Source organism: Miniopterus schreibersii (genome assembly GCF_964146895.1).
Source record: "Miniopterus schreibersii genome assembly, chromosome: 6".
Taxonomy (NCBI): domain Eukaryota; kingdom Metazoa; phylum Chordata; class Mammalia; order Chiroptera; family Miniopteridae; genus Miniopterus; species Miniopterus schreibersii.
In genome coordinates this window covers 46,808,833-46,880,921 of record NC_138107.1, presented here as the reverse complement: position 1 = coordinate 46,880,921, position 72,089 = coordinate 46,808,833, and the positions used below count along the sequence as shown (strand labels likewise).

The following is a 72,089-nucleotide window of genomic DNA, read 5'->3' as shown; positions in this document are numbered from 1 at the left end:
TCCCTTATATAAAATTGCATAGTATTTGTATATAACCTGTATTTGCATATAGACTACAACAGAGCCTGCCTTCAGTTCACTTCATTTGTGTGGGTTCAGCATAGTGCTCTGCATGTGGCCAATTCAAGTTTGGCCTTTGAAAGTTTCTGGGATTTTTTTCCCCTGAATATTTTTGATCCATGAGTGATTGATTTGAAGGGCTGATTACATAGCATGGGAGTAAAGTTGCTGAGTCATAAGTATTACATATGTTAACTGTAGATGATTATTGTACAATGTATACATATATTAAGATATTGTCATACATCTTAAATATAAACAATTTCTATTTGTCAATTATACCTCAGAACAGATAAAAAAATAAAAAGTTAAATGCAGTGTGCATAATTTTGCCAGTTAAAAACTTTATGTGTGCCAAATACAGCTTTCCTTTTTTTCTTTTTTAAAGCTGATTTCTTACTTCCTTCAAGCTCCACTTCTGCCAAAGCAGAAAAAGAGATTAAGCCTGCTTATTCAAATTAGCTTAGCGTCAATCATTTTAAACATTTCAGGTCAATTGAAGGTTTAAATTTTTTTCAGGAATTTCTGAACTCTCAAAATGTCTCCTCTCCCCATGATGGTGTCTGGGTAATCTTCAACATTTGCTGCCTCAGGATAGCAGCCAATCTCCCTCCCAGCCTTGTCTCCTGGCCTGGGCCAGTGCTCTTTCTCAGTGATCTCTGGTTGAGGTGTGGCTCACCGTTGCACCTCCACCGCTTTATGGCTTCGTGCAGGATGAAGTGCCTCAGGCTGTTGTCACTGGTGGCTTGTTCTTTCTGTGAGCAAAGCTAGGGATTTTCTTCTATTCCTCCCTCCCTGCCTCCCTCCTCTCTCACTTCCTCCCTCCCGCCTGTCTCCCCTTCTTCCCCTTCCCTCCTCCCTTCCTCCCTTCCTCCCTTCCTCCCTTCCTCCCTCCCTCCCTCCCTCCCTCCCTCCCTCCCTCCCTCCCTCCCTCCCTCCCTCCCTTCCTTCCTTCCTTCCTTCCTTCCTTCCTTCCTTCCTTCCTTCCTTCCTTCCTCCCTCCCTCCCTCCCTCCCTCCCTCCCTCCCTCCCTTCCTTCCTTCCTTCCTTCCTCCCTCCCTCCCTCCCTCCCTCCCTTTCTTCCATCTTTTTTCAATATTCCATCTGCAATATATGTGAAACTGTTTTTTTCAAAAACGTCCACATTGTTCCGTTGATATTTTATCAAGTAAATTACTCTTTTTCCTCTGAACTGAAAGCTAGGCATGCATACTTTACTGGCAATAACCTGAATTTTCACTTTTAGCTGTCAAAATTCTGGGTTATGGCACTGTTAATATTTTATTTGTTATATTTTATCGAAGGCAGACACAGACTCTCATGCTATAATTTCATTTTTCTTTTTAAGAAATCATACAGAGAAGTTGTTGAGAAGTTTTCCCTTGTCTAGCATTGAGGAGAGGACCTTAGAAAGGGCACACATTGAATTCAACCTCACAGCTAAGGTGCCAATTTCCTCAGACTTTCCAACAACTTGATTGAATTTAAACTTGTCTGTCTTTAGCCTTTTAAAAGGCTATTTGGTTACAGGGCACGAAAGCAAGCAACTTGAAAGCCTGCCTATTTCTTGATCCCTATGAATTCATCTAATTGGGTATAACTGTGATGTTGCAGGGTGCCTGGATATCTTTGGCTAAAATGTAAAGACTAAAATGTGTGAAGTAGATTGTTTTATTTATGCTGCTTACATAAGGTGAGCAATCTGATAGTGAGACTGAATGAATGAGCAATTAGGCTTTTGGTTTTCAATAAGTGATATATAAAAGCAAAAAAACTCCTAGCTGACTATCCTAAGATAGTAGAAACACCTGTGCCGATCTGAGAGCCAGCACTTGACTTTAGGTGTAATTAGGCTAATTACACTGCAGGTTTCCTAGAGGAGATACACTTCTCTGCGGCATTCACATAAGAGCCTTCGTAATATTGCATTTACTGTTTTATACATATCGGTTTACTGGGAGATGGATGGGACTTTTAATACATTTTTAGAAACATTTTCATGATATAATTGAAATAACAAATGAAATATAGTTTGTCTTAGGTCTGCAGTAAAAAAGCCTTGTGTTTTTAACTCTTTAAGTGCAAAAATAATAATGCACTCTTCTGTCAACTAGCATGATACCATTACATGAAGGTAAAAAAATTCCAATTGTATTTCAGTTTGGATCAGAGTCTGTTACTTCAAATAAAGAAAATAAAAACAAAAACATGGCCAGTTATATCTTTTAATCATTTAAGATAATTTATGAAAGAATGGGAGGAAAAGTATAACAAAAGTAGGTGTTTATTGTGGAAGTAGTTTTCTTACTTATGTACGTGATTCTGATATTGCTTTCCCAAAATTTGGAGCTGTTTCTCTTGTATGTAAAATATCTCTTATTAATAATAAAATATAATTTGTATACTCTGTTCAAAATACAGAATTTATGTTTATACATAATTTTAAGTTAGCATATTGCAAATTATTTAGTGACCAATAAAAGTACTTTTGATCAGAAGAGTGTTTTGTTTTGTTTTGAAGACACTGAGTCTTAGTAAAACTTTGTAGGTGAGCCACTGTAATGTCTTTACAAATGCAGTCACTTTGATGATATAGAATTCAAGGGGTCATTTATACCAGTGGTCTTCAAAGTGGGGTAACTAAACCCATTTATTAGGATTTGCTAATATTTAATTTAAGGATGACACTAGCACTATCAGAGAGCATGAGTGTCACAACTCACTTATCAGGAGTTATCCTGAAGGACATTTAGGTGTCAAAACAGAGGTGCTGACCTAAGTCCTTTGTCCATTCATTTGATTTCACCATATTGGGATTATTGCAATTTATTTGTGTTGGATCAGGTAGATTTGCAGGTTATATTAATTAGTTTTGATTAAACAAAAGGTTTAAATAAGATTTCTGGAAAGACATCATAGTTTGACTATATCACTAATAACACAAATGCAAATAATAAGAAAATGTCAGAGCTCACATTTCTAAAACTAATACTGGCTGTTTTTCAGCCACATTATGAGCTAAACACAATAAGATAATAACAATATTTGAGATGTTGATAAAGAATAATTGAAATTATCAAGATGACTGTTTGAAATTTATACATTTACTGTCATTAAGAATGAAACTTGCCCTAACTTTATTTAGTCTTGAGATGTTAGCTAATCATGGTATAAAGCCACCATGAGTAGCAGGGCATTGAAGAAGATGACCATTTCTTCAGTAATGTTTGGTGTCATATGATAATTCAGGACTCTAAAATGTAATAAAATGCAATGAATTTTTATAAAATTTTTGAAGTTTCTTAATAGTGAGAGTCAAAATTCCATGAACCATTAGGGAAACATCTCAAAATCTTTCTTGTCTATTAAGATGAAAGAAAGAGAAACATCATTTAAACAATGAGGACATTTTGACCTCACAAGTTGAGGAATGTCTTAAATATAAAAATATCCCACTGGCCAGTGTGGCTCAGTCTCAGAGTCAGAACAAAATGAAGGAAGCCTTACCTTACCTTAATTCTTCTTTGAATGTTTGGTAAAACTCCCTTGTGAAGCCATCTGGGCCAGGGCTTTTGTGTGCTGGGAGCCCTTTGATTACTGCTTCAACTTCATCAACAGTTATTGGCCTGTTTAGGCTTCCTGACTCTTCCTGACTGCGTTTTGGAAGGTTGTATTTTTCCAGGAACTTATCCATTTCACCCAGGGTGTCCAGCTTGGTGGCATATAGTTGTTCATAATATTTTCTTACAATCCTTTGTATTTCTGTTGGGTCAGTTATTATTTCATCTCTTTCATTTCTGATTTTATTTATTTTGGTCTTCTCTCTCTGTTTTTTGATGAGTCTGGCTAAAGGTTCAACAATCTTGTTTTTTTTCCTTCAAAGAACCAGCTCTTGGTTTCATTGATCTTTTGTATTGTTTTGTCTCTATGTCATTTATTTCTGCTCTGATCTTTATTATTTCTTTCCTTCTACTTACTCTTGGCTTTTCTTGTTGTTCCCTTTCTAAGTTTTTAAGTTGTAGGGTTAGAGAATCTATTAGAAGTTTTTCTTGTTTTTTGAGGTAGGCTTGTAGTGCTATGAACTTCCCTCTCAGGACTGCTTTCATTGTGTCCCATAGATTTGGAGTTGTTGTGTGTTCATTTTCATTTGTTTCCAGGAAGTTTTTTTTTATTTCTTTGTTGATCTCTTTGGTAACCCATTCATTGTTTAAAAACATGCTTTTCAACCTCTGTGTGTTTAAATGTTTTTTAGTATTTTTATTGCAGTTGAATTTTAATTTCATGCCACTGTGGTCTGAGAAGATGCTTGATATGATTTCAATCTTCTTGAACTTGTAGAGACTTGTTTTGTGTCCTAACATGTGGTCTATCTTTGAGAACGTCCCATGTGCACTTGAGAAGAATGTATATTCTGCAGCTTTGGGGTAGAATATTCTGTAAATGTCAATTAAATCCATCTGATCTAGTGTGTCATTTAGAGTCACTCTAGGAGTTTTTTATAAATTTAGGTGCTCCGAGATTGGGTACATATATGTTTATCAGGGTTATATCCTCTTGCTGGATTGATCCCTTTAGTATTATGTAATGACCTTTCTTGTCTCTCATTATGGTCTTCATTTTGAAGCCTATTTTGTCTGATATGAGTATTGCTTCCCCAGCTTTTTTTTTCATTTCCATTTGCATGGAAAATTTTTTTCCATTCCTTCACTCTCAACCTGTATGAGTCTTTTGTTCTGAGGTGGGTCTCTTGTAGACAGCATATATTGGATCATGTTTTCTTATCCATTCAGCCACCATATATCCTTTATTTGGGGCATTTAATCCATTTACATTTAAGGTTATTAGTGAAAGATACTTATCTACTGCCATTTTATTTCTTTATGCTTATATCTGTAATTCTATTTATTTTCACTTCTAATTATAGCAGTCCCTTTAACATTTCCTGTAATGCTGGTTTTGTAGTGATAAACTCCTTTAGCCTTTTTTTGTCTGAGAAGCTCTTTATTTCACCATCTATCTTGATTGTTAATCTTGCTGGATAGTGCAGTTTTGGTTTCAGATCCTTGTTTTGCATTACCTTGAATACTTCATGCCATTCCCTTCTGTCCTGTAGAGTCTTTAATGAGAAGTCAATTGATAGCCTTATGGGGGCTCCTTTGCAGGTTACAGATTGCTTTTCTCTTGCTGCCTTTAAGATTCTTTCTTTGTCTTGGATTATTGGCATTTTAATTATGATGTGTCTGGGCATGAGGCTCTTTGGATTCTTCTTGCTTGGGACTCTCTGTGCCTCCTGAACTTGTGTGACTTTTTCCTTGGCCAGGTTAGGGAAGTTTTCTGCCATTATTTCATCAAACAGGTTCTTTAACCCCTGCTTACTTTTGACCTCCTCTGGCAGTCCTAAAATAACAAATATTGTTATGTTTCATGCTGTCCCAGGGCTCCCTTAGACTGTCCTCCTGTTTTTTAATTGTTTTTTGTTTTTGAGTCTCTGATTGAGTGATTTTTTTCTACACTATCTTCTAGTTCCCTAATCCGATCCTCAGCTTCCTCTAATCTGCTGTTTATTCCTTCCAATGCATTCTTTATTTCTGCTATGTCATTCTTCATTTCTGACTGGTCATTTTTCATAGTTTCCATATCTTTTTTCATGCTGTTGAGCATCCTTATAATCAGTATTCTGAACTTTATATCTGATAGGTTGCTTATTTCCATTTAATTTAGCTCTTTTTCTGGAGACTTCTCTTATTCTTTCATTTGGGGCTTGTTTTTTGTTTCCCCATTTTGGCTACATTTTTGGGTTTGTGTCTAACTATTAGATCTGCTAGGGCTCTCGGTCTTTTTTGGAGGGTCTCTGGTACAGGCCAATGTTAGACGCAGTTTGTGACTGGCCCTGAGTGCCCTGTTTGTGGCTATCAACAACCTTAGGCCTGAGGTCTCCTCTGCTGGGGCTGGGTGTGTTTGCACAGGACTAGAATGCACACCAAAGTCTGCTTTTCTAAGGCCCAGGTCCTGAAGCAGATCAAGCAAAGACTCATAGCACCCTGAGGTCTGCCTCTGCTGGCAGACTGATTAATCTGATTCTCTTAATGAGCCTCAGTCTATAGAAGCTACACAGGGTGGGGTGGCTGGTTGTTATCAGTCTCTTAACAAGCCTCGGGCTGTAGAAACTCCTCTGGGCAGGACAAGAGGCTTTCCAGCAGGATAGGGCAATTGCTTCTCCCTCAGGCAAAAGCCGAAAATTAACTGCGAAGAAAGATGTCCCCCACAGCCTGGGGGAATGATTTGGCACCGGAATCCAGAAAGGTGTCCCCTGATTTCACTCTCCAGAGCCCACAACCCCAGACTCTCCCCACACAGCTCCAGTCCACTCCACTCCCCCTCCTCCAGAGCCCAAGGTGAGTGGCACAGGAAACTTTGTGCATTGGCTCTCTAAAAGGATTCCTGCAGTTCCAGCTGCCTCTCCCTGGCAGACAGAAACCCAGCTGCTTTTCACAGCCAGATGTTATGTAGGCACCTTTATCAGTTCTGGTGCTCTTGGCTGGGAAGCCCAGCCTGGGGTTTGGGCCCCAGACTCCTCAGTGGAAACCCCCACAGCTGAGATCTCCCTCCAGACCTTCAGCTGCTGCCTGTGGGAGCCCAGCCAGCCCTCTTGAGCCTCTGCACTTCCTACCAGTCCCTTTGCAGTCTCTACTTTTCCTCCTTGGTTATGAGGGTGCTTTCCAGCTAGTCTTTAGTTGGTTTTCAGGATGGTTTTTCTATGTTTTAGTTGTAAATACAGATTGGTCCCTGGAGAGTGTCAGTGTAGCTTCCACTCAGTCCTTGGCCATCTTGGGTCTCCCTGTGTAGCCTTTTAAAAGCTAAGTGGTCCTCCCTTCCAATTCCCATTTGATAAATGGGATCAAACTGATTGAAATGTAAAGAGGTGAAGGACTATACATTTCTGGGGTACTTTTCTTAATTTTGAGAACTGAACCATAAAATTCTTCAATGTGTTGCACTACAGGCCTATAATGCTGTCCTGTTTTGGGAATTAGCTCAGTAAACCTATTTCTAATGTGGCCTATAAAACAGTAAAGCCATTCTCTCTGTTCCGTGAAGCTTTGCCTCTATTTATCAGCCATTCCCTCAATAAGCAGAAGAGGATCTTAAAGATATATTTGTATGAATTGCGATCTCACTTTATTAAGGACAATAAATCCTTCATGTGAGAGTTTATAGTATGAGCTGTATCATCTCCGTGACAAATGAAGGCTAACACAATAGTAGTAAATATTTATTTTAGTCAAAATGAAAGTTCAAAAATACTCCCTTGTGTTGTTAATTTCCGTCTTTCCCTGTCAGTAGCTATCTACTACTTCTTGTCAATTTCTCACTGCAGAAGGAATAGCATGAAACACATAGAGAGGGGTTTCTGGCACCCCCCTAAGAAAAACAAAAAAAGAGCCCAACAGAAAATAGCATTTAAATCAAGCTTATAGTCACACCTTTGATATTCAAAGTATCTTTTCTGAGTTGGAGACTGAAAACATGGATTTAATTTAAAGCTTTTTTTATCCATTCTTATTTTCTTTTAGAAGCATTTGCTATTTTTCAAAGGTGACTTAATAATTCCCCTGATTTGTGTTTCAAGTCTGAAAACTGTGTTATCTTGAAAAGAGACATTTTAGAAAGAATTTGTACATAATACTTAAATCCTTTCTATTTTGTGCCATGTGTAGCCTTTTGTACTATGTAGAGTGAATTATATCCTTCTTGAAGTCATGATTAAAGAGGGAGCAGATAGCTGGGGCTTATTATAAAATTATGTACCCATTCAATGGTTATATTCCCAGTGACTGCTTTCTATCGTGGGATAGTGAAACATTTAAGGTGAGTTTTTAAAAAGATGAAACAAAATACATTTTCTCTTTTAGTTTAACTTTCTATACATCAGAATCACTTCACAGTTAAGTTTCTTAAATTCCTATATGCTAACTCTTTGGAATTTTTTTGTTCCAGATCCTTTTCATAGATATTATGACATAGACACTTTTTGAGAGTCCTACAATACAACCAGCAATTTTATCATTTTCTGTTTAATTTTCAAATCCTTCCTCTATGAAAATTATTTTCAAAGGCATTTGACCTAATTCATAAGCAATCTTAACTATTACTTCCAAAAAAGATACACTTGGGCCTGTGCCTCATTAGGCTGTGAATACAGACAGGTGCGCTAGTTCATCATTTTCTTTTTTCTGTGTTTTTTTTTTTTAAATCAACACTTGTTAATTCTATATGGTAGATACAAGATTATTTGTTACATTATTCTTTGTACTTTTCTGTATTTTTCTTAAGGTTTTGAAACTACTTTTTCAAATACAGTTGACATTCAATATTATTTTACCTTAGTTTCAGGTGCACAGTATAATGGTCAGACACTTAGGTAAGTTATGAAGTGATACCCAAATAAATCTAGTGCCCACCTGGTACCTTACATAGTTATTACAATATTACTGGCCATATTCCCCATACTGTACTTTACATCCCCACAGAGATCATTTTCTGATCTTGTCCTAATTCTACCCAGAAGATGTTGAGAGTAACTAAGTGCCAGAAGTGTGCCTGTATCTCCTAGTGTTATCTACACGTTCCCGGCCACACCATTAGAGGCAGGTCATTCATTCATACACATACACACCTACACACATCGGACACCTGTGTTTACCTGGCACTTTCACTTTCTCTTTATGTACATTTTGGGATTACCTCTTGATAGCATTGATGAAAAAAAATTTTAATTTTATGAGACATGAGGTCTAAGGGTAGACAAATACAATGCTTCTGAAGACAGCATTATTACTTACACCTTTAACATTCAACTTTCAGTTGGCAGGATTGTTAGACTTGAAATATGTCTGTGGCGTTACAGGGGGTATATCCCTGGAAGTTTTTGTAGTGAGTTCTACTCTTTCAATACACCCAGATTTTTGTTGGCATTTCACCTTTACCTTTTTTCTGCTTAAAAATGATCTTTGAGAGAAAACTGTGGACCTGACCTGATGACTGAGTAAGGCAAGAATTAAAATCACAGATTCCATTTTCATCCTTGCTCTGTGTTTTCATGTTAGTTAATCTGTAATTGCTAAAGAGTCTGCCTAAAAGAAAGTGGCATTTGTATTATATAACAACATTTTTGGGGGAAATTCTAGAAATCTCTGCTTTGACATTTAGTGAAATAAATATATACATGCATAATTGTAGAGTCAACTATTATGTTAACAGAAACAGGTTGCTCAAAATGCTGATGGGCATAATTAATATTTCCTTAATTGGAAAACCAGATATTCTTTGCAAAGAGTTAAAACAATATTATGTCTTCTGTTGAGAGAAAAATATTCCTGGATTACTTTCACACAAACAATGAAAGGAAAAAAAAAAAAATGTTATGTTTGCACTAAGCTGTGGCTGGGCCCCCTTGGTATTCCTGGTTGTAACAATCCTTAGATTTTAAGGACCGGCTACTTAATGAATTAGCGCTGAAAACAGGAAGAGAATTTACAGGCAGGGCCTCCAAACTGGCCTCAGTCCAGACCTCATTATTTTCAAGGATTCACTGTTTAAATAACAGCTGGAAGTTTAGAGGACATGGATATCAGCAGGATTGGGACCCCAATGTGTGTGTGTGTGTGTGTGTGTGTGTGTGTGTGTGTGTGTATATATATATATATATATATATATATATATATATATATTTAGGTTCATAATCTTAACTTTGGCCTAGAGCTTTACTTTTACAGTCTCAGATATCTGGGTTGACCACAGCATTCATCCAGGACTTGAAGTGATCCTAGGAAGCCAGTTATGATATTAGATCAGTATTCTCTCCCCCTAGACCTCTGGGGGAACCCCTCTTAATAAACGATTTAAATGGGAGATTTATATTTATTTATTTATTTATATTTATTTATTTATTTAAAAATATATCTTTATTGATTTCAGAGAGAGGAAGAGAGAGGGAGAGAGAGAGAAACATCAATGATGAGAGAGTCATTGATTGGCTGCCTACTGGGGGTCGACCCTGACCAGGAATCCATACGTGATCTCCTGGATCATAGGTCAATGCTCAACCACTGAGCCACACTGGTGGGCTTAAACAGGAGATTTTCAATAGAAATTCATCTATTTGTTCCTTCTACCAGTTGGTCACTGTTCTCATGAAATGTACCCCTTTGAAAGATAGGGTTTTTGTGTTTGATATATAGGACTTTGACCATGAATTTAAAAGATCCTTGGAAGGTGATCGGGCATAAAGAATGGGGGTTTCAAAGACCAGCAGCAATGACTAGTGTCCAGATGAGCTTGTGAACTGTGAATTAGAAAATAAAGTCAATTACAATGGATATTGTGCTGGTTTTGTAAAAGCAAAAACTTTTAAATGTTTTAATATGTGAAAGTGTTGCATATGTATATAATATATAAATATATGCATTATGTGTTACCTTTATATTATATGTAAATATATACTATATATAAATATAGTGTATATATATTTAATAGACTCTTTTATTCTAATCACCCTCCCCACTCATTTACTGTAAGCTGAATGTTGTATGCCTTGTGACAGTGTTTTGGACATTTCTAATTTGGCTTGTTACCCTCCCTTAAGATTCTGTGGTTTTTCTTTATGGTTTTCTAATTTCACAGTTCCTTTACATATTTTATTACTATATTTATAGATATATATTATGTATGCATATACAATATGTAAATTACTGCAGATAAAAGAAATTATATTTTTTATCTCCAGACTCTCTCTTCAATCACTTGGAAATTGATGCTTTTTCCCACATTAATTGCTTCCAGTCAGCTGCAACTATATACAGTAAATTAACCAGCATAAAATTGGATTTTATCTTTCCTTTTAAAATTAAAAAAAAATTACTCTGGGAATTTATAAAAATTCTAATCTAGGATAGACATATTTTGTAAAAAAAAAATACTGTGTGTTAATTGCTATTGATAAGTTTTTTTCTCCCAACATCTAAAATATTAAATTCTTCAGAAATATTGTTGAATACTGGAGGGAAATTTCATAGCAGTCTCAGGAGAAGTACCCTAAAATTAAGTCATAAATTTAAATCACCTTCCATCAGAAGCAGCTCAGAATGTTCAGTGAAAACAAATAAAAAGCACACATATTTCTGGTCACAAAAAGATCACCAAACTTCTAAGTAAAGACCCAAGAACACTTCTAATATTAAACAGTGAAATAAATGTGAGCATTATCGCCTTTCAGTTGTACATCCTCTGTTCTAGCCTACATGGTATGACAATTATTTATGATAAATCTGTGATTTGTGCTTGGGACCAGGTTTCCTAAGGCATCTCTGGCTTTGCATAGGTCCAGGGAAGGGGTTATTTATTTTAGAAAATATGGATTTCTTAGAATATGTTCACTGTAAAAACCCAACAATAGTTTCTATTAGAACTAGACTTCTAAAAATAGCTGTCTACACTAGGACTTGACTTTCTCCCTTGGAATTCCCGACCTCCTGACTTTCTGAGATTCTGCAGAATTCATTCTTGACTTTCCTCCTTGTGCTGACCACCACTTGAGCAAGTAACCTTAAAGATCCTCCCTCAAAATCCAGACCCAAAGGTGGGACCCAAAGCCTGTCTTCTCAGTTTGTGCTTCAGTTTCGGGAACTGTCTGTTCTGTGGAAGATCAATGCTTATTCAAGGGCTAATCACTACCAAGGTACAGGCCACTAGGAAAATTTGTCTTTTAAAAATTAAATTCAAATAAAAGCCAAGGGCTATCTGGATATTTTTATATATATGCAAGGATTTTAAAAAGCAATGTCTCATGAGGACTTCCGTATCCACCACATAACCAAGTAAAAAATCCGTTTCCTTGAGGTGTTCCTCTCTGAGGCCCTGTTCCATTTCCTTCACCCCCAGATGTAACCATCATCTTGAATTTGGATTTATTATTTCCTTGTTTCTCTATGTAGTTTAATTTTATGTTTGTATCCCAAACAATCTGCTGTTTAGATTAATAACTGTTTGAAGCTTTTTTGATCCCATCAAATCATACTATATATATTATTTTACAATTTCTTTGCCACTGAAAGTTATTTTCCCAATATCCATTCATGTTGTTGTTATTTAGCTGCGATTCATTTATTTTCTCTGCTGTATCAGAATCCATTTGCAACCATATATTTACAGATTCTACTAGAGATGAATGCACAGCATTTGACAAGGTCATTTTTTGTGTGACCACTTTCATACTCAGGACATTTTTTTCATTTTCATTTATTTCATTTCCAGAAACACTAAGTCATTGAATTTTGAACACTGTATTTTTTAAAATATATCTTTATTGATTTCAGAGAGAGGAAGGGAGAGGGAGAGAGAGCTAGAAACATCAATGATGAGAGAGTCATTGATCGGCTGCCTCCTGCATGCCCCCGACTGGGGATCCAGCCCGACACCCGGGCATGTGCCCTGACCGGGAATCGAACCTCAGTCTCCTGGATCTTAGGTTGGTGCTCAACTGCTGAGCCACTCCCGGCCGGGCGAGTTTCGAGCATTTTAAAAGTGCTACTGAATTGCCTCTCTGATATTGCACCCCTCCCGCTTCCCTCTTTCCTGGGCATCTTTCCATTCTGGGCCCCCGTGTTCCTTCGCCTGGCTGCGCACTGGTGGCTGAGAAGACTGAGGCTAAGGGACAGGATGATGGTCGGAGGCCAGTGTGGGCAACCTGCTGATAATAACATTTTTCAATCCTTTTTTCCCCTACTTTTATTTTTAGTTTGCTTGGCCTTAGCTCGATCTCAGCATAAGGTCCCCTGAACTAATACATTTAAAACAAACCTTAAAAAACCCCACAACTGACCTTCATATAAAGACTCATAATTTTAAAATGAATCACGAAAAGTCAGGCTCCTTTTATTCCAGAGGTCACTGAGTAAAATACCATCTGTAAAGTTCTCCTTAAGCACTGCTTCCATCATATCCTGAAGGTAAAATATGGGAAACAGGAAGCACATCAGCATTTTCTCCAAGAGCTGTATTCAGTTACTCAATTGAGTGACAGTGAAGAAATGAGCAGTATTCTTTCCTACTCAATTTTTTGACATTTCCAGAAGAAACTGGGAAGATCAAATTCCACTCAATAGAATGAAAGCCACTGGAAATAGCAATTTCTTTTGGACTCCTGAGTTTAAAAACTTATACTGAACTTTTAAATCTGGTCATAATATCTAAATGTGATTTTTCACAAAAAATTATCAGGTAAGCTAATTGTACATAAAAAAGCATGAGCTGAAAGTGAAGGACCTGCAAATCTCATTCCATAACAACTATTGGTGTTAACTAAGGAAAAAAAATGGCTTAAGCAGTAAAAAAGAGTAAAATTGTATCTTTTTAAAATGTTCTGCCTCTTCAGTTTCAGCAAGTCGATATAAAATGTCTTGGTGATAACCCATTTGGATTTACTTAGCCTGTTGCCCTTTTCATATATAAACACTGAAAGCTGAGATGTTAACGTATAATTTACTATGTAGTTGCCTGTGGGTTCTTTTGCCTGGCTGATAGTACCTGAATTTTGTTCTTTGTATCACTTCTATTTAATGGGGAAAAATTACTATTGCCACCAAGAAAGAAGGACAATCAGCAGCCTTTTTCCTGCTCTGTTTTCAATGATTTTCTGAGAAGGGAGTTAAGTCCCTGGGATGGTAGTACTTTGTAAAATGTGTAAGAACTTATTGTGGATCAGGAAAATGTAGTGCTCTCTTGGGCAGAAAGTAAAGGATATTTATAGGGGATATTAGAAAAGGGGCTGACATTTTGGCAAAAAAAACCAGGAGGCGTAATTAACCTTACAGGAGAGAGAACATGGTTCATATCTTAAGTCATCATTGGGAATTTATGATGTTTCTTTATTGGTTGATTTACTGCATTATATTTGTCAGAAAATAAATGCAATGAAGCTTAAAATGAAAATGCCTCACATCACACACTGAGTAAATGTGCACTTATATGCTATTTATGTTTAAAAAGCACACACAAAAGCTTGCGTTTGGGAGTGAAAGGCTGTCGCACCCTGTTGTAGGAATACGTAACACTGTCCTCTTGTACCACATGGGCTTCAGTTCTGCAGATTTTCACATCTCTTATAAGAAAATGGACAAGGAAAGATTCTGATGGTTTTTCAGGAGAAACACCAGCCTTCCTTCTCCACCCACTTCTGATATCTGTCTATTATGGCGTTACTTTTGTTAAATTATAACATTAAAAGGAAAAGCAAGAATAATTTTTTTTTTCCTGTCCTGTTTCTGTGGCATACTGTCAAGTTTCCCTTTCTTTGTAAATACACCTAGAATGTAGTATTGGGAAAATATAGACTTGAAAATGTAACTAATGGGTCAAGTTCTCATAGATGAAGGCCTTAAAATTTATAACTATTCAGACTATATACAATCCATGTTTGTTAAGCTTGCACAGAGGTAGGCAGTCAGGCGCAGCTGTGTTTCTCAAACTCACTGTGTTAAACATTCTCACCTCAAGTCCTTTGCACTTGCTGTTTTCCCTACTTGAAATGCCAAAATCTGTGGTAAAATACTCTGAAGAAAAACCATAGGCTTGAAGTAGACCATACAGATCATTCTGGAGAATAGGGAAGGTCAGCAGGTAGATCTCAACAAGCAGTGAATATCTACAACATGAAGATTATCCAGAGTCAAGTCCTAGGGAATTCCATTAGAACTTAAGTGACTGCATTAATGCTTTAGACGAGATCCGGTGCGTTCAGGGTGGTATAGCTGTAGACAATGTTTTATAAATAGATTAGGGAAATATATATTCAATAAGATGAGCCAGCAGTCCCTAAGAACATAAATCAAGAGAATTTGCACATATTACCCATCTCTTCTCAGTGCAAAAATATAAATATCTCCCAGAAAAACCAATGACTGTCAAATTCACCTAAAACAATGGAATAAGATATAATGCTCCTTCCATAGAAGAAAACAATACTGTAAAATGGGAAATTATATGGAGGAGGTTTCAGACCCTAAGGGGAAATTTTTCTTATGATCCCTATAATGATAATGTATTTAGCCATTTTCCTATCATTGGAAAGTTTGCTTATTTTCTGTTCTTCACTGTTAAAATAATTCTGCAGTAGCTCTTTCTTACCATGTCCTTACTTGGTTTTGAAATCAAGATCATGCCAGCTTCTTGGAATGAGTCAGGGAGTGTTCTCCCTAATGAGTCAGAGAGTATTCCCTCTTCTCTCTTCATTAGATTATTTTAAAATATGTTTTTATTGATTTTTAGAGAGAGAGGAAGGGAGAGGGACAGAGAGATAGAAACATCTATGAGATGAGAGAGAGACATCGATCAGCCGCCTCCTGTACGCCCCCTCCCAGGGATCGAGCCCCCACTGTAACCCAGGCATGTGCCCTGACTGGGAATCGAACCAGTGGCCTCTTGGCTCATGGGCTGATGCTCAACCACTGAGCCACACCGGCTGGCTCTTCATTAGATTTTACCTAAATTAAAATAAGCTCTTTTTTGAATAATTGGTAAAATTTGACTATAAAATTTTTAGCCATATTTACTTTGTGGAGTGATTAAATTTCTTACAAAAACAATTCAGGCTTTCTGTATTTTCTTAAGTTAATATTGTCAATTATATTTAAGTTGGATTTCTCCTTTTTACCTAAATTTCAAATGTATTGGCTTAAAATTATTTATAGTACTTTTTGTTATGTTTTAATCTTTCTTGAATTTGGAATTATGTTCCCCTTTTAAATGCTAATGAATAACTAATTGGTGCTTTTCCCTTTTATTTCTTGATCAATATTTCAAGAACTTTGGCAATTTTGCTAGCATTACCAAAAGCCAAATTTATCAATTATCTTCTCTAACATAACTTAAAAATTTTCAATTTCTTTCATTTTTTCTCATATGTATTAATTATACATTCTTTTTTTTTCTGTTCAAATTTCTTATGTTTTTCATTAACCATAAGCTTTATTTCTTTTCCAAAATTAATACTAAAGGATACAATTTTCTTAAGTACTAATTTGACTGTATCTCGATAGGTTAAAAGAAATATTTTTTTATCATTGTATGGTTCTAATTATTTTCTAACTTCTATTATAGTTTCTTTCTTCACCCATGCATTATTAAGACATTTATTTAAAACAGGTGTAATTGTAGAGGTAGAAAACAGTCCCATGAGAACATCTGGAGGACAAGATAATTCTGAGTAGTGCATCTGGGAAACTCTGAAACACTCATTATTGATGGTGGGCCTTGAGGAATTAAGGCTTTCAGAAATTACAATCGGATGAAAGGTTATTTTAGCAATCGCATTAACCTGGAGACTGGAAGGCCTGTTGAGTCCCCAGAGGGACACAATGAGTTTGAAGCAGCTTGGACCATGATCCCAACACTCCTGGGCTGTGTTTTTGAAGGCATTTGCACAAACAAACAGGATTTCTACCAAGGAATCTTACATGAGTTTAGGATACGGATCTTGTATAAACACTTTCCTTTTACTTTTAGGCTACACTGAAAATCTCCATAAAAGTGAGCCATATTTTCTAATTCAAACTTTGTGCTGCAAGGAGAAGTGAATTTATCTCAGCAGCTACACAGTTGCATGACCTCATTTGGAAACTCTTGAAGCTGTGCTCATCTTATTGACACAATTGCTTTGTATATGTTTAGGTTTCTAGTCCACAGCAATTTGAAAGAACCTGTCAACAAAACTGTCTGCATTCCTGAGACTGAGGTGATTAGAATGAACCCTTTAGGTGTGCACTGAATTGGAGTCTCGAATTTAAAAAAGGTGGGGGCAGGCAAGGATTTATATTTTTGTTGTAATTCTTCAAGCATTCTTTTCTGTCAGTGATAATTTTATTAAAAATATTTTCACTTTTTGTTGATTGGCGCCGGTCATTTCCAGAGTTTTTTTGGTGCAGCTCTGTCACAAAGCAGTTCTTATCAGCAGCAAAGCTTTAGCTGATGGTCACCTGCCCAGCAGGCCGTCCCCAGGCAGTGGAATGTGAAGTGTGCCAGCTCTGCGGTGACGCACACTGGAGTTCAGCTCCCAGCGCTTCTGCTCTCTGGCCCAGTGCCCGACTAGTCATGATTTTCCTTTGCTTGTGGGTAAGATAAGGCTGATGAGTCATCCTTCCACACAGCTGGGAGGGTTCATGGTGCGGATTTCTGTGAGCAATCCAACCGAGTTCTGACTCACGGCCAGACTCGGTCTCCTCCCCATGGCTGTGCTCTCTCTATGTGTCGTCCACTGAGGTGCTTTCTCTCAGCCTCAGCTTGCACGGGTCTTGGTCACTGAGCCTTTTTCTGTTTTTGTTTTGTTTTTTTAAATGCCTCTGACATCCCCTGACTCCGCCTCCACCTTCTCACTCCCAGAGATGTTGCAAACACCTACATTCCTGTAACTCTATTCTTTCTTCAAAGCACTTGTCATAGTTGGCAATTTCTCTTTATTGTTGTGATTATGGGTTTGCAATCTCCATGAGGGTAGAAATCAGTTTTGTTTTCTCTCCATTGAGTCATAAGTCTCTACATCTTGTCTGGCATGTAGGAGTCTCAGAATACTTATTGAATCTATAACTGAATTAAGTGGAAGAGCAGAGCTCTTACATCCTAATATAAGGCACATCCCCACCCTTGTGGAGATGTTCATAGCTGGATAGTTAGAATACTGGAATCAGATAAAGCTGAGTTCTGCTGTCAGCTAATTAGCCAAGTTCTCTTTAGGCAATTTAACCTCTTCGAAGCTAAGTTTCTGTATCTGAAAAATGGGGCAAAAATATTCACCGTAGAGTTTTTTTGTATTAAGTAGGAATGAAAGGCCTGGCAGAAAGTATCATATGGTGTGTACACCATAAAAATAGTTTTAAATATGTATAAGCAATAATCATAATAGTAATGGTAAAAATATCATACTTAAAAAAGGTAATATTCTAGATTGAATATAAAAGGTCCATTCTATGTTAACGTTAATGAAATCTACTACCAGGTACTAAAATGTAACATAGGGCGGTGATATTTTTATTTGACTGATTCAAGAAGATGCAGCCCATGAGTATGCTTTGAAGACAGTTACCAGTAGAACCAACAGTCAAAATGCTTTGTTAGCTGACAGTATATGATGTCTTAAACATTTTGAGGTAAAGCGTATTTGAAGAACAGAACTGAGTTATTAATTTTTGGTGAAAGACACGAGCATGAACTCCATTTTACTAAATACCTCTGAGGAGTGGCAAGTCAGATTGCAAATGCATTTGAGAGCTGAAGACAGACCAGCCCATTCTCTATATGACTCTGCTTTTTTGCAGGTTTACGAAGCTTCATGTACTTAGAAAGGATTAATTTACAGGATACTTTTGTCTCTACATTGGAAGCTCTTGGACAAGAAGGAGCCATTGATTGATCTTCTCCTTCTGCCAACTTCTGTCTTTATCTCTGTCAGGTGGACTGCTGTGGCTGACAAAGAACCTTTTGAGATGTCTTATGAATAAGACCATGAGAATTTTTAATAACAGAAAGGCTTGCAGCCTGAGCAAAACGTTACTAGCAGAAGGCATGACTCAAAATCCACATGACTTGTCTTCGGTCATGCTGTGGCTTGGGGTTACCCAAGCAAGAGGGAGAACACGCACATAAGTTGAGTTATTTACTAACTCCCTAATGAGAAAAAAAATACTCATTGCAGAAAACCTGCAGAAGAGAGATAACTTCATACAACTTGGTATGCAGCATGCCTTACAGTCTTCCAATGGCAGAGGAGCCACTTTACAATTTATTGTTTACATTAATTTGATTGCACAGTGATATATTTGTTAGACAAATTACCACAGGTCTAATTAAAAGGTAATCTTAAAGCCACCTGATTACTGATTTACATTACATTTATTGGATTCCGATGTATTTGTGGAGATAAATTGGATGTAATTTCCAGGTAATAAAACTTAAGTGGTGTAAAATATCAAGGTTACTAGATCAAAAATGCATAAACTCAACCACATACTGGATGATACAAGCCATTGAATGAAGTGTTGCATACCAGTTCAGAAGCAATGTAGGGTAGTTAATAGTTTTTGTTACTGACTTGTGAGGGCCACATACATCTCCAGTTACTGGTCTCAGTTTCACCTGAAAATGAGTTGTTTGGGTTTACTCTCCAGGGTTGTTTCTATGAAAATCAATAAAATAGGCAAGTGCTCTGAATTTCCAGTAAGACATTATGACAACTTCTAATGAAGTTGTGTATACTAAGCCATCCCGAGCCAAAGCTATAGTTTCCATATTCTAGAAAAATCCATTACTGTAGAATATGTGCATATCTGGGTTGTTTATCCTGCTGTCTGCATTTGAAGATAGTCTGTAAATAAATACATGAGTTTTAATTTACCATAATATCAGTGAACATCTGGTATATATAATTTTTTTTTTCTAGGCTAATGATTAAGTTAACTTTATTTTAAAAATAACCCACTATTTATATATCTGAAAAATTATTTTCCAGTTATTCCAAATTCAGTAATCTTTGAATTATATTACTTTTTTTGAAGTTAGAAAGAAGACTGGCAGACAGATGGATTCCTCTAAGTGTTGTTACTGTTCATTCTGACTCATTAATGAAATTTATGGCTTCATTTTTAAAAAGTGTTGTGACACTGCCCTGTCCAGTTTGGCTCAGTGGTTCTGGAGGGTCCTGGGTTCAATTCCAAGGGCAGGTACCTCAGTTGCAGGCTCAATCCCTGGCCCCAGTTTAGGGTGCATGCGGGCGGCAACCAATTGATGTCTCTGTCTCACATTTAACTGTTTCTCCCTCCTTTCACACTCTCTGAAAAGCAACGGAAAAAATGTCCTCGGATGAGGATAAAAAATAAATGCTGTGACATTGATGTATTTGAACTAATCTACCTATACATGGGCAAATTTTTAGAATCTTAAACTAGCTCATGGGAAGGTAGACTGAAATGGAATGAGGAAGGGACCTGGGTTAGAAGATGAATGACTGCTATGAGCTATAGGAAGATCATTCTAGGCCACTTTCTTCTGTTCTTAGAAAAGTAAATGTAAACACATCCATTGATCAATCCCCCGTCCCTTGTGTGTGTGTGTGTGTGTGTGTGTGTTTACAAGTTAAGACTTGATAGTTTTTTTTTTAAATTAATGAACTTATAAACAAAAAAGCTCCTGTTTCAAAATAAAAACAAAATCCCAGATCATATAGATGTTTACAGTGATTACATTTATCTAAGCAACATACATACATGTTTAGTTTTAAGATGTTAACTAAATTTCTGTGACAGATATGCTTTTTTTTTTAAATACCAAGATCATTATAGAGTTAATGTGGTGTACTAAGGATAATCTAGTAGTCACTAAGTTTTTCTTAAGTCTTCACTTTAGATGCTGTTATTTGTTGCACAGGTAAGCAGGCAGTCTTCCACATGCTCAAATGCTGGAATCTTCTGTTGCTACCACATCAGCTGACTTAGAAACAAGAAGTCAACCATTTTAAGAATGTTTTAAGTGAACAACTTGTAAACCCCAGGGATGGATAAACCCTAAGAATGCACAGTTGTGAGCATTTACAACCATCACAATGGCGGCTGAAGACTGTTCATGCCGTTCTTCTGAAATGAGATCTCAAAGCAGTATAGTTCAAAGAATTTTAACAAAAAATTGACATATGCACAATTTCTCCACCAATTTGTGTGTGTCAACCATTTAACTTTTTCACTTGAAAAAACTGGAATAGAAAACTGGACACCATGTTTCACTCTCTAATATTCACAATTACAGTGGCTACAACTTGGGACACGGCATCACCAGTGCTACCCAGAGCCAGTTTATACTGAAATTCGGTTCTTTACACCCAGTAAATGGTTGTCCACAACCACTGGCTAGTGCACATATGAACTACAATTTCTAGATGTGGAGAGAAACAAATGCTGCTCCCATCATCTGCATGGGGCTGCTTCTGTTCCTTGATTCATGCTTAGAAACCTCTGGGGGTTTGGGCCTGCCGGCCCTTCCCACTTGAAGAGGCTCCCTTCTGTGCTTTCTGCTTTAACACTGTCCAATCAAATATGAAGTCATATTGGTGGTTCAGGGTCTTGAAAAGAACGCGGAACAGCTTCCTCAGATACACGTAATCCGGGGCTGCCTCAAAGCGCAGCCCGCGACAATAGTTTAGGTACTTGGCAAACTCTGCAGGAAACCCCTTACATAAAACTTCCACAGGAGTGGCCATCTTCTTCTCACTGATCTTTTCAAATTTTTGTTTCTTTGTTGCGGCCTTTAGCCCTTGCCAGGGCAGGCTGGTTCTATTAAAATACATCAACACATACCCTAATGATTCCATGTCATCGCGGCGACTCTGCTCAATACCAACATGTGCGTTGATGCTGGCATACCGCGCAGTGCCAGTGAGGTTTCTATTTTCTCTGTATGGTATGTGTTGCCTTGTCCTGTGGTCTCTGTACTTTTTGGCCAACCCAAAATCAATGAGGAATAACTTGTTACAGTGACGCCCAATACCCATCAGGAAGTTATCCGGTTTAATGTCTCTGTGTATCAAGTTCTTTGTGTGCACATACTCAACCCTACTGATCATCTGGTCGGCTAACATCAGTACAGTTTTCATGGTGAACTTTCTTGAGCAGAAATTGAAGAGGTCCTCCAGGCTGGGCCCGAGGAGGTCCATGACCAGCACGTTGTAGTCTTTCTCCTGCCCGCACCACCGCATGTGCGGGATGCCCACCCCGCCCTGGAGGATCCTATAGAGCCTGCTCTCGTACACCAGCTGCGGGTGCCTGGCCTTCTGAGACTCCAGCTTCACCGCCACCTCCTCGCCGTTGGTGATGTTGACCGCCAGGTAGATGTCCCCGAAGGAGCCGGACCCGATCTTCCGCACCAGCCTGTAGTGCCCGCCCACGATGAAGTGGGCCGCGGGGCCGCTGCCCGCCATGCCGAGACGCGGAGACCGACGCCGGGCCGAGGACGACACAGGCCTCCGGGCGCGTCCCCTGAGCGAGGCTGCCGAGCAGGGCGGCAGGGAAGGGGGAAACGTTGGCTTTCGGCGTCACAGGGCTCAGAATCCGCCCAGGGGCACCGGGTCCCCCGCCGCTCGGTCAGGTTTCTTTGTGCCCGGCTGCAGTGTGCGAGGGGTTCTCGCGGTTCCTCGGCTGGGCCCCTTGTGTCACGGCGACGTCGCGGGCTGGGAAAGGGGCGCGGCGAGCGAGGGAGGGCGGTGATACCGCTGCCGCCACAGCCGCCGGCTCCCGCGGGAGGGATCCCGTCACGCCGCCACCGCAGCCGCCGCCATCTTGCCCGCCCGCGCCCCCGGCGCGCCCACCGGAAGCGCCCCGTCCGCCTGCACCGCCCCTCCCCCGCGCAGGGCACTCTGGGTATAGAAGCGCTCTGTTTGTTGGCTCGCTGGCCCGGCGCTGCCCGTGCCGCGGGGCTCTCGGCGCGGGGCGAGCCCGTGCTGGCTGCGTTTGCCTGCTCGGGTTTGGAGAGCTTGCGACTTTCCTTGTTTTTCATTAAAATGCCTTTTCATCCTCATGCCTCTGTCCCCCACAGCCTCAGGGCTCTTTCCGCGCAGGATAGAAGATTCTCTCTCTGTGGTTAAGTTTTTCTTTGCTTTTTGTTTGTAGTAAATGATGCTCCTTGGGTTTCTCTTTTATCTGGTGTAACCCCCTGCCTTCATAATATATGGATTCCTTCAAAAAAGCTGGCACATTTATGTTTTACACGTCCAGCTTCTTAGAAGGCGGCTTTCCACTTCCCCTCCCATTCTCATCGCTCCCTGCTCGGTGTCGGCCGCCACGCCCGCCCTTTCTGCACGGCCCGGCTGGGACTCGGGTCAGCCCGTCGGGTGGGAAGCCGGACAGGCCGCGCCGCGAGCGTCTAGGATCCTCCTTTATGTTACACGTTCTAAAGGTAAAGTGTTTTCCCTTAGAAGACATCTTCAGTATAACAATTCAAGGTGAATAGTTATGCAGTTATCAATTTGAGAACCCAATCCCGGGTCTCTAAATGTTCACATACATGAGTTAAAATATACTGAACAATCTCTGGCAATAATAAGTAAGACCTAATTATAATTATATTTCTGTTCTTGCCGTAATAGCCCTACAACTGTGAATAAATCTCTGGGTCATAGTTTGTTCATTAATAAATGAAGGTGCTGTAACTCAGTCCCCAATGTCATGTCTAGCTCTAAAAGAAAGTATAATTGGATTAATGTTTTGAATTTATCGCTTTATTTTTTAGCCTCTACAGATGATTTTTGTAGTAAAGAGCTAAATGAATATTTTCTAATTAAATAAGATTGTAATTTTACCCATACTTTCATATAAAATATAAATATAAGACCTAGTGCTGATTACTGACCAAAGCATGGAAGATGAATAAATTAATTACTTGTTTTGATTGAAATAGCAAGCTTTTGAAAATAATCATTTAAAGTGTTATTCTTTCATCACAATTATATTCACAGGGAATTTTTTACTAAACTGGGCTTGAAATAGAAGAATAATGATAATCAATATGAAATACATGAGGTATTTTAACTTCCTGTGAGTATAACTGATTTCCTAACTAATGGAAAAAAAAATCCGTTTGGTCTACAGCTAACATTTGACCTTGAGCATGGTATATATGTTTTAGAGCATGATCCATTTTGTGCCTCCTTCATTTGACATGGTATAAAGCATGATAGAGAATGTGAGCAGGCACAACACTAGAAACTAAGAGAGACCAGTATGTACTTATTATATCAACCATGGACTGTGTAACCTTGAGAGTCACTGGACTTCTCTGAATTCTTACTTATTTGTAAAATGAAGAAATCGGACTAAATGGCTTTTTCCTGGCTTTATGAAGCAGTGAGTGTCTGTTTCTGTTTTAATGTGACCCTTTGCTCTTTTATGTTATTTATTAATTTTTCTATTTACTTGAATGCTTGTTCTTTGGTAACTTTTGAAGGAGGTTATTTTGTGAAATATACTTGGCATCAGAGTATTCTGTAAATGTGTCAAGATTCTTCTTACATTGCATTTGTAGGAAAGACTTTATTTTTTACTTTAAATTAGAAAGGATCCATGTTTTCTAAGTTACTTGTATTCTTCAGTTTGGTTCTCAGTTCAGTTTCATAATAATGTGGGAATGATAACTTTGCATCACACATTAGTAAGTAAGCATTAATGTCAATATGAGTTTAGAGTCTATACATTCCTCTCAAAAGTCAGCTTCTTCCAAATACTAGAATCATCTGTTTTTGTTTAACTTTAGGTTTATAACAAAGTCAAATTAATAATGCTGATAACCAAAATTTAAATTTCACGATGCAATGTAAAAACAATCCATATCCAATATGGTAGTGTTTAAAAGACCTAGTTCGCTCTAACATGCTTGTTTTACCTAGAAATCTATCTTTCATCTATAGAAATTAATGGTAATGATAATAAATATTTTTCTATGCTAAGTACTAGAAACACATATTCTCCTTTAGTTTTCATAGCGGTCCTTTTAGGTGAGTGACAAACATTTCTAAATTTTAAAATGGGCATATTTAAGAAACTTGCATGAAGTCAACAAAAGTATCAGTGGACTTAAAATGCATTGTGGTGTTGCCTGTTGAGATGACAATCTATTAGAATAGCTCGAGTGCTTTGAATGTGTGTTTTTGTGATGCAAATTAGGTTATAAGAGATTGGTAAATAAGAAAATGTCAATATAAAATGTTCAAGTGAAATTGGTTCCTGAATGATGTTTTCTAGTGTATAAACATGTTTGAAGCATGCAGAAACAAGCATTTGTGCAGTTAAAGAGAAAAGTTTAGCACTATGCAGAGATAGTGGATGGGTCAGTGGTTTCCAGAAGCACAAAGTTTTTTGGTAAAGTTGCTGTGAATACTCATGAAGCTATGAAGATATTTCTCTCAAGTCCAGAGAAACAGAAAGAGACAGAGACTTGAGAGAGAAATGAAAAAGAAGCAGCATCTTGAGACCTATTTTTACTTTTAATCAAAAAGGATTCTGTTGAAAACAAATACATTAAAGGATCTACATCTCCAAGCAGGATTGACTGACCAAGACTCTAGATGCAAATTTCTGTGGATATTTAACTGTAAAAGATTTTTATTATTATTATTTTCACTACATTTTTCATAAGCTTTATTATTTTTTGGGCAGTGAAGAATGCAACCGTCACAGCAGAAACTTTCTCAGTCAGTCTCTCTGCTGCATTCATATTCATGGACACTTAGCTCAGCTGTTAAATATGTTAATGTGATTATCTTCTACTTCAGGGCTTCACACTGTTCTACCGCTGTAGTCTGTTCTTCAGATCGCTGATGAAATTAGGAGGAAAAAAGCATATAGGTGAATTAGTGCAAATTATTTATCATTAATAGAAAGCTATTTCAAAGAATTAATAATTTTTAAGAGAGAAAGCCTACATTGTAAGAAACAGATCAAGTGGAATACCTTTTTATCCTATTAAAACAAATGTAACAGAAACATTAAAATATTTTAAATCACCAGTATTGTCCTTACCATAACAAAACTATTTTTATTTTCAAATATTAATTCCAGGTTTCATTGTTTTTCTCATTAATGAATATACATTTGAAAATAGTTGCAATTATAATATTGACACTTGTGTTTGCACTTACAAGGAGTTTTATAATGTATCAGCAACATGATTTATAAAACCTTTTGTACTGTTTGGTATTTTGTTTCCATTTTTTTCTCCTATTACACATAATGAAGAAAACATCTTGGTGCAGGTAGCGCTGTCCCGATTGTTAAATCATTTCCTTAGAACATAAGGTCAAAATAAAGTTTATTGGATAAATGAATATTAAACTGTTTATGGCAGCTAATATATCTTATATTATTTTTCATAATTGGTGAAAAGTTTAGAACTCCACCAGTACATAAAAATACTTGTACCACAACTTTGTCAACATTCATTTGATCTTTTTATTTTCAAAATTGGTGAGAAATATAAAACAATATTTCAATATTGCTTTATTTGCATTTCTTACTACATGCTGGACATTTTCCTGTGGAAATTGTCTATTGCCCATTTATGGGGGACATACATTTTTAAACATTTTAAAAATATTTGTGAATTATAATTGATATACAATAAACTGCATATGTTTACAGTGTAAAATTTTGAAAGTTTTGACATATGTATATACCATTACCACAATCAAGAAAAAAAACATACCCTCTTCAGTTTTTCAAAGAATTTATGTAGGAATGGTATTAGATCTTCCTTAAATGTTTGGTAAAATTTGCCAATGTACCATCAACTTTGAGAGATTATTTGTGGAAAGGTTTTTAATTATACATTCAATTTCTGAAAATTTATATTGGATTGCTCAATTAATTTATTTCTTTTTGAATGAACTGTGGTAGTTGGTGCTTTTCAACAAATTTGTATATTTCATCTAAAATGTCAAATGTATTGGCATACAGTTGTTCATAGTATTTCCTCATTACGCTTTAATACCTGTAGGATTTGTAGTCATGATACTTTCTCTCATTTCTGATATTGGTAATTTATGTTTTCTCTGTTTTTTCCTTGATCATCTAGCTGGATATTTTTTAATTTTATTCATCATCTCTGAGAACTAGTTTTTGGTTTCGTTGACGTTCCTCTATTAATTTTCTATTTCTTTGATTTCTGCTCTTATTTTCATCATTTGCTTTCTTCTGCTTAATTTGGATTTAACTTTTGTTCTATGCCAGATGTTATATAGTTTATTATGTTGGATAATATATATTTTTATTCTTATTTATATTCTTTATTTGGGTACACTTTATAACATTTATTGGGGTGAAAGTGGTTAATATGATCATATAGGTTTCAGGTGGATTTCTATGTTATAATATCTGTGTATCTTGAGCTTTGTTTTAGGCACAGTTAAGTTACTTGGGCATAGTTTGATTCTGTCAAGGCTTGCTTTTAAGCTTTGTTAGGCAGAATCAGAGCAGTCTTCAACCTAGGACTAATTTTTTCCCCTACTGAGGCACTACATTCTTAGTACTTTACCTGCAGTCCTGTGAATTCCAAAGTTTTTCTCTTCTCCCTGGTAGAAACACAAACTACTCCCAGCCTTATGTTAATTCCAAGGATTCTTCCCTCTAATTCTCTGGCCTCAGGTAATTCCTTCACATGCATGTTTTGATCTGCATTCAGCTGAATACTTACAGGGACCCCTTTGGATGTGTTTCTTCTCCCTCTCTCCCTCTCTCTTCCCGCTATTTGGAACAGTGCTCTGTAAAATATGGCTGTCCTTACCTCTCCAGAGACCAGCTCCGTCTCTCCCTTGTCAACTCAGGAGTCTTTTGTATTTCTTTCTGTTGACTTTTTGTTGACTTTTCAGAGGTGATTTTGCTTGTTGCTTTTGACCCATGATTAGTCTGCTCATTTGCTTATTTTTGTGTAATAAATATTGTATCTGAAAAATTACTTACAGAAATAATTGACAACTCAGGATGATTTATCTTTCCTTTAAAAATGATTCTCATTGCTTTTGCTGGGACTCTGAGGTCACTATTAGTCTGCATAACTTAACACTGAGATTTGGGTTTGAAGCTTTCTGGTCTTCCCAGATGACCTGGCTACAGTCTGTGCAAGGGTGATTCCTTCTTTCTTTTTAATCTTGGGATATGGCTCTTTAGATCCCAACCCAAAGCAGACATGAACTTCAGCAGAATTACACACTTCATAGGTCCTGGAGGCTGATTTTTGTCTTCGAAGACTTGTGATGATGTAAAAAATGTATAAAATAAAAAGTAGCTCAGCTTTTGGTGGTGACCAATTTATGTTTGGACAATGCCCCAGGCAAAATTTTTCCTGCTATGTTAAAAATTTTGGAGTCATATCTTTTACAGTGTCTTTGTATTTTAATTTCTCACTACCCAGCCATTTGATGATTTTTGGAAAATAATTTTTATATTTCATTAGTCTTTTTTAGTTATGTTCATCAGGAGAATTTTTCTGAAATATTTAGTCCACTGATTGCGGAAATGAAAGACATGACATTTTCCCTTTAAATGTCAATTAGCAGTGTGCTACAGCTATGTCACTGTCTTAAATGTTAAATGCAGTATAACTTTAAACCCTTTAAGCTATTACAATATTAAATACAATATTTAAATAATTATGACAACGAAAAATGTCTTCAGATATTGGCAAATGTCCCCTGGGAGCAAAACTGTTCCGGGTTGAGAGCCACTGCTATTGAGCTCTGGATGAGATCTCTCTCTCCAGCCTCTCCTAACCATCACATCGCACTCTCTGTTTGGTAAGTTCTGCGTTAAGACAGGGTTTTGCCTTTGTTTCCATTAACCCTGTATATCTCACTGCTTATTCCTCCCTTCACGGGCACAAGGATATAATTAATGGGAATTATGTATTTATTACCAGCACTTCACCTTCTCTGTGCTGCGGTCATTATGCTCCTTTCCCCAGGCAGCCTTTCTTTTCTCTTTCTGATGCCTGCCCAGTTCAGTTCAAATGCCATGTCCTTTCCTCTTCTCGTCTGAATGTGATTCCTCCCTCCTCTGAATGTGATTTCTCCCCTGACTGTATGGATCATCTCTCTGGGGATAAATCATGAAAGATACGAAGACAGAATTTACGTCTTACCCATCTATTATCTTCTGAAAACAAAGGACAGTTTCCTACTTATAGTAGGCACTAAATAAGGTTTGTTGAATCAATAAATCGGTGTTTTGTGAGAGGGGATAGTGATTGTCTTCCATACAGTAATTCTAGAAAGAAACTGCTTTCTTTGCTTCTATTTTGAATTCATTATAAATTTATCACCAAAGAATTGACTAAATTATACCCTTTCCAAGTTTCTATTTCTTTGGACATAGGAACTCTTAGAGCATTATGTCTCATACATGGATGACTTACTAGGTAATATTTTGCTTCCATTTATTTGTCTGAAAATGAGCAGCTTTCTTTTCTTGCTGTTGATTTAGAAAAATAATGAGTTTGGTTATATGCACACAATTTGATTTTGTCTACCCATGTTGACACATTCATTAATTTAATTTTTATTTTACATTAATTTATTGGAGGTAGCATTGGTTAATAAAATTATATGGGTTTCAGGTATACAATTCTATAATATATTACCTGTATATTGTATTGTGTGTTCACTACCCCAAGTCAAGTCTCTTTCTATTACCCTCTTACCTCCCCTTTACCTTCTTCTATCTCCCCCCATTCTCCTTTACCTCTGGTTATTATCTTATGGTTATTCTCCATAACCATACCGTTGTCTGTCTATATGAGGTTTTTTTTATTTGTTTGTTTTTGTTTTGCTTAATCCCTTCACCATTTTCCCACCCCAATCTCCAACCCCTTCCCTCTGACACCTGTTAGTCAGTTATCTGTATCTATGAGTCTGTTTCTATTTTGTTTGTTAGTTTATTTTGTTCATTAGATTCCACATATAAGTGAAATCATATGGTGTTTGTCTTTCTCTGACTGGCTTATTTCACTTAGCATAATGCTTTCCAGGTCCATCCATGCTGTTGCAAAGGGTAAGATTTCCTTCTTTTTTATGGCCAAGTAGTACTTTAAATGACCGAGACACATTCATTAATTTTAGGATCTATAAGAAGATAATTTTATAATCAATTGTAATTAAACCAAAAATAAGTACACTTAATTTTTTGTTCAATTTTTCTTATGGTTTAGTTGTTTCTTATGTATTATTTTGTTAACCCAGAATGAATATCAAGTTACAGTAACATTCCTCAAAATATGTTCTACTAGTACCTTTAGGTACTCAGTGAAAACAAAAGGTTGATGGTTATATACATTTTGGAAACTGTATGGAATATCCTGCTCTGGGAAATTCCTAATTCACAGTGACATATTAAAGGTAGTAAGACATCCTACAGTAAAAGTTAAGCATTGGTTCAACCTCATTTAACCCATTGTTTGCAAAGAACAGATCAAGGCCCTGCAGCCAGATGGTCTGGACTCAAATTCTAATTTTATCATTTTCTAACTGTGTAATTGTAGTGAGTGTCCCAAGCATCCCACCTAAAATGTCTGGGAAAAATAAAGGTGATGTGTACAGTGATACAAGGATTAAATTAAATAATACATGTGAAATACTTAGAATATTTTCTGGCTCATTGAAAACCCTTAATACATACTATTATTATCATTTATATTTGATCACAGGATTTATTCTGGATTAAAACTTTGGAATCACTGTGGAAAACAAACTTTGGGATGACTGTTACAGAGATTTTTGATATAGTAGCCATTTGAATGAAGCCTGCCCAGCTGAATTAGTTTTGACCTCTGAGTACTCACCAGGAGACAAGATAGCTAAACTTAAGAGGAAACAGCCAGCTAATGCCTACATGTAGTTGGATCCATTGTCAGTGTGTGCTTTGTACTGATTTCAGGATTAGTGTATTCTTTTCTCACCCAAACTTTACAAATTCCAAGATAGAAGATGAGATTTATTTATTTATTTATTATTTTGTCATTTCACATAATGTACTAAGGATAGTTTTATTTGGTAGTCTAATGAGGGAATTGGATGGGCTCAGGTGTTTTGACAAATAACTAATAGAACTATTGGAAATTTCTGCTAGAGAGGACCTTTGATTTCAGAATGGGCATGGACTCTCTGGTTTGTTGGGTAAATAGGGAGTCTCTGGTTTGTTGGGTCCAGGTCAGACAAGGGTGCATCCCAATCCATTAGCAAAAGCTGGCTTCTAGGACTGCTCTGACTCGGCTGAACCCAGGACGCCTTAGAGCAAAAAACAATGGGCCTTTGAGCAGCAGTTTTCAGAATGCTACTTGGACCACTATTTTTATGGATGCAAATTAGCATCACAGGAAAACAGAGTTTTTACAATAAAATATATTTGAAAAGTGCTGGGTTACATAAAAGTAAACACACTCCTTTATTGAAGGATGTCTCAGGGACTTTAATATATGCAAGTACAGTATGAATCTCTAAAAAAGAAAAATTTGCGAAGCATTTTTCAACTGTTTTTGACCACTGACCCAATTTTTATTCAGTGAGCATCACAAAGAATGAGTGTTTGATATTAGCCTAATTTGGGATATAGATTTAAGATTTGATGCAATGTTCAGAAGCAGAGTGATCATTTACAAACATGGTCATTTACAAAAATGAATAATATATGTCAACAAATTTAACGAATGGCCAAATGGTCATGCAAATGTTTTCTTGTGCTTCTAAGCTCATAATCTCTAAAAATATTGGTTTTTTACTGAAGTAATTATGGTTTGCATAATTAAAATCCTGAGTTTTAGGTCTGGCTATAGCTTTTATGCTCAGTATTTAATAGTATGATAGAATCTGGCAATCCCAGAGGAATGTCAAACCTTCAAGAATAATCTATTCACTCTTTTTTGCATTAACTGTGTGTTGTGGGGATTCACATACCTGCTGGCTTCTGGGAATTGAGTTTATTTTTCTTCTGGCTTATGGCAACATAAAGTTAAAGGTATTCTAAAATTTTTAAGAAGTCTTCTGAACTACCACATCACCAGCTAACTATAGATATGGCAATTCCCCAAACAGAGTCTGGGCTACATGGAGTTTTTTGTTTCAGAGTCTCTGTCTACTTATAGTAAATTATCAAAAATCCAGTATTCTTTCTGTCTCTAGTGTATACATCTAGTCATGTTCTCTAACTCTTCTCTGTGATAAATACCACTTTCTCTGTCTATTCAACAAAAGAGGAATAATTTAGAGATCTAAGGTTTTAACAAAAGCAATATATTTTTAGGATAAGATGGTTTAATAGAGACTGAAGGAATTGAAGAAAAGATATTTAGAAAAATGTTTGTGTTGCTTTTAAAATAATAGCTAAGAGTTATTGAGTGCTTACTGTTTCAGGTACTACTACAAATCTTTCATGAGTTTTAACTCATTTAATCTTCACAACAATCCTATAAGTAAGGTGTTGTTATTATTCCTGTCTTCCATGGGAGGAAACAGAGGTGGTACAAGGTGAAATAACCTTCCCAAGGCCACAGAGCTGGCAGTGAGGGCTGAAAGTTGAATGTGAGCAGTCTTGGTCCAGAACCAACACTTCAAACCACCAAATCACAGTGCCTCTCTTCAACTAAAGTAAAATACTATTCATTAAAACACATTGGAATTGGACACAAGGATGGATAAGATGTAATGATGCAAGTCTCCATTTTTTCAATGATTTAGTTTTAGAAAGATGTATTTTGTGGCTTTGCTCACACTGTACATCTGCATACAAATTTTAATGACTTTCCATCATGCTTCAATATAAACCATAAGCTCTCCATATTCTAATCTTTTTATTTTCATCACTCTAATGCCTCATTTAACATTCTTCTTCATGATTGTACCATTAAAATCATTCCGGTTTATTCAGTGTATCCTGCCTCTAAGGCTTTGTTCATATCCTCATTGGAAGGTCTACCCACACATCCTCTCATCTTGTCTCACTGAATTCTTTCCTTAAGAACTATTTCAGAGCTCACTTCTTCCATGAAAATACTGATCGCCTTACCTGCTGTCTTGAAGTTTGAGCCCTCTGAAATATATTTTACATATAGAATATATTTTGTATCATAGTGGATGTGACATGAGTGTAATCTTAAAGATGCCAGAAGCTCACTGGCAAAGGAACTGCCTGGGTTCTGGTTGGGAGTGGGAGCTATTACAGAAGAGCAAATGTGACCAAAAATGTTACAAGGGAGCAAACAAGGGCTTAGAAGTATTGGTAGAAGCCAAATTTCAAGAAGTGTATATGACTTGCTACCAAATGAGGAAATAACCTTTAAAAGGTTATTGCTTTAGTCCAGGTAAGAAATGGTGGAGGCCTCACTGACTAAATGGGGCAGTGGCAGTAAACTGGAAGAAAGGGGACATATTTAAGAGATATTTCATGGTCAAGTGGATGTGCAGAAAAGGAAGAGAAAGAGTCAAGAATGATTTCTAAGCTTTTAGGCAACATAATTTGTAACAGTTAAGTGAATAAAGAACTAGAGGAGAATTAGGTGTTGAAATCCCTTCACAGTAGGGTATCCAAGGCAAGGAGTCTATAGGAAGTTAGATGACAATAGGCATTTGGAAATTCGAGGCTTGTGCTGTCGACAGATGTCCATAATAGATACAAACACTTGGGATCTTAGCCTGTTGGAAATTGTCGAGTCTATAGCCCTGAATAAAAACAATCAAGAGAGTATGTAGAGTAGTAAATTGAGGATGCACAGTGAGGCATCTTTTAAGCTGGATCAAGGCTGAATGAAGAGAGTTGGCTAGATTCTCCTATCCCCCCCAAATTAAAATCATTAATAGATCTAAGCAGCCCCAAGTCCATTATAATAATGTAAGATTAAGGAAACAAGCTAGTGTAGAATAGTTTATATATGTACACTGTCATTTTTTAATTTGGTATTTGTACTAAATGTATAATCTATAAAATATATTTTTTTGGTTTTTAAATTTTAATTCAGTATATATACAGAATCTAGATTTGCATGTAACTGAAAAGAAATCTTCTTGAGTGAATGCTTTTAAATGTAAGCATAAATAACCAGCACTATTTTGCACATTGAAGTTGAGTTCTTTTATTTTAAATATTCACAGTACAGGAATTCATTAAGCCTGAATAGAACATCATTATTTACACATTCAAGGAATAACTCCAGTGGTAAATCAGTGAAGTACTTACACTAAATATAGGAAATACAATTGGAGAGATTTCTTCTTACACATATAGGCTCAAGTTCTTTACACATTTATTTCCGCCTTGGGATCTTAGCACGAATTGCTGAAGTCACCATTAATTGTTAAACAAGATTTCACAAAATTATAACTATAGCAATCATATCATATATTTATAAGCCCTGAAAGACATCAATGGACAGGAATCTACATTGTGATGATGTTTTTAAGGAAAGGAAATTTCAAATAACATCTGCAGTATAATTTATCCAAAAAAAATTTTTCCAAATAGCCGAATTTACAGATTCCTTATGGCATTTTGCCTTTCATGGCTTATTAAAATATTGGCTTAGCTGCCATAATGTTTTGTGTTATTTACAGGTTGACTCTATGAAGGGACAACAATATGATGGCAAACTAAGAGCCCAGATCAGTATTTGCTGAATGTCATACATATACACCATCCTGGCTGGTGAAGTCGGACTGATGACTCATCATTTGGATTAATGCTTTACTCCAGGATGTAGCAAGACTCTGTTGCATTACTTTCACTTGGAGTAGTAGCTAGGGTCAACTTTTATTATCATCATATTAACTTCACTGAAGCTGTTAGAATTGAACTTGAATGAACCAAAATTCTGTAAATAAATAAATAAATAAATGTATAAATAGGATCCCAACTGTTTTAATAACACAGCAATGAAATTACCTTCCAGCAGTGTAAATGCTTACAGTGGTGTCTGAAGTCACCGAGAGCTATGTTCTAGCTATAATATAATACGATGAATGACATTTCATTGGGGTGGTGGTCATTGGTCCATACTATGTTTGGAATTAAGCCCTTTCAAAAGTACAAGTATATATTCTGAAGAGGAACACAAAACAACCACAGTAAGGAAACTTCACTGAGTAACTCCTGTTCCCAAAGACTATTTCAGATTATTATCGTGTAGAGGCTTGGTCTCTGCAGCCCAAATTCATATTTTCTATACAACAATTTTTTCTTAATTACCTAAGTTACTGAATAAAGGATAGACTTTATCTTATTCCCTCTACCAGTTACACTAATTGGCTGTCCATGCGGCCTGACTGCACTGTTGTTATTCTGTTTCGTGCTGCGCTGACCTGGCCTCAGGTTACCCTACCCCGGCAGTAGTACTGATTTTGGCAGTGTAGAAAAAAGAAGTCATACCATTTTTGATTGTAGAAAAAGCTGCCAGAATATTGTGTTCACAGTATTGAACTATTAAGATGATTTCCCCCCCACATCTTCATGCTTTATTATAGTAAGTTGCTATACAGTAAATTGTATCATTAGCCAACAAATGCTTTTATTGGTTGTATTTTATTGCCAACAAGAAACTCCAAGAAGAAAATTGGGGGTGCGGACTTACCACAATATGCTGCAACATTAGAAAAAAAGCAAAGCAGCTTTTGTCTATTTGCTCATTAGCACTAAGAATAACATTTTCACTTCACTAAGGTTTAAAAAGGACTTTTGAGAGGACATGAATCATGCACATGGATTGAGACGTGCCTGTGTGTGAGTTGGCAGTGTAAATTCACCCAGAATTGCATGATTCACCAACAGCATGCATTTTCCCCTAACATAGCACAACCTTAATATCATATAATTTCTAACACATTTTATTTCAAACATGCACTGGCTACTAAAATAAGATTTTAAAGAAAAGCTGATGTTTGATATAAAATAATCATGTTTTTCAAGTGTGGAAAAATACTCTACAAAAAAATAAGTAGAAAAGTGATTTCTGATCAATGTGTGATTTTATCTATAAAAATCCGGATGACCAATTAGTGTGCTTACAACAACCTCATAGGTCGGCATCACAGTAATAAGACATACAGAGAGTTCATAGCATTAAACAACTATTAGCACAATGCAATTAAATCCTTATCAGAAATAACATGAACCTATAAACTGTACATTTGGCATTTAGGTTTCAGGGTGTTTTTAAGAGTCTGCTTAAATAAGACAATACAGTAGTGCAAAATCACATTACATTAATAAAACATACGATTACCATCCAAATAGTTTATGTATTACTGACCTTTACAGTTCAGAGATTGACTAGAATTGGCACATTTTGTTTTATCATGATAGTTTTGGCCTTCCTTTCTTAAGTACATCATTTTATCCAAAGTTACATTTAAACTACATAAAAAGGTATAAGCGTTGTGTTCATCTCTCTGTGTGTTCTTGAAGAAATGAGATACGAGGAAGCATGTGAAGTCCCCACTCTTCATTTGCAAAACCCTTTAATTAGAGGTCCTAAAGAAATTGCATGGTAACTTCTTTCCCCCCTTTCTTAGGGCTGGGAGAGCAGTGACATAGCCACATAGAAGAAAGAAGGAAGAAAAGACTAATTCTAGACTACTTTAGAACAGAATGTCTAACCAACCAATCAAAATTGATTAATAGCTTCTTAGGAGATTCTAATGCAAAGTCCATCACATTCCATTGATGGATGAGAAACTTGTGGCTCAGAAAAGCTAGAGAATTATACAATAGATTGTGCAACCTAGAACTTGGGTTCTGATCCTTAGTTTACTTCCCCCTTTCTTGTTTCTTGTCACCACTTTCTCTTTTCTGCAGTTCTGTGTACTTGAATCTACCTTTAGACTTTAAGCTCTTTACTTTCCCCTTTGAAACCTCTATGTGTTGTATGGTTTCAGAATAAACCATATTATTCCAATGAAGATGATTAAGCTCAATAATTTCATCCAAATAATTTTGACCAGTTGCATTTCCTCCAGCAAACTTCCTTTTTACCTTTGTCTTATACATGATTTATTAAAATGTTATTTTTATATTGTCACAATTACTTCACTAACCCTGGCTCCTAACAAATTCAACTTTTTAAAAAAGAGAAAATGAGAAAGGAAGAAAAAAATCCCCACATGAATAAAAATATTGTTTTTGAAGTTTGACATCATGCTGATAGCTCTAGAGATTTAAATTTTTATTTAAGAGTAAAAAAGATACCATTATTTTCACTACTTTTTTTCTCTCTCCATTTCCATTGCCACATGGCCTCTCAGTCTTTAGGACAAGAGTACTCATTGATTTGAATGTAGAACCTCTATAAGCCGAAAGGTTTTTGTTGTTGTTTTTTGGGTGATTTTTCTAAGTAAACTCCTGGTTTCAATTATGGTAGTATTTGTTTTTGATTCATTATTTTAAAGTAATATCTGAAATTTTTGAGATAGGTCATCTGTGTTCTGAAAAAGTGAACTGTTCCTAGTTTTACATAGACAACCAGATATGCTTGTTTTGTTCAAGGGCTCTTAGAAAAGAAAACCAGTATGTGAAAGGCCTTATTTAATTAAGTCTCTAGAGACACATATCCTGCCTTAGATGGTAGTGAGCTGTCTTCTGGCAATCTGGCCTTAGATGAAGAGGCATCTTCAGGATTGTCTTATCCAAGGGACTGAAGGTGGCTGATGAGGCCAATCTGAGCTATGGGGATGCAATCAGATTGCTGGCACATATTTTTTGCATAATGAATAGTACTAGGTTGTTCGTTTAGTTTGGGTACCATTTCTGCCCAGCCTGCTTTTCTATATCCTACACCCTCGCTAATGAAAATGGAATACAGCCATGTGTCTAAAGAGTGACTGCAGTTAACATACTTCTTTATAGAAGTCACTCTTAAAATTTTTCAGATAAATCTTACATTTGTTTTTCACAATGAAAGTTCAGCAAGCTCTAATTTAACATACTTTATATATATACAACTAATTCAACAATTTGATTGCCAGAGAACTCATAGAAATAATTCATTTTTTGAAGTTTTCTAATGTTGTATCTGAAATAAACATTCCTAATATTCTTTAAAGCAAGACAAGAACTAACTTAAAAAATACTATTTTAAATATCGATTTTTTTTACGCATAAACATAAAATATTTTCTTAAGTTTGCTCTTTTTGTTTTATTACAGTACAGTTTAGAACTTGTGCACATGAGTAGTTGAGATTATTCAAATCAAAATTCTATTTATTAGCAATTAACAATTAGAGTGATCTTAATCACAGTCTGGCTAAGAATTATTTTATTTCTGCACCACTAAACAGATATGTTTCTGTTTATTGAATATATGGTATCATTTAAAAAGTAACTTTTAGCATTTTTTAAATTTAAGAAAAGTAGATGGAGACCTGCATCTGTTTTCTAACTTATATTATTAATTAGTTTGGGGCTCAACTAGTGGACCAGTTGAAGTGATGGGTTAAGTCAAGTTGTTGAATATTTCTAGACCTCTTTCCTTACCAGAGAATTATCTCTGAGAGACTTCCTGCTATTGCATTCTGTGACTTGAGTTATACAACTGATAATACTCTAAATTGACTGTTAATTTACTGATTGCTCATAACAGTGAGGAAAAATTAGGCCTGCTTGGGTTCCAATTATTTTAAGAAATGGTGTATATGTTTAGTAATGCTTATGCACTACCACTCGCTGCCAGCACCCACACCCCTTCCATTACTTAGTAATTACAAAAAACATAAATGCAGCCTTCCACAATCTATGTATTTGTTTCTCCTCTTCTGAAGATTACTCGTTTGGTTTATTTAAATTTGCAGTGATTATTATAAGCTGTCTGCTAAACATTTCAGAGTTTTAGAACTGAAATTGTAGAAACAGATTTGGATTCCTCACAATGATTATAATAAATGGTATTAATTAAACATATCTAGTCACTTAAGTGTCATTTCATTTGTCCCCACAAAAAACCCATCAGGAAGATGCTACCTCCACTTTACACTAAAAAAATTTGAGGCTAAGAGAAATCAAGTAACTTATACACAGTTAGTGTGTGGCAGAGCTGGGATTCAATTCTCAATCTGTGGTCATCAAAAATCTGAGCACTATATCATGTTGCTATATCACAACTGCAAATTACTTTTCCACCCATCAAGCCAGGACTTTGGGACATAGGAAAGACACAGAGGAGAAGATCACAGAGCATAAAAGTGTATGGCTGTAAAGGATTCTAGTAATTGGGTAGTCCAGTCTTTTATGTTATAAAATACAAATATAAAGTTAGAGCTTAAAAAGAAATTGAGATATATTCTTTCAAGGCATATAATCTTTTCTGTTCCTAATAATTTCTCCAGGTCAAAAATTGCTCAAGTGTTTTATGCAGACTGGTGATTCCCAGAGGTGGCCTCACATTAGTGTCACATGTGGAGCCTTTATACCCGTTCACTTCTGGGTCCTATCTCAAACCACTTGGATCAGATCTCTGGAGGTGAGGTTTGGACGTCTACAATTTTAAATCCTCTCTAGGTGATTCAGATGTGCATCCAAGCTTGAGATATACTGCTATATATATACCACTCAAATTTAAAAGACCCAGAGACTATAAATAACCTGATTCACATCAAGAGATTGATCACTACCTGATTACTACCATGCTTGGACACAAAATTATTAGGCTCAGAGAATGTCTAGGCAGTTGAAGTAGAGAAATACTTCAATGACATATTCAGAAAGAGTCCATGTGAACTAAAGAAAGGCCAGAGCTCATATCAATTGAGCAATTGAATACTTTTAATTTAACTGGTGGCTAAGATGCAGACCTCAATCCTGACAGCACATCAGAACTCTCTGGGGATATTTTTAAAATACACATTTCAGCTCAGATCTCAGACCCAGAGAATTAGAAGCTGTGTACTATTAACAGCCTTTCAAATGATTCTTGTGCAGCTGATATAGGAAGCCGCAAAGTCTTACGTGTTTGGGAACTGCTGGTTTAGGATGGGTCATAAACTGTAGCATGGAACAGAAAAACTTAGCAAATGCATTAAAAACATGTTTTTTTGGAATTATTTGAAGAGATTCCAATTGCAGGAGCAGGACCTAGAAATCAGTATTGTTCATAAACACCTCTGGTGGTTCTAGGTCAGGTGACCTAGGAAGCAGGTATTCTGGAAACACTGACAAAAGGTAGCTGATGTTGGAGTTTCTTTTAAAAAATATTTTCAGCTCAGCCAATGTTACTTAGTGGTTGAGTGTCGACCCATGAACCAAGAGGTCATTGGTTCAGTTTGGATCAGGGCACATGCCCAGGTTTCTGGCTCGATCCCCAGTCTGGGGCATGCAGGAGGCAGATGACCCATCTCTCTCTCTCTCATTGATGTTTCTTTCTATCTACCTCTCTCCCTTCCTCTCTCTCTAAGATCAATAAAAACATATTTTAAAAATTTTTTAAAAATTTTCAAATTAGGTTAAATGAGTAAATATGTTTTAACCATAAGTTTAAAAATAACTAAGTTGTCTAGATGTATTCAATCTGGTTTAAATTATGTTCCTTATTTTATTATCATCTGAGGTTTGACTATGTGCCTTCACTGGCTCCCTGACATTTTTGCATCAATAAGCCTTTTCAGATTATTGTAATAAAAATATGGGTGGTATAGAAAAATCTAAAATATCTTAAAACAATGTTCCAATATATGGTTGGTTTTCTGCAGACAATTCAAGTCTCAGTGAGTAGTGAGTATATGAATTGTAAAGGACTTAGGTAGAAAACTAAGGGTAGGAAAGAGTTAAAGGAGGAAAATTAGTTAATTGATCACTTGCTATATTCCAAGCACTGATTCTTTCCACATATTAGTTTAAATAATCAGTTTTATACTTTAAATGTCTATTTTGAGAAATAAGAGAGAAATCTGCTGGGAGTAGTTACCTCCAAAAAAATTATTTTGAGACAGTCATTGGGATTTCACTTGCAAATACATGCATATATCAGTTTAGATTTTATATTAGACTAGTAGTGCTAGGAGGAATCTTATAAACAACAAAGTCTGGAGAGGTTCATTGGCTTACTCAAAATGACAGTCTGTTGAACCAATAGCCCAGACTAGCATTACTCGTATATTTGGATATCAGGCTATCATTTATGTTCTGTTAACTGCTCTACAAAATGCTTATGAATATGGATGCATTCAATATGAATTACTGAGAGGGAGAGCACTTCCATAGTAGTGCTCATTTGCAAAATGCTACAAAATCTCTAGATGAGAGACATCCGGGAAAAACAACAACACAAAAAAAACACATCTTAATTGACCGATGTTTGCAATACAAAGGACTGCAGTTAGGGAGAAAGGAAATTATTTTCTCTCCATGCAGTTTGGTAATAAATACAGGCCCTTCACAGTGCTTGCACTTTATGCTCACCTTCAATACTGTCTTTCCTATTACAAATCGTTGGTATGTTAACATTTGAATAGAGTATTTGCATGTTTCAAATCCTTCATAATCTTTCTTGAAATGTTACTTCTTTTGGAGTCTTGGGAGGCAGTAAGCCTGGGAGGACATAAAATGCCTTCCTTTGTATTCAGGCAGTAAACTGACCAATGAAAAAATGTAACATACCATCTCTAACTGCTACCAATGAGCTGGAACTGTTATCACACTTAAAAAAATATTGTGCATGAATGCAATGTGTTTATTCATTCAGCAATGGTTGCTGAGCTCCTCCTCTGTGGTAGGCACTGTGCTTATCTTTTAGATCCTGAAGTTTGTTATATTTAGCAGCTTGATTATAGTGAATTTGTTAAGTTTCCCTAAATGAGATCAGTGTTCAAGGGAATTCAAAGATATATTTAAGTGCAAAGTCATAATGTAAGGATCTAAACCTTGTTTTAATAATATGAATTCATAGAAAGACATTTTCTAGGTGATTACTTTAAGACTCATGGAATCTAGTTTGAAAACAGGCAAGGAAAAAGATTCCAATAATAGTGTTTCCTATTTTTTTCATATTTAACCTCCAATTGGAGGCAAGACTTTAAAAGCTCAACAAATAATTCCTAAATAGTCTGTCACTTTATACATCAAATACCCCAAGCTTTCTAAGTCTTCACAATAGAAACATTTCTGGATATTTTAGGACTATCAGGACTTATTCAGTAAATATAAAAAAATTAAGCTGATATTGGTTTCTCACTAAGATAATTTTTACCAATTTCTACTTCGTATTTTCAAATTTATGGCTGTCATAAAATATGATTGTCGTCTTTTTTTTCAGAGTGTAATACTGCTGGATATAGAGAATTCGGTATATATTCTTATTAATAAGGCCTATGAAAGTTAACATGTTCTTAGTAGTGAGGCCTACAAGAATTAATATTTAAACAATCAGAACATTGAAGGTAATAGATTTTTGATATTTTGAAATAAAACTTTTTAAATGGTCCATTCTCTTTTTATATCTACAACTTGTCCCCTGGCATAATTGTTTTTATAATCATCATCAGCAAGCCAATTTTGTCAAATCGATATCCTTAAAAAGAACTTTGCAGTCCACAGGATTTGGTAAAAGAGGAGCTGAGAACCACACACCATCTTGAGGGTGCATTTCACTTAAAATGTAGTGAAAGCCCATCCTTCTGATGAAGCTCAGGTCCTAGAATACTTAAACCAGAAAGAATGCTAACAAGTTCAATGTTTTATTTACTTGCACTTTTTCAAAAGTCAAAGTGCTTCCATGTAGAGTGTATCACTATTATCATTCTAATAATATCATCTAAGCATTCACATTTTTTAGGAATTGAATGAAAATACTATGAAAAAGAACATAGGATTAAGAAATACAGGCCCTGCCCGGCCGGGCGTGGCTCAGCGGTTGAGCGTCGACCTAGGATCCAGGCAATCGGGGTTTGATTCCTTGTCAGGGCACATGCCCGGGTTGTGGGCTCGATCAGTGACTCTCTCATCATTGATGTTTCTATCTCTGTCTCTCCCTCTCCTTTCCTCTCTCTGAAATCAATAAAGATCTATTTAAAAAAAAAGAAAAAAAAAGAAATACAGGCCCTTAAATTCTAATCTTGGTTATACCACTGGTTGTAGTGTGTGTATGTGTGTTTGTGTGTGCACATATGTCTTGAATAAATATTGTCTCTGGATCTGGTTAACTCATAAGTAGAATAAAGGGATTGGTTTGTAAACATTGCTATAATTCCTTCCAGCCCTAAAACTCACAGGTCAATGGATCCAAAACCTAAGGGTCTAATTGACTCATTTATTTCGGCACTTCAAATTAAAAAAACTTATTCTGGGACTTGGTAGTGGGTTTTCAATATATAGATGTGTCAGTTAATCACTTAGTATTATTGTTTTGGCTTGGGTCATAGTATCAGCATGTGAATATAATCACAGTCTAAGAATGAGCCTGAATTTGTAGTTGACAATAGAGGCAATGTGCTCAGGTTTCTCAGTTTATTAAAATCATGAGCATCCACCACAGCAAAGGCAGCTTGTCCTGACCTTTTGGCTTTTGAAGAAAGCAGGTACTTTCTAAACTTGTTTGTAACAAATCCTCTTTCTGCCCCTATACTTTCAAAGGTCAAAAAAGATGCCAAAGTAAATGTAAATGAATGAACAAGACTGTTTTAACATGACAAAATAAATGCAGGTGGAGATCTTTCCTTATTTAGGAGGGCATTCACACAGACACACTATTTCTGAGTCAGTGTGGTTGGAAGAGATAATATGGAGGGAATCTACACTGGGGCAAATGAGTGAACAAAGTTTGCAGCTCAGAAGCAGTTGGGGGAAATCTGCTTTGTTATTTGCATTAAATCAGCAGTGATTCACATAAACGCCATTGGAATATGATATGCATAAACACGGACTCAGAGGAAGGCTTTCTGTATCCTTCCACTTAATCGTAAGCTACTTCCAAGCTGTGATAGTTCCTTACTCCTCTTTGTCCCTGGTTGAGACATTGCCTGGCACAGTGTGCCTGTTCAATCAGGGTAAATAAATGGTTCTGAGGATCAGACAGTCCTCCCTTAACACAGGAGTCTTCCTCTGCTCAGATTCTTCTAGTGCTCCAGAGAGCTCATTCCCTCACATGGCAGTGCTATGGGAAAGAGTCGGTGCCTTCTCCTTACTGAATTGAAATTTGCCTCTCTCTAATTTGATGTAGAAGATTGTGGATTTGAGTTCTGATGTGACACGTAACAGGATTATTAGAATTAGTCACAAATAGACTCAAATAGATCTCATCAGAACATTCTAATTCTTTTGAGTTTTTGCCCTGAATGGAATAAAGTTATTACAGGCTCTTTTGGGAAATGCTTTTTTGAAGAATTCCTAGCATCCCATCTTTTCTTACCTGCTGTTCTATGCCTATATCAGCCCCTTAACCTTAGAGAGGAGAAATGCTGTACAGCAACTAAGTTTGTGGGTGAATTCTCCAAAACTTAGTATAATGATAAACTTATTTTGGTTCTGTAAAGCCCTGAGGGCCATGGTCATATGTGCTATAATATAAATAATTACTAAAGAGGAATATAAAACATCTCCAGTGAATACCTCTAGGCTAGAACTGTCACTTCATTGAAACAAACAAACATTTTCCCGTGATGTCCATTGCTATTTATTTATTCATTGAAAAATATGCATTGAGATCTTATAAATCCTCACTTTATTATGTTTTACATCTTATATTTAATTCCTTGATAATTTTATTTAGATTCTCTTAACTGATAGGACATATTTTTTCAAGTGTTATGTTTATTTATTTGTCTATATGGTAAAATAAAACTTTTAAATATTAGGGCGAGAGAAAAAATATTTTAAACTGATATGTTATTATGGACACAGAAAATAGTGCGGTGAAGGCCTAGGGCAGGGGGTGGATGCAGGGCAGAAGGGATCAATGGGGGGGAAAAGGGGACATCTGTAATACTTTCAATAATAAAGATAAATTAAAAAAATAAAGTCAATGGCACACAAAAACTATACATCTATGTGCCATTTATAAATGCAATTTAATCTATACATATCCTTTTGTCATTTGAGGAAATTATTTTTTATTATAATGATGTGTTATCAGGATCAAAAAGACAACTGTCTTCTATTTTCTTAAGTAGTATTAGGATTATTTCCTAGGTACTAAAAATCCCCCCAAATTAGATATTTAAGAATACTTGAGTAATTTAACTTAAAATCATGAGAACAGTGGCTGCATTTGCCAGTCAGCTTAATGAAAATATATGGGATGCCTAATAGTTTCCTGAACAGAACAGTTCTGCTTCACTGTCTTTCTTATTCATTGCCTGAATATTTCTGCCTTCACAAACATGGTAAACAGGTAAAGTCAGATCAAACAGAGACAGTTAACACACACTGTTCAACTTCGAAGTCAAAGAGGTTAGAATTCAATTACAAATACTTCTCATTTGTTACATTATGCAAACTTGGACCTAGAGATTATAATATTTAATGAAAATGTTTCATGTTTTAAGATGTGCATTTTCATTTCCCAAACAGATTAAACAGACGATCAATGTATAAACAGTAATCGTACCACAAACTTACATTAAGGAACAACTACAAAGATGTGAAAACACAATGTTTGCAAATGATAGCAAAGAATAAATTATTTTTCAGTGCACATAATTAGGTATATACAGGATAATTTAAAACCAAATGCAGTGATTGCTAATGCTGAGCTCTTAAAAATCTTCATCAAAATATACGTTACCAGAGAGAGTGATCAAAATAAATTGTGACAGTAAAGCATAATGTTGTCTCTCTTTCCATCCTCAAAACCTGAATGATAATTTCATCAAAATAATTTGCCAGGTGGGCAAATGCTGGAAAACTCTTAATTCCAAAACCATTTCTCTAAATTACCAACAGACTTATATTCTTGATGCCTTTTCACATGATCACAAGCCGAGCACGCATGTGACTCCCAAAACCGTGGAAGATTTACTGTGAAATCTTTCCTCCAGTTAAAGTAACTAAGGTATAGCTTATTGTTTTTGTCGACTTCCTTCAGATACTTTGCTAGCTCACTTGGAGAGTTATAATCTTCCACATGAATGAATGAATCTGCTGGAATATAATTTTCATAGTTTTCCCTAGATGGCCCCAGAACAACAGGTACAGAGCCAGCCAGAAAAGCATTGTAGAGCTTTTCTGTGATGTAATCTTTGTGGATTGAGTTTTCAAAGGAAAGGTAAAATTTGCAAGTAGATATGGTAGGAATCAAATTTTTATCATTCACATACTCTCCAAATGCTTGCCCATAGGTATGGATTTCAATGTTTTTGCTTAGCTCATTGTAATACTTGACCCTGGCGTGCTCAGGGTTCCAGTTACTTACAACCCAGCACACTAACTTCTCTTTGCTTGGCACTTCAAACACGAAGGGGTTTGTGCTCACCGTCAAGAAGCCATAAGGCACTTGGATATCTGAGTCGCGGCGGTAAGTCAGAGTGAGATTGAATAGGTGCTCAATGCCACTCTTCTGGGGCGTGTGAGTTGGTGATTCCAAATTCATCCAAATCCATTTCTGGAAGGGTGGCCTAGCCTGCTGAGGTAAATTGGTCAGGTCCCAACTGATGTCTCGGTGATGGATCAGGACTGCGTGAGATTTGTTGTAAAGGGAGCGGTCTGTCGTGAGATGGCATCCTTGGATGTTGAACATTGCTTGGCAGGAGGTAAGGTCAAAGGTCTGCCCAAATGGCCATACCCAAATCAGAATAGTAGTTTCATTGAAACAGTCCGTTTTGGTGGTGAAGAAATTTTTCATTTTCAGCACTGAGCTGGTTGACTCCATTGGACTGAAGATCCAGCTGTTGGTGGGCTTGATGTAAATGAGAAGACATGCCATAAAGCAGCCCAGAATAACGCAGACAATTAGAAATGGGCGGAGAATTCCTTTGGATGCTGATGTCATAATTTTTTCTATGAAAGAGAAAGAGAAAGGGGGATAGGTAAGGGTAGGGATGAAGAATTAATCATGACTCCCTGGAGTCATCTCCTTCTAGAAGGGTCTGTCATGACTCCCCGGGTCCCTCCTCTCTCAGGAAGCATTGCCATCCTTCAGATGCATCTCCTAGGAGGGCCCGTCACAGTTCCTCAGATATCTCTTCCCCTAACAGCTCCCCTGAGACATCTCAACCCAGAAGGACTCATAACTCCTTGGACACATCACAGCTCAGGAGGGCCCGCCATGACTCCCCTGATTCAGCTCCTAATGGTCCTCACTCACTGCCCAAAGCAGTAAAGCCCCAGAAAGAGCCTCTAGCAAAACTCCACACCAGAAGGGGCCAGGGCCCTCTCATCCCTCAGTCCCGAAGAAAAGCAAGTATGAGTATGACTCAGACTTTTCTCCTCCATGGATAAAGCAAGCAAAATTCCATTTCTGAAATGAAGAGCATGACTCTAAAAGCTCTGCATCCAGCCATAGGAAGTTTCATGCAAGCACTTCACCTAGAAGGCATCAGAGTCACATGCTGGACTCTTCTTCCTACCCAGGTGACCGTCAGAAAGCCTCTGATGCAGATCTTTCTCCTCCATGGAAGAAACAAAGTTCAGGGCACCAGGATTCTGATTGAGATCTGTCACCTCCATGGAACAGACCTAGACACCAGGGCTCTGACTGACCTGTGTCCACCAAGGAGGAGACAGAGGGCCAAATCCTCTGACTCCGACCTGTGCCCACCCTGAAGGACTCGGCCTCTGGGGAAGAGGGCTGCACACGTGTGTTGTGGGGCTAAAACTGGGCTGGTGTTAGCTGGCACACAGACAGCAGCAGGAACTCAGGAAACAGGGCCAAGAAGCCCTGGCATTTGAAGCTGAATTCCAACATGCTGAAACCGTATTTCGAGAAAAGTCTGGTCGTAAGACGAATTTGAACCTGGAACATTTAGAGCACAGGAGAAAAGCAGAGGATTGAAATGAGCGAAATGAGCTGCATGCCCAGTGGGGAAAACAGCTTGTCCAGAGCCGGCAGCAGCAGCAGAATGTGGAGGAAGCAATAAAGGAAATGCAAAGGCCGCTGGCCTGCTAGGTTGACGATGGAGATCTAGATCGGATGCTGAGAGAACAAGGAAGAGAGGGGGACCCCTTGGCCAACTTTATCGGGAAGAATAAGGCCAAGGGGAGCAAGAGAGAGACCCCGCTACAGTGGCCCAGCGCCTCCTCCCAACAGATGCAGCATCTGGCCTGGATGGCGCTGGGATGGAGTGGATGGATCCAATGGATGTGAACAGAAGCACTTTGCCAGGCTTGCCAGCAAGAAGGCGGTGGAGGAACTTGCCTACAGGTGGAGTGTTGAAGATACGTAACTTTTCTGAGGCTCTCGGGATGGCTGTGGGTTGTGGCAATGGACATAGGGCAGCTAGATGTCCAGCTGTAACAGCTGTGTATGCTAATAGTCAGGGTCCACACACACCAGCAACTCTTTGAATGCTAGTTTTGACCACTTGAGATGAAGAATATTTGAGACATGATGTCTGGACTGAGGCCCTGTAACTCCTCAGGTGTGCCAACATTGGCAGTTGTTGCCGGCTTTCAGAAGAAACATTGATTTCTCAATGCCCCAAGGTTTGTTCTTGGTTAGGTTTTTTAATAAACATACATTTATTAAAAAAAAACACAAATATGTCAGAAACAACCCTTGAGCAAGAGAGAAAATCAGAAAGGAATATGAAATTTCAGTTATTTAGAACTAAATGACATTGATGGTACTACTTGTCCAATTGGATAATATGTGGATGAAGTACTACTTATAAGGAAATTTATAGCTTTGCACAGTTTTCAGGAAATTGACTAACAAATTGGTTGTTCAACAAGCTGGACAAAGAGCAATGGTGCAAAGAAATAAGAAACAAAGAATTCAGGTATGGATAGAGATCACTGAACCTGAGAGCAGACATCTGAGAGAATTACTAACACATATGACTGTGTGTGCTGATGAACGTTAACTAAACTTATTGTGGTAATCATTTCACAATATACACATATAAAGTTATTTGCTGTACGCCTTAAACTAATACAATGTTATATGTCGCCTATAATTCAATAAAACTGGAAAAAATACTAAGGTAAACTTTAGGCAAGGATAATCAAAAAGAGAAAATCAAATATCAAAAAAGTAAATAAATATTGTTTTATCATGGAAAAAATAAATGACTATTTGAAGTAATTTTATGGTAACAAATTTGAAAAGCTAATGAAATAAATGGTTGTATTTCTGCACAAATAAAAAAATGCAAATTTTAATCAGAAACTATGATTAAACAAATAACAGTTATGGAATTCACAAATGATAACTAAAAACAAATGCTAGACCTAGATAGTGTTTTAGGAGTGATATCAATTCACTGAATAGGAATACTACTATCACTTAAAAAAATATTTTAGAAAACCAGAAAATAAGCAAAGAAGCTTAACACATTATATGAAGCCAATTATTATCTTGTTAACAAAAGAGGATACGAATATCTAAAAAAATTCTATTTCACTTATGAATACAGGTGCAAAAATACAAAATTTTAGCAACAAAGAGTATTGAAAATATATCACGATGCAAATTAAGAACAGGTTTATGGAAGTTTAGTTACATTGACCCTACTTTATAAATTTAACCAGTCTGAGAATATCTCAGTTTCTTCCAGACCCTGGGATCTACAGACTGAGAAAATTTATTGGAAAGATCTCCTTTCTATTAATTTATTTGTTTATTTATTTTTATTAAATGTATTGGGGTGACATGGGTTAATATGATCATATAGGCTTCAGGTGTGGGTTTCTATGTTTCAAGATCTGTATATTGCACTGTGTGCCCACCACCCAAAGTTGGATTTGACTGTAGGATCTCCTTTTTAATGGAGTAATATTAACCTTTAGTATACATAATTTGACTAAGCATTGCAGTGTTGGGGTTTTTTCCTTATGAGACCAATGTTTAATGATTTTTAGAAGTGCTATATCACTGAAAATTTCTTTAAATCCTTTTTGAATTGAAATGCAATGGCAAAAACTATCTAAATAGATGATGTCGATTTAATATAATCAGGTTACAACTTTAATAGCCACTTTTTAACAAATGCCCACTGTCAGCTAGGCCTTGTGCCAAGCACTTTGCATACATCATCTCCTTTCATTCTCATAGAACCTTTATCAAGGAAATCTTTTATCACCTCTTCTTCACAGACGAGGAAATTAAGGGCCAGAGAGATAAGTCACTAGCTCAACCTTTGAGTTATGCTCTCTCTTACCTCCTACAACCTTCTTTTAAAAAATAATGCAAACACCAATAATCCAATGCTTGAGATACATTTGGCACCCCAAGCTTTATTGTCTTGATATTCCCAGCCTGTCATTTTCTCTATAATAAAGGGCTATTTACCCATGAATTAAATTTAGAACAATTTTTCTTAACAAGAAAGATAACCTGACACTTATTATGCGAAACATTGATCTGAGCACTTACATTAATATACATACACATTAACATCTATACATATATATGTGAATATATATATTACCTTATTATATTCCTGTCTATTGATGAAGAATCTGGGACCCTAAATGGTTTAGAAACTTGCTCAAGTTCACACAGTTAGTAAATGGCAGAGCACATTCAAACCCAGGCTGTCTGGCTCCAGAATGTGGATGTTTGATAACTACGCTTTATGTTCACTGATTCCTCAGGTTGCAGCCAGAGAACACAGTCATCCTGGAGATGCCAGGCTGTAAGCTCCATGAGAGGCTTTGTGTTTTCAGCTTCACCAGCTAAAATAGCAGGGGCTTAGTAAATGATGTGTATGTTACCAGGATGAATGTTGAGTCCCCAACTATGTGCAAGGTAAAATGCTTGGTAACTAGATAAACCAAAATGATCCAAGTATGAATGAATGAATATATACTTGGTTGCTTTCTTGGTACATTTAACATATCTCTCTCTACAGAATAACTACCATTAAAATTGACTATAGAGGTATTCCTATCACTAGATGAGCAAAATTTCCCAGATTTGCTTCTCTGTTATGTCTCAAAGTTGGCATCTTTCTAGTACATTTTAGTCCCATGACTTTTTAAATGAGAAAGAATTGGTCACCAGGCAGAAACAATGTTCTGCCCACTGTGTGCCTTTCAGATCTCCTGCTTCCTGGACATTTTGTATTTACCAGAGGTTCTTCTTGTTAACTCTCTGTACACCCTCTCCCCTCCCCTTTTCACTGCTGCCAGGGTCAATTACTAAACAGTATGGGCAGTTACTCAGTAACCCCTGCTTTGTACAGAAACTGTCAGAAAAGTTAGCCTCTTAGAGCCAATTTGGCACCCCCTTGACAGGAACCTTTTCACCTATTCCTCATAATTCAGTTGGATACCCAACGTGTCTGAACTGTTCATCAAAAGAACTTATTTTTAACACACCTGCAGCCATGTCACTATAATTCTTACCAGAGACAGCAATAAATGCATAGCATAAAGCATATTGTAACAATAAATCATATAATTAAACTTTTAAAATTATTTTTAATAGTTCCACATATAGTACTAGAAAATGTAATTTAAAGACTTTAGCATTAAAAATAACAAAATCTTTAGTAAAATTTCTACTTGATAAGACTTGGTATGCATATGATTCTCTTTTCCATTAAGAGACGACCTTCAGTCATACTTTAAGATTGCTCTACTGAGTGTTCAAGAATGGAAGAGAGCTTGTAATAGAAAAGGTTCGACTTGTGGTTCTCAAGACATAAATATACTTCAAAGTATTAGAGAATTGTGAAACTGAGGACAGGCAGCTTCTTTGAGAAATGGTAATTCTACTTTAAGTTTGTGTGTGTGTGTTTTGAGTCCTTATTTTAAGTTAAAAACAGATAGGGTATACTATAGAACAGAACCCATTACTTGCCTTAAACTGTAAGCCAGAACAGGATAGTGGGCTTTGTAACTTGCCACTGAGGACTTTATTTATAAATTGCCATCACCACCTACCTCTTCAACCCACCTGTCTGTCTCACATTGGCAGGCACGTGGGATTGGAAGAGATTTTCCCTTTGCCCTTAGGAGTTCTTGTGTCAGTGTGTTTGACAATCATTGTGTGGTACACATATTATCTATTCATGATGTGGATGCATAATAAAACTATTTCTGATAAGGTGAGGCTTTTTATCCTTGTTAAAAATGTGTAAAGTTCACAAAGCATTTGAACAGAAATTTGGAGCCACTTGGGTAATCTTCAGATAAACTCAAAACAACCTCAAAGACCAGAAATGAATCACTGACAAATTGGTAGGTGGACTAAAGTGAGAAGTAGTTTAAAAAAAATTACCACATATAGTCACATTGTGACTTTTCCCGTTAAGTAAAATGAAATTTGTAAACTGCTTCTGGTAGTGCCTGGACCACAGAGCACACTATGTAAATGTTTGAGATTATGTTATTATTCCCTTTTAATTGGTCAAGAATCAGAGTTCTCATCATAGCTGAAACTCTCTTGAAATAATAGATCCCTTTTGATTTCTATGCAAATTATTACCATTTCTAACAACACACTCATACACACATTCTCTTATACATTCAAAATTTAACTCATTATTAATAATCTCTGGATAAAAAATATATAATACAAAATTTCTGATGAATATAAGGATCAGGGTCTTTCAGCTGTTTATGGATTTAGTCTTTTTATAAAAGGCCACTCTATATGCATATTGTACTTACAGGATTCTATAGCAGATATTTGCTGATTTTTACTGCCTGGGAATCACTGTCTACTTTTCTGATAATAGCACCCCAATTTCCTATTGGAACACTACCTCTCCTCTCCTGTGTGCAATCTTTGGGACTTTGGAGAACTCTGTCTCCTCCTTTCCTAACCAGTGTTGAGCAGGGGAGCCAGGTCATTCAAATTCTCTCTCTGGGACTTTGAACTTGGACTGGGAGGGATAAGAGGGAAAAGTGTTGGACCTAATTAATCACAGTGGGGTTCCCCAAGAAAGCAATTTAGTAAGTTCTGCTCCCTGAGTCTGAGGAGCATCACAGGTTCCTGCCTTCCTGGGCTTGGTTTTTCAGGTATTCTTTCATTTCCAAGGGTTACTCCAGAAGCTTGCAATTATTTCCATTTTATTAGTTATAACTGTTTTTATTGCTTGAAACATACATAAAAGAACCTTAGCTAAGCAAAATAATAATAATTTTAATAAAAATGTGATTATCTCTCCCTTTTTTTTTTCTTTCTGAGGGATGTGAAATGTATAATATGAATCCTCCAAAATATGCCGATCATTATTTGGATTAAAGGTAAACTGTATTTAATTCTCAAAACAATACTTTATGTTATGCCATAGGCTCCACCCAGAATTTGGGTATTTGGTGATAGGTGGTGTCTCATTGAATAGTTAGTACCTTATTTAGGCTGGAGACTAATTTGTTCCCCATATCATCCTTAGAGTGTTTAGTGCCATAATGTTAGTATGGCATTCTGCAAAAGTCTTCTGGATACTATAATTTAAACTGCCCAGCTTTATTTATTTTGGGGGAGTTGTTTGTTTTGTTATTTTGCTTTTACTCCTCCCTAGAATTTTTATGCTAAGATTCATAAAAATATAACCCTTATACTTTCTATACTATATGCCAAAATATATTCTGCCTCAAAGTACTGTAAAATTTTATATCATCGTTGCTTCACTTTCAAGGATTCCCTGAACCTCTCTCCTAGGCCTTCCTGCTCTAAATTCCCACAGTTCTCTCATTAGATCCTCAGCCAGATGCCTCCTGCCGTTGGGAGAGATGCCATTTACTCTTTGGCAAGAAGACATTGGTTGATCTCTGGGATGCTATCAAATTGTGTTTGTGAACCTTTTTCAAAGACCTTGGGATATATGTCTGGCATTGCCAGGGGTAAGCTTCTGTTTTACTTCCTCCAAACAGTGGAGAAGCTGCCACCAGCAATGCTGGTTCTAGTCACCAAGCTTTTCCTGATTATTCTTCAGAACACACTCTGGCACATACTAGAATTCCCTGACTTTCTTCTGCAGTGGTTTCGTCTTTAGGGATATTACCTCTAAATTTCTCAACAGCCTCACTCTGTTTTTTTCTGCTTTCATTTTTGGCTCAGACATTTGTTTCCTTTGGTGGGCAAGCTGCCCACTGCCGGTTTCCCTGCGCTGCAAACTTCTTCATCTTGGGCAGTTTCTACATTCAGTGTCTTTGAATTTCCTTTTCAGTCCAGGGTTTAACCTTTCCTAGGTTGATCTTTTATGTCCTCTCTTCTCTCTGCTCATAATCACTGGTTCTTAATTGCTGTCTTTATTCAAATCAGAAACTCTATTTATGGGCTTCAGCTGAGGCTGGAACAAGCAGAGCTGACGCTGAGCCCGGGTAGCTTGGCTGGCGTAACGCCTACCCACAGGGAACACCTCAAACAAAGCCAGGGGCCGCTTTGCTGGCATTTTCCCAGAACATGCTTTCTGGCTTTCCTGGAGGCTGACAGTCTTTCATAATTTGGCTGTCAGCGCCAGTGCTTTCTATGATTGTCACGTTTTAGTCCATAGCAGCCAGCCAGTGAAAGTCAATGAAAGCCTTTTAAAAAAAACCCTCTCATTTTGGCCTGATATATTACTATGTATTCCTGACCCTGAAGATGAGACTTCCTTTCTTTCTTATACAAAGTAGAGCAATTAACCCAGTGGATTCTCCTTGATATGGCCCTGTCCTTCAAATCTGCACCTAACCCAGCACTAAATCCTGCCAATTTTGCCTCCTAAATATTGCTTAGATTTGTTGACTTCTCTCCCATTTCCCGAGGTCAAACATCTATCATCTCTTTTATAGACTGCTGACATTGCTTTTTAAATGGTCGACCTGACACTCACTTTTGATGCTTTCGATACATTCACAGTGCAGTAGACCAGTGGTTCTCAAAGTGTGGTCCCCAGACTGACAGCATCAACAACAGCATCAAAAGGGAAATCTTTGTTAGGAATGCAAATTCTCCCACCCAAACCCAGACAGGCAATCAGAAACTCTGGATGAGGCAATCCTGTTTAAAGAGCCCTTCAGGTGACTCCAACATGCACTTAAGACCAAGAATCCCTCCAGCAGAGCGATCTTTTCAAAATCACAGACCATACATTATGCTTCTGTTCAAGGCCCTTCAATGAATTCCAGTTACTTTTAAGGTAAAGTCAAAAAGTCTTATGTGACTTACACAGCCCTGGATGTTGGGGACCCTGCCTCTGTCCCCAGCCTGAGTGCATGCCAAGCTCCCTTGTGTATTCCCTGTATTGCCATGTTTGCCCCTCTTGTACTGGGTCACTGCACCAGCGTTTCCCTCTCTGTTTTCTGGGCTTAGCATATCCTTGCAATAAACAAATGCTTTTTAGTGACTCAGTAGCTAACAGTTATTGAGCATTTGCTCAATAAGCACCCGGTTAAGACTTTTATATAGATTTATCACTTAATCTTCAGGAAAAAATTCTTTGTGTTCATTTATTTAACAAATAAGTATGCATCACATTCTATGTGCCAAACATTGTTCTAAACACTTAACAAATATCAATTCCTTTAGATCCCATAATGACCAGTTGAAATATATACTACAATTATATTCATTTTTACAAATGAGGAAACCCATGTGCATCTATTTGTCTCACGTCACACAGTAAGTGGTCGGTCAAGATGTGGACACTAGTAGCTAGACTCCAAAACTTGTTGCTTTAAAAATACATATTGAAAATTGAGATTCCAGCTTACAGTTGCAAATAATTCTATAAATTATAGGAATGAAAATGTATTCTATACTATTTATTACTCTGGAGTCATTGTTCATTAGAACAAACTAGATTCACTGATATTTCCTCCCTGCTCTTATTTTGGAAACCAGTGGCCAAAACAGTGTGTCCAGAATACTATAAGTTTTAGATAATTCTCTTCTTGTCCTCCAGAGACTATGGAGAGGTGAATGAGAAATCAAGCTTTGTTTTATTATTGAGGTGTTTATAATGGAAATCAAGGAATACCAAAGTGGATTGGTGATAGCTGTGATCCCGCTAGCCACACTCTTTCAGATGAATTCCTTAAGTGCTGCTTTGCTGAGTCAGCTTTAAAAATTAATTTATCTCAATGAACCAGGTTGCCCAAAAACATTAAAGGTAGAGAAAAGACTAATTTAATTAAAATTTCAGTTATATCTTAGAGTGCTCACATAAAGTCATCAGGTAATATCTCTAAAGAATTTACAAGTTTTTATTCTAACTATTAATTGAAACAGAATAAATAACTCCTTGTCTATAAATTTAATATACCAAATTCCCTGGATCTGACCAGACTACTACATAAAGTCATATGCTTTTAATGACTATATTATAATTGTTTGATCTCCATTGGTCTTACTACTGGAGACTTCTTCAAGGTGTCCCTCAGATGTGTCCCTAAAAGGTGGCCAGAGTTTCACCTGGACTCCAGGCCTGTCTGGCAGCAGCAGTTGCCATCTACTCTGTTTGTCCTTTATCCTTTGGCTATCACAAGTATGAGAACAACTTGCAGCCTCACCTCTGATCCTACCCATGGAATGAGTGGGCCCTGAATCCCAAATCTAGCTTTCCCTGACCTCTAACCCTCAGTGTGCCAGAGTTTTGGGGTTCACCTTGCAGTGGAAAAGTATCTGTTTGAATCAGTCTTTCTCTCTCCAGCAGCCTTAACTGTGCTGAGACACTACATCTCTCCCAGAACATTCACAGATACTAAAAAGAAAGTGCAGGAATAAAGGAAAGAATATTTATCCACGGAGGTAAGCACTGTATTAGATGGGGCATTGCCATGACAACAGCTTCTGGATCATACCACATTTTGCAGGCTGATCATCTTTTCAACTCATGTGAAACAAATTACCACCAGCTTTATGAGGATTAAATAAAAACATATCACTGTCATTAATGAGGAGCTTCTGAAACTTCATGTTAAATCTATAATAAGAATAGGCCAGTAAGAATTAAAATAGAAAGGATGAGCCACAAAGAAGTCAATAGCCTAAGAAACACTATGATAAAAGTGTGGCTAAAACGCTTGTAGGAAAGAAATAAGTTTAATGAACTTGCGCCTGAATAATCTGAACATGAACTGATTAACACACTAACAAGATGATATTAGCAGAAAGGTGGAAAGGAGGAATTTAGAAATAAAGAACTCTTGAGAAGAGACCCTTAATCTTAGAGATACAAATATCCAGTCCATGGAGGGGAGGACTTCTACTGTATTACACAATTAAACTGGCCCAATTAACATCTTTCTCTGAAACCTAAATGACCCATCTTCACTTTCTTATTCTGATTTCATTCCTAATAAATAATTGTGTGAATATTTAGTTTACTGAGTAGTTGAATGCTCAAAAGAAAGTGGCGTATTTGGTGAGCATGATAGAGAAACTGGAGGCCATTAAAGACCCTAGATTAAAATAGAACACGCTTGCCCTGGCCAGTTTGCTCAGTGGTTAGAGCATCAGCCCTCGGATTGAAGGGCGCCGGTTCAATTCCGGTCAAGGGCATGTACCTCGGTTGCAGGCTTGCTCCTGGACCCTGGTCTGGGTGAGTTCTAGAGGCAACCAATCAATCGCATAGATGTTTCTCTCCCTCTCCCTTCTACTCTCTCTGAAAAGCAGTGAAAAAAATATTCTTGGGTGAAGATTAAAAAAAGAGAGAGAGAGAACATGCTTGTTTCTTCCCCTCTCACTGCAGTGGAAAAGACAACTGTCTCCCATCGAAGGCTGATCCCTCCTCACAATTCTGGAATCTAAATAAGTAAAATAACCTCATTCCACTTAATATCCCTGATTTTCCTTAAATCTTCAATTCCTATGTCTTTAATTGTTGTTTTCCATTAGAATTAAATAAAATCACAGTTCCCATATCTTCTGTTAAAGAACCTCCACTCTCCCAAGCACTGTTCCTGTTTTCCTTATATCTGCAAATAGCGGTATTATCCATATGCCTGAGCAAGCTTCTAATTGGAAATCATTATTTACCCCTTCTACTCCCTGAACTCAACATTACCACGTTTAGTCAATTATTTATATAAAATGAAAAAGAAAATCTGCATGCTAGATTTGTGCATGTAAAATGAATTGATAGATGTAAGTTACTTAGAATAGGCCTTGGCACCTAGCAAGCACTCAGTAATTGTGAACCGTAATATTTGCTAAACATACATGTATATGGCTTAAGATATATATTTTTTATTACTGATTATAAAATTACCACATACAGCAGTAACAACAATAAGCTTTGTACTTCCTTTGAGGGACAGGGTTGCAGGAGATTTTACATGGGGTAACCTTTTCACTTAACCACTGAGCAGTCAGTCAAAAAGTAAGTGGTATTTTGCACCATGAGTGTGTCACTGCTTGTCACTGGCCACAATGCAAAAGGCAATTTGCTCCATTTTAATTTTGATTTTGTTCCATCTTTTAGAGTAATTACTGGACAATTATTTTGTCATAAACTGTATGCTCATTAGGCAAATCTGGCTCCATGAGATTAAGAAGCTCATTTTCTCTGATGTGCATTGCCCCTTGTTGACCTTCCGTTTCTGAAAACATATTTTTCAAGTGTTCTCTTTTGGAGTAAGTGATTTTCACTCATTTTCATTTTCTTAATTTTCATTGTACCTGTGTACTGCAATTCCATTTTTTCTTACAGTTGGCAAACTAACTGATATAAAGCTTTGCATATAACAAATACTCATTAAATATTTTTAAGTTCCTATGTTTATGTGACAATGCTATAAGTAGGTATTACCTCAAATACAATTAAGCTTTCTTAACAAACTAATAAGAAAAGGTAAAGTTCGGTGCAAATCCTGTTGAATAATAATGTATTCTGTAAAGATTTTATCTTTAAAAACCTTTCCTCCTTTGTGCTCCCCTAGCTGCGGTGCATCCTTCTGACATACTTGCATTATAATGAGGCCATAGTCAATTTGCCTGTATTCCTGCCCTACTACACCCTAAACTTCACGGAGGCATTAACCAAATTTATTTTGACTTTCTATTGTAGCTACCTAGCGCAGTTTCTGGTACATGGGAGCCATAACTGTCTGCTAATTGAGTAGGTAAATAAATAAATGAATGAATGAAAGTTCAAGCAAACATTCTGACTTTATAGAGGTTTCTGTTTTCTTTCTTTGAATGAAGTGGGAAGAGACACATTTTCTATGGTCATATGTAGTATGAAATGACAATACCCAAACTCCCAATATCTGGAAATTTCCAAGCAATAAGGTAATAAGGTCAATGCTTTGAGAGAGTGGGGTTTCTGCTCCTTGTGGTATAAATGAAGACTCAGATCCTTTAGAAATCCCAAAGCTAGGGAAAGTGCCAAGTATTTTTTATATGTTTGTTTGTTTATAGATGACAATTCTTTGAAATCCAAACATAAATGAGATCTTTAAGGCAAAGAAATCCAGTATTTTTTTCACCATGTGATTTTATGAGTTGCTAACAGTAGGTGCCGATATGAAACAAACATAGACTAAGTTCAAAAGCCACCTCTCATGCAGTGATGAGAAGGGAGATTGATGCTTTTTAACTATGTTTATTGTATTAAATGATTAATATACTGATAGGGCTGGAGGGCCTTAAATACTGTAATTCATATTCCTTCCATTTATATTTCTGTTAAATAGTAAATCAAATGAGGAATTGAGATTCATAAGTAATTATTTCTAAAAATGATGACATTATTCAAAGCCTGGAGTTAGAGTTCCTTTAATTAATGATTGTCAGGTGGTTGACAATGGAAATATTTGCAAATCTTACACTGACTAAAGATAAAGACATTTTTAGCATTTGTGTTGATGATAGTAGAAAGTAATTAAGACAATTTTCAGCTGCAAGATATCTTTGTGATCATCTAATCTGGCAGTCTCATTTTATAGCTCGATAGAATAATGAAATAGATACATAAAGTTGAATTATTACTAATACACATATTTATGATACAGTAGGAACTTTAGATCATATATTTTGGTCTCTGGTCCAAGACTCTTTCCGTAGTACAATGTTTCTTCTCATGACATAGGGAAATACAATTGTGATAGTAGGAATTCAAAATGAGAAAAAAAGTCTCAAGTCAGCTCATGAAGTGGATTAAGATGAAAACCACTCAAATGGAAAAATTCATTGAAAACAGAAAAGTCTTGCCTAGATAGTGACGGGGCCCAGGAGCTTGTGTTGGCCACCCTGGTTCACATCCTTTTACTCTCTCCATTTCCTTAATGACACTGCCATTGTGTCCCGACTCCTGCATCCATAGAAGTTACCAGCAACGGGAGTTGAGCAGAACGGCAGCGCAGGTGGACGTCAAATTTTGTTCTTCAGCCTGACACTCTTAGTTCCTTTAAAAGCGGTAGGTGTGCCTGGCCGGGGGATTCACTTGGTTGGATCACCGTGTCCTGTACACCCTGATCCCTGGTTGGGGCCTGTGCAGGAGGCAACCCATCCATGTTTCTCTCACACATGGATGTTTCTCTTTCTTCCTTCCTCTCTCTAAAATCAGTAAAAAAAAAAAATCCTTGGCTGAGGATTAAAAAGAAAAATGCTCCCTGGCCGGTGTAGCTCAGCTGGTTGTGGGTCAGCCATACCCTGAGAGGTCGCTGGCTGGATTCCCGTCAGGGCACAGGACCGGGCGACAGGCGTGATCCCCAGGAGGGGCGTGCAGGAGGCAGGCAACTGATGTTTCTCTCTCCTCTCTTCCTCACTCTCTAAAATCAATAAACACATATTTTAAAAATGGGAGGTCCCTTACCTCCACACTGTAAGCAAAGCCTGCCTATCAAGAATTGTTTCTGCTTTCGGGAAACATGTTTGTAGAAATGTTTTTGGTGGGTAAGATTCTAATGGAAGAGCACTAATAAAATAGATAATTAGTATTATTGAGCATTTACTATGAGGTTCTATGCTGAGTATTTTGTACAGAGTCCATAGATGGGAATAATTTTAATTCTTACCTCGTAGGATTGTTTTGAGAATTAAATGAGCTGACTCAAAGTGTTTTAGAAACTGCCTGGCAGGTGGGCATATCTTTCTTGATAAAAGATAGCTGTTATAGCCATGATCTCACTGAATCTGAATGATTCTGTGCAGGGGTTGAGAGTTTATTAGTTTGTCAAGGTCAGAACTAATACTGGTGGTTTTGGGGCTAGAACTCAGAAGCATGCCCCTCACCACTAGTTAGCTTCTTGCATCTTTCAGAAACTGTGGTTGAATGAAAAGCAGGAGTGGAGTCAGAGACTGAGCTGCACCTCCTGTTCCTTATACAGTAGCTGGGCAAGCTTCAGCATGTTCTCCTAGCCTTAGTTTTTGACCTTTAAACCAGAATAAGACCTACCTCGAAGGGTGGTTGTGAAGAAATGTAAGGTAATGTATAACAGAGTAATAGTTTGGAACTATGCACAGACTTTCCTTTTTGAATTTTCTCAGCACCTGACCTTGATCCTAACTGGCCTGTCTACCTCAATTTTCATGAGGGTGGGGTAGGAAAGTTAAGAGTGATTTGAGAATAAAGAGAGAAAAATGCAATTTTCAGTTTCTGACATGTAGTAGAAGATGCAAGCTCAAATATTATTTTGAGAGAGGATTTTTTAAGTGCCCTATACAGTATTCCTTTTTTAATCTATCAGCATCTGAGACTGAAGGAAGCTCTCCAGGTTTTGGCCTAAGTGAGGGGGTGTCAGATAATTGAGGGTAATATTAAAAACAGAGGGAAGCAAGGAAGCCTCTCAAAAACCATAGGAGCCATCAAAGTCAGCTTGATGAGCGTAGTCAGACACCTGAAATCTTGAGGAACAGCTTCCCTAGGCTGCCCAGGGTTCGCGTATGTTATGGGTGGGGTGCAGATGTGCCAGGGAAGCTTGCCTGAGGGAATGCCATGGTGCAGGCCTGCAGGTCTGCAGACTTGACTCTCCGAGCTGGAATTGTGTGGGGCCCACATCAGTCCCTTTAAAGGTCATAGCACCAAAGAAACTGAGGGGAGGCCACAGCAGCCAGGCAGCTCCTCCGAGAGTTCTTACTGGAAGTCACAGGTCCTAATTATCCTGGCCTCAAACTTAAACCAGCAGGACAAGCCAAACACAGGCAGACAAGAAGCTTGTCCCTGCGGTTGGAAGATGCCACACAGGAAGATGCATCTCCTTCTCCTGGGCTTTGTCTGAGGTTTTGAGAAAAGCGGGTGAAAGGAGAGAATATCCGAGGAAATAACATTTGAAACGACCAAAGGGGTCAGTTTCAATCAAGGGTTAGCAAATTATATGCCTGGTGGTCAAACCTTGCCAATGCCTGTTTTTTGTAAATAAAATTATACTGGACAACAGCCACACCATCCATTTATGTTTTGTCTGTGGCCTCTTATGGTGACAGAATTAGTAGCTGTGACAGAGACTGTATGGCCCACAGAGGCTAAAATATGTATTATCTGCCCCTTTACAGAAAAAGCTTGCAACCCCTGCTCTAAAGCATCAGGTTGAACTTATTTTAAAACCTAATGTGCACCTATTTGTTTATATATTTTTACTGTTATTTGATGGCTCAGGTGGAAAATCAGAGTAATTTTAAGTAACAAACTCTACATTTTCCCTTATTGCTAGTTAAATCTACATTAATTTAGGTGTCCATGAAACCTCTATATAAATAATTGTCACTGCTAACTACAGAGTAGGTACATATTTGATGACTAAACTTTTTTTCTGCTCCTTTTGAAGTGAGCATATTTCTTATAGATATTTCCTAGCAGACAAAGTAGTATTAGGGATGTACTTAGTTGAGATAGAAGGTGCGAGTGGGGCAGGGAGGAAATAAAAATATAGTACCTTGCCTTACTCAATAAAGAGCTAAGTATGCTAGCTGGGAAGGTGATGGGGCCATGGCCTCTGAGACGCACTGTTTCTTTCTCTTTGATGAGCTTCAAGATTTATCTCCTAAACTACAGCTTCAAGGAAGTGGGAGCCAAAAGGGCATTCCTTTAGCTTTAAATATTCCCTGGAAGAGTCTTGATTCTTTATTGAGACATTTTTGCTTTCAGCTCAGCTCCATGAAAGAAGTCCTGCAGTCTAGCTAACTCCTAATTGTTAAGGCAAAGTCATGACTGCCATAGCAACACAACTAGAGCACAGCAATGTTTAGTGTGAGAGCCTGAAACATTTGGGAGTCAACTATTCCTTTGGAATAGATAAACACTTTAGACCCTTATCATAAAAAAAAGAGAAAGAAAAGAAAAAAGAGAAAAACATGTAGATGAAATGGCTTACATTTAATTCAAGGAATTTTTGTTTGGGATATTTTCTGGATAATTTGTGGAGGGCTTCAGACCTGGGCCAGGTAGAAGTCTTTTGGTTTTCCATTATGCACAGACCACTTTCTGTGAATTCTTATCTTCTCCATTTATTCCCATCTTCTTCAGCCTCTCTAATCTAGTCACACTCTCTGTGTTCCCCTTATGTTTTTGTTTTCTTCTGGACTGAAAATAAAAGCATTGTGCTGAAGGGGAAAATAGGATTATAATGTGCTTGTATACTTGCTATTGTAGTTGTCGGCCTTTTTATTTGGGAACCCTTGTGTCTATTTCTTGCCAGGAGAAAAACCCTGACCGAAACTATATTGTTTAACCTCTGCCTCTGGGTAATTCTATATTTAACTGGTGAAAGATAACTGTTTTATTTTAATAGACTTCTCCAGTGGAGAAGATTTTTTAGGTATAATTTACATCTTTCTTGTAATTTGACATCATTTAACTTGGTTGTCTCCATGTAGATGGAAAACATTTGGTCAACAGAGCTTTTTATATTCTTAAAAACAGTAATCCACAGTTCTCAACTATCCTGTCTTTAACAGTAATCTAAGTTTTCTTAACATCTTTTCATAATAATCTGTGGCTATTTAAATACAAAGCTGTAATTGTTAAGACATTAATTTGAGTTGTTTCATGGAGTGGTGATAAGCTTGCATTTGTCCAATCACATCTTTTTTACTTCAATCTCTAACGAGTTGTTTGTGCATCTTTAAGGCTGTGTGTGTGTGTGTGTGTGTGTGTGTGTGTGTGTGTGTGTGTGTGTAGGGGGGGCAGTAGTGGCCTGAGACTTCAAAAGCAAGTGTGATAATTACTGGGACATAGGATTTCACATTTCTTGTCTCAACCGGTGAGAAATATTCCTCACTTAAGAAGTCCTAATAAACACTTTTTGTGTTTCTCTTAGTCTTGAGTTACAGAATAAAATTTCAGATCCTTCTTTAGAAAAACTAAATAACAATCAACATAAAACAAATTATTAACTACTTTGTTATGCAAATGGTTTCTTAAAAGAAGTTTTAATGACAACAATATGGAAATCACATTTATTTAAAAATATAAAACTCTTAGCAATGCTCTAAAATGATAGTAGACCTTATGAAATACTATTAGAAAAAACAAAAGAAAATCTGTAGGATTTTTAAAAATATCATAATACATGTTAAATCATCATATTGTAAATATAAAAGACCAGGTGTTTCATCTTGCCAAATTCATACCTTTACAAGACAGATGCAAGAATATTTTATCTCATAAAATATTCATCATTTTTTCTTTTGTTTTTATTGAATAGATTTTAAATGAAGCAAGATCATAGTCAAAGAAAACACAAGTGAACACAGACTCTGAGAAAAAGACGTGCTTAAGTCCCACCTCCCACCAGGAAAGAGGTAAGATCGTGGTGTTGTATGTGGTAGGTCATTCAATAAATGTGATTTGTTACCAACTTCATGTTGAGCACTATTCAAGCTGCTCTCAGTATAACTGGTAATGAAGGCAGACAAGTTCCTTTCTCTCATGCAGCTAACATTTTAGTGGGGGATGGCAGGTAATAAATATAAAGACAAGTAAACAAGACAGTATCAGTTAAGGCAAATTGAAGGAAACAAAATATAGTACTAGAGAGTGACTAGTGTCTAGGTAAATCAGAAGCTAGAAGGATATTTAAAGGGAGCTTAAATGACAAATGGGAGCCAGCCCCTCAGCGATCTGGAAACAAAGCTAGGAGCTAAGGAAAATAAAGCCCGGCCTGTGTGACTCAGTGATTGAGGGTCCACACAGGAACCAAGAGGTCACTTGTTCGATTCCCAGTCAGGGCCCATGCCCGGATTGCAGGCTCCTTCCCCAGTAGGGGGCGTGCAGGAGGCAGCCGATTGATGATGTTTCTCTCTCATGGATGTTTCTATCTCTCTATCCCTCTCCCTTCCTCTCTCTCTAAATAATCAACTAAAACATATTAAAAAAGGAAAAAGAAAATAGGAAAATGCCATTGTGACTGAACAGGATGCTGTGCACCTTGTGAACTGTTTGTGTATTACTCTTGACAAGGAATTCATTTCCTGCTCCTCTCCACCAATCTAAATTCATACCTCCAGTTTTATTTTTTATGTTTTTTTTTTTTTTTTTTTAAACATTTGATTGATTTCGTTGAGAGAAAAAGAGAGGGAGAAAAAGATGGAAATATCCATGAGAGAGAAACATTGATCAGCTGCTTCCTGCATGCCCCCACTGGGAACAATCCTGAAACCTGGGCATGTGCCCTGACTGGGAGTTGAAACTGCAACCTCCTGGTGCATAGTTGAAGCTCAACCACTGAGCAACACTGGCTGGGCCATATCTCCCATTTTCTATGTCTTCTCCCAAATCCATAAAACCATCTATTTTGACTCTTGCCCTTTAAAATTTTTTCCGTTAATAGTGTTTTTAATATTTTAATAATACCAGGGAAAATTCACACCTAATTATGTGTTATGTGTTTGTACATAGCTCTCTTATGTTCTAAGTGTATACAGTTATTTCTTCAATAATGAGAATTGTGTCTCTATATTTATTTTGTCTTTAATAGTGACAATCCTTTTGGACAAATGGTATTGACAAAATAAGAAATTTGAAGTTTGTTGAAGATCTACCAGGACTTGACATTTGACCCTGGAATTATGATTTCCTCATTAGATTTTCTACCTCTAAAACAGTTTTTGTAAAAAGAAAGGAGGAATGCCTTTGAGGTAATAACCACAGCACCTTGCATAATAGTGACATGACAAAAGTATGTTAAATAAAAGCAAAGTAGTTGAAGCTGCTCAGATTGGGCACATTTACTAATGGATCCTAGAAACTTAATCCTTGGTTTAAGGATTTAAACCTGCTTCTTAGTTGCTAGTTGTCAGTTCTCAGACATAAACTTTCAATGGCTGTCCTTTTTATTTTTCAGTAACAAGTTTCTTTTCTTCCTTGTCTTGACTTTTGGCAGCAATCTCTAAACATTGGTGTGATGGTGCAGAAACCCACACTGTTCACACTCTAAGAAAAAGGGCTAAAGATTATAGTGGTTACATAGTTAATAAGCTTAATATGTCACAGTGATGTAGTGTTGTTTTCCAAATATAGGGACAAAACAATGACTTAAAATTGTGTTCAGACTTATAAACAACCACAAACAAGCATTTTGATGGGAAGAAAATACACAGAAAAATGCATATGGTGGTAAATGGCCGTGTCCCCAAGAAAAATGTTAAAGGAAATCTTTCATTCTAGTTAGCTCACACTGATGATTTGAGGAATTATTTCCTACCTTTATAATTGTCAATGACAGTCAACCATAATTTTTCTTAATTATTAGGAAATTTATTCTGTTAGGTGTCTGGGGATAGGATCTCAGGATGGTGTTTCAGGCCACTTGCCTAATTTTAGGTTTGGGATAAAAGAGGGAAAACCAGTAATGGGCATTCCTTGAGTTAATGGGAGCCCTTGAATAAGGCAGAGGAATTCAAAATTTTGCTGCATGAGCCCTTTTTAAAGCTGCTATTTAACTTTTTTAAATATTTGAAGTTTAAAATCTCTCTCTTTTTTTAAACTGGCCCCAGAAAAATAGGGGTCATACATTGGAGACAAAATCGCCTTGGGATGTGGAGAAGGGCAACAAGAATGAGGTGTTTGGGAACCCTAAGTGAGGAGCTTTAAAGAATCTAGACCACATAAGGAAGAAGATAGGTGTCTCAGACAACACTTGTGTCCATGTCACCCTGCTCTGAGCTCAACCTGGCTCTCCGACCTTTGCTGCAATGAGGCGACCATCCCCACCAGCCCTCCACCAGCTCTGGCAGGTGCAGTCCAATGCCTTTCCTTGGGTCATGTGCCAACCACTTACTGCCTTGAGGCCTCTCTGACACTCTGAGTGTGGGACATTCTCGGGACCCTGCAAAGCATTCAGCTGGGCAGTTAATATCTACGGAGTCAACCTTGTCCAAATGGGGGTGGGAACTGACAGAAACATGCTTCTGTCTTTCATCCCCCAGGCAAACAGATCTGACACATTTCATTGGCTCCTCAGAATGTGCCATGTGCTTCGGTGCTAGTCACCTGTTTGGTGGCCACCTTGATAATGCATCCTGGAATAAGCGTTTTGTATCTCTTCTGTGCTCCTGTTCTTTAAAATCAGATGCTCCTCAAAATTACCGGCAATCAAGTCTTTCTTTCAGGCTCTGCTTTTAGGACTGAAACTAAAGTAGAGGGAATTTAGAAGAAGGAAGAAAAAAAAGCAGGAAGAGTAATCCACGTATTGTCCCCAAAACAGTAGACTGTTAAAAGATTTATGTTCTAAATTGAGGCTATGAGTAACTTAGAGAAAGTGAGTTTTATAAAAAAAACTGGGATTTTTTTGTTTCTAGTTTCTACTTGACTCAGAGCACAATCCCCAAATGTCTCATTCTCCAGAGTTTAAAATGTGTTGTCTGAATGGAGAGCTGGAAAAATATATTTTCTTCTAATCCCGGGACAGTAGCTCTTTGTCATTATTACATACTTTATGGACTTCTACCAACTTACAACAGAAACCATAGGAAAACCATTATCTTCAAACTATAAGGCAATGATTCTCTGTGACAGTAATAGTATTTTCTTACTTTATTCCTATTCAACAGTGTGTGTGAAAGAAAAAGATTTTGTTCTAGTTTAACTGGTTTTAACTGCCTATTCTTTTTTTTTTTAAGGACAGTTTAATTTTGATATAACGTAGTTCATGACTCTAATGTATTAATGTGGGTTGTTCTCTCTTTATGGTTAGTATAAATCCCTGCTGTTAACATTTAATCTTATTTATAACTTATTTTAAACTTCTGCCAGAGGCAATCTTGGTTTTCTACATGTATCAAATAAAATATTTGACTCTCATGAATCACAATATCAATTCGACCTACTGTGCAAATTGTAAAGTACTTATACTCAATTCTCATGAAATTTAGCATTTTCATGAGATTTGGGTGGAAATTCAATTTTCTTGCATTACTTAACATAGTTGACTTATAAATAAGAGAAATTTTAAGATGGTAAAGTGAGTTTGAGCTTCTTGTGATGTTATCTATGTACATACATTTCCTTCTCTGATCAAAGCTTTCATCCTAGTTCTTTGAAATATTATATCTGTAATTTCATTAGACACTTCAAAACACATCAGAATGCAAGCACTTTTCAGTATCTAATTTAGCCGGAACTGCAAATGAGTCCTATTTGTTTTAGAGGTTGGTTTGATTTCATTAAGTTAGAAGTACTTGTTTTCTAATTACATGTGGAAATAAATAGCCTTCTCAAAGGCTAATGAAAAAAATCACTCACTCAACTTTATTCCAAACTTATTTGGCTGACAGAAAGTAACCTTTCACTCATCATTCCCAGAAGAAATTCTCTTAATCAACACAGTAAAAAATGTTGATTTGAATTTCCCCAAATGAGACAAAATCAAACAATTTTAAAGAGGAAAGGAGAAAAAATGGGTAAACACAGCATTAAAAAAGAGATTTGAGTAGTTTTCCACTGTACAGGATGGGAATGTGGGTTTACAGTTGTGAGTTTGCAAAACACAGAGTTTTGTCATGTATTGTTATTTATTCATTATTGTATTATTTTCAATATGAACAACTGTAAACCTACTTTTGCCCCACCCTATATAAATATCCCATATCTTACTCAGACATTAAAAAATATGAAATATTGCCATTTGCGACAACATGGGTACATACTGAGGACACTGTATTAAGTGAAATAAATCAGATGAAAAAGGGTAAAAATCAATGTGATCTCTCATATGTGAAATATAAAACAAAAATGTAACAATAGTTTTAAAAATATTTTAAAATATTTGAACATGAGAAAAAAGTTTTGTTTATAATGCCTACTCATTTTAGAATAGTTCTTCAATTAAAAAAATCTAAACTATCTAACTTTAAAATTATTGTGCACTTCTACAATAAAACAAAACTTCCTGAGAGATAAAAACCTAATTCTAACCTTGAATAGAAAAACAAAGCACAAGCAACAACAAAACCAAACCAGACACACACACACACAATCTTATAGATAATAAAAAAGAAACTATGACTTTCTAACAACCATAATTTTGTTTCATTTATTTAACTTAGCTGGCATTTATCAAGTACTTACTATTTGCCCATAACTATGCTGAGTACTTTTTTTTTTTACACTATTGCACTGAGTCCTCAAACAACCCTTTCCTCCAGGATAATGACATTATTTTACTACCCTTAAGGTTGGGTGTGAATTTAAAATACAACTAAAACCATCAGTACAGCTTAATTTGAAGTTAGAATTGGCATGATCATATTTGCTACACATCCATTAACATTTCCATGGGCAATACTGATTTGCATATCATCAGATAGTTATTCAATACCTGGTGGGTCACTGTGGTGGACACCGTGTGGCCCCACTCATCTCCCTCCTTTAGGACCCTGCACTTGCTGGGCCTGTTGGCTATGGGCAGCTCACAGTTGAGTCCCTCTATAGTTGAGTGCTTCTCTCAAATTTGTCCCTAGGTTCAGGGTTCATCATGGTGTGAGTGCTCAGGCCTGGCCCTCTTGCCTCCGTGCAGGCCCTCTCTGAAGGGCCGCCCCTTACCCAGAGCTCCTTGGGAGACCCCTGGAGTGGCTTCATGGCAGACGCCTCTCTTCCTCTTTTATTCCTGTTTCCCTCACTGTGTTATCTGTGCCTTTGATGGACGTGACCAAGGAAAGAATCAGTGAGTTTGAAGATTTGTTAGTAGAAACTTTTCAAATTGAACTACAGAGAGAAATAACAATGGAAAAAAAAAAGTAAATTGCAAATTCTAGGACAACCACTAAAAATTAAAAAAATGTTCCCCTGTTGACCCAGTGCTGGCACATGTAGCAAAGCCCAGTCGAATCTCCAGCGATGCCACAGGTTTCCAGCTCTTTTTCCCCAGTGAACAGATTAAAAGGCACCCTATTCCTTGTGTACTGTCACAAATTTTGCCAAAGATTTTAAAAAACAAATAACTATGAGCCTATTCTGATGGGTCTGGCTGGCTTTTGTGTTTTATATGGAGATTTCCTTTAGACTGTTGAGTGTACCTGGCTAAGAAACCATCAGCAAATCATGATATTACAGAATGATATTAGGCCTTCTTAGATAGAACTTGTTTCTAAATACAGTGCCCCTGAATAGTAGAATAATGCAAATAATCCAGTCTGCAAAACAAAAATCTTTAAACATTCTACCCTTGCAAAGATTTGTGAATCAACTATTGTAAATTTAAGTAGGAGGAGAACTGGTTGACTTGTTGAACATGCAAACAGTTTTCTGCCTTCAAAGAAAACATTTACTGACTGAAAACATTTCATCCTGGATTTTTGCCATATTTTACCTGAGGTGTAGTGGATAGAAGCAAATGCTCTGAAAGATAAGTACATTGTTTTCTAAATGAAATTGCCAGTTATTTGTGCCCTAAAAGATTCAGTCAGTAGAATGCTCTTTTTCAATTTGGCTGGGCCACTATTCTGCAGCATCAAGGGCACCAGCCCTGAGGAAAGAAACAGGGACGCTACTTTGTGCCGCTTCACCATGTAGCTGTATGATCTCATTGTTCAGCCTGTGGATCAGAATGTTGCTGAGAATACAAAAATTGTATTATGAAAGAGATTTAATGGGAAATACAATACATGCTGTAGACAACATATAAAAAATTAAAACATTAGTGGTATAATCTTCATATATTTTGAGTGCCTGGGATTCTGCCTGATGTCAAGTATTAAGGAAAGCTTGAACCTAGTGATCTTGGGTATCCTCTAATGATTAAAAAACTGGCAAACTGGATTAAGAGATAGAGCATTTCAACAATTGGAATGTATAAAACGAACCAAACAGACATTTGAGAACTGAAACTATACTGTCTGAAATTAAGAACTCATTTGATGTATTTAAGGGTACACTGTATTTGGAGCAGTGTTTGGAGTAAGAAACTAAAAAAATCCACTAGCACAAACTTGGAGTGGTGAACGCGTCTTCTTCCTATCCCGTGAAAAAGGCATAGAGGAGTGAGTGCACTTTCTTAGAGATATCTGATATTCATTTTATTAGTAATATAGAAGTTTTAAGTACTGCTTTTTTTTTTAAGTTTACATAATGTGGTTTATATTTTTCAGAAAATGTGAACTCATAGTATAGCATACAGTTAAATGTGTGAAACTGTCTGTAGATAACATAAAATTTTGTGTGGCCCTTCAATATCCATGTCTAACATTCAGGCAGTAACCTCCAATACTGAAACTATTTACTATTCCTTCCAAATAAGTTAAATCCAGTCTGTTTATGTCTATATCTATTTTTATATATTCAACCCATATCTATATCTATTTATATAGCTATAGCTGTAAAGCCTATTCTTTGATCTTGGTCTTTCTTGTGACAATCACTGTTTCTGCTCTGGTGTTACAAAATAAAAATAATCCAATATAATTACTTTATCCTATAGAAGTAGATGGAAGTTATTCAGTGATTATAATTTGTCTTTACACAATCATTATTTAGGAACAGAATATTCTTTCTTATTTCCTTCTCTCTCTCCTCTCTCTCTCATACATGCACACACACACACACACACACACACACACAGAAACACTCCTGATCATCATCACTTCATCATTATGATTATTTCTACAACATTAAGTAAATAAGCAAAAGGAGAAAAAATCCCAATGTGATAATTATCTGCCATGGAAAAGGATATCTGTAATGCAAATATATTTATCTTATTGCTAGATCTTCACGTTTCCATTTTCTCATGTTATCACCAATCCCATTTCTATAAATAATTAAGAGCAAACTATCTAGGATGGTGAAATTATTAAAAATCATCTGCATACATTATTAGGTTGTCTTCCCCATATTTTTGACAGATTTTGGACAATTCAGTGAGTCACCAAGTTGGACAAATTTTTATCACTTCATATAAACAATTTGATAAATAAAACCTTGAAAGTTTATAGTATTTTATAGCTTTTTGAAGGCTTTCATATACATTGTTCCAACTACAGTGACCAATTATTTCACTGGGTTGGACCAAGTGACTGTTAAACCAAG

The 72,089-nt window shown here is 36.9% G+C and overlaps 1 protein-coding gene and 2 pseudogenes across 3 annotated transcripts; 1 reads left to right on the top strand and 2 right to left on the bottom strand.

Annotated features, from left to right (window-relative positions):
- Nucleotides 1-21,100: 21,100 nt before the first annotated feature.
- LOC308558175 (casein kinase I pseudogene) lies at nucleotides 21,101-22,072 on the bottom strand (annotated as a pseudogene). Its single transcript has one exon. The product of its transcript is annotated as a casein kinase I pseudogene (transcript).
- Nucleotides 22,073-45,499: 23,427 nt separating this feature from the next.
- FUT9 (fucosyltransferase 9) lies at nucleotides 45,500-46,582 on the bottom strand (the record flags this gene model as incomplete). The annotated part of the gene is made up of 1 exon (XM_081140253.1): nucleotides 45,500-46,582. The coding sequence occupies exon 1, from the start codon at nucleotides 46,577-46,579 to the stop codon at nucleotides 45,500-45,502; it is 1,080 nt and encodes a 359-aa protein (XP_080996379.1). The 5' UTR covers nucleotides 46,580-46,582.
- Nucleotides 46,583-46,642: 60 nt separating this feature from the next.
- Nucleotides 46,643-47,972, top strand: LOC308559132 (BUD13 homolog; annotated as a pseudogene). The gene is made up of 2 exons: nucleotides 46,643-46,674; nucleotides 46,785-47,972. The product of its transcript is annotated as a BUD13 homolog (transcript).
- Nucleotides 47,973-72,089: the final 24,117 nt, after the last annotated feature.